General features: G+C 43.4%; 1 long non-coding RNA gene across 2 annotated transcripts; it reads right to left on the reverse strand.

Moving 5' to 3' along the window:
- Nucleotides 1-12,322: 12,322 nt before the first annotated feature.
- Nucleotides 12,323-38,839, reverse strand: LOC122216572. 2 transcript variants are annotated; one of them, XR_006200974.1, is made up of 6 exons: nt 38,754-38,839; nt 34,759-34,890; nt 33,022-33,199; nt 23,837-24,101; nt 23,365-23,472; nt 12,323-12,450 (listed from the first exon to the last, which is right to left on the reverse strand). It is a non-coding gene; the product is annotated as an uncharacterized LOC122216572 (long non-coding RNA). The 2 variants fall into 2 exon arrangements; XR_006200973.1 differs by lacking the exons at nt 12,323-12,450; nt 23,365-23,472; nt 23,837-24,101 and having other exon boundaries at nt 32,846-33,199.
- Nucleotides 38,840-72,089: the final 33,250 nt, after the last annotated feature.

A 72,089-nucleotide genomic window follows, 5' to 3' on the forward strand; every position in this document is an offset into this window, starting at 1 on the left:
ACGATAGATATGAAGACTGAGAGTCACAGCTGTCTGAGCCCAGAAACAGAGATATTGTTTGTGTAAAGTACAAGACATAGGTTCAGAGACTGAGTCACAGACCCCAGAAGGTACCTCAGAGGCAGAGCCTCCCAGTAAGGCTAGGTGCAGTCCAGGGCACAGAAAAGCTGTCACAGAAACATGGTCACAGATACCCCCATGGTTGCAGGCACAGAGTCCCTCGTCAGAGAGACAGACATAGTCATAAACACGTGACATGGAGAAAGAGACAGAATCCCAGATGCCTGGTCACAGACAGCCTGGAACAGCAACAGGCAACAGACACAACGATTAGAACTGATACAGGCTGAGGAGTAGATGAAGACTGTAGTAGGGAACTGGGTGGGGAACAAGGTTTTCTCTGTTGCCCTGTACTGTCACCTCAGCCCAAAGCTAAGGAAGAGGGGCTGAGGACCCCACATTCTAAAGAACAATGGGGGCCAGGTATCTCTCCAGCAAACTGTGATCCTGGCAGCCAACAGCCTCACCTAACCCTGTCTCCAGCTTCCTTTTCCATAAACAGAGCCAGTTAGGGAGAAGGGGGGCTTGTTCAAGTTGACCGTAGTGCAGGTTTCATGGCAAGCAGGCTTCATTTCTGCCCACTGCTTCCCCCAGAGCCCTGAGAGAGGTCTCCATAGGGTGGCTTGGGGGTGCTGGTGTCTTGGTCCCCCATGGTCAGGGCTGCAGAGGGAGTGAGAGAGATCAAGGGAGAGTTTGACCATGACCCTTGGGGTTTCAGGGTCTACCTGGCTGTAGGGGTTGGTGCTTGCTTGTCTTGTGGAGATTTCTAAAGTCAGGGCCTAAAAGGAGGGGCTGAGAACAGGAGGCTGTTGCCTTGGGTCTTCTGATGACAGGAAAAGAGGCCACAGTGACTCCTGTGACTCTCTGGGCAGGAGCACGGGGGATTAGAATACAGAGGCCCCGGGGGCTGCCCATGTGGCTGCTGTGTGGCTCAGTGACGGCCCCGAAGAGGAGCTGGGCTGTGGGCTGCTGACGGCACCAAAGGGAGCTCCAAGGAAGCCATGGGCACCATCTACCCAACGTACAATAAAGCCACAACCAGTAGCCAATGAAGCCAGATGGAGCCGGGGCAAGATCAGGGACACCTCTTCACTGCCACAGGTGACCAGTCATGGTGGAGGACATCTGACATCTCTCCCACCTCCCTCCCTGAATTCTATTTCCAGAAGAGAGCTGAGAGAGACAGGTCAGTGCCCCTCTCCCCACCAGGCAGCCTGCCTGCTCTGGGTTGAAATCAGGTATACCCTATCGGCTGGACTAGACTTCCAATAACTGAGAGTGACCAGAGACCAGTGAGATCTGCTTGAGATGTCATTAAATGACAGGGAAGGATTTTGACAGAGCATGGTTGAAGGCAGCAATGGGAAAAAAAAATTCAGCAGTTTCAGGATTTTATGTCACTGAATTGAGACTGCTCAATAAACTATGTACAGACCAGCTGGAATGCCTCGGTATAGCCATGCTGTTCACGGTGGGCATCTGTTCTCATTGGCTGGTTCTGGACCAGTAATTAAATATTCTGAATATCACCCCCATAGATAGGTATAATCACAATGGTGGGAGACATTGACCAAGACAGTTACAATCAGAAATTACCACATGTATAATCAATTATAATTTTAGGAGCAGACAATAATTAGGTACAGACACAGCTCTGGACCTGGAAAGTCATGGGAAGGATCACAGATTTGGTCAGTCTTGGATAGTTCTGGCTCAGACCCAGAGATGTGAAGCAGAAAGGCAGAAAGGCACAGACCAGGGCACAGGTTGGGGCATGGAAATGGTGCACAGACAGGTCCCACAGTCAGGGCAGAACAGTATGAACAAAAACTCAGATGGGAACTCACACAGGCACAGACTGGCTCAGACATGGAAACCAAATGCCCTAGACCTTCTCTGCCTGGTGCTTTGGGGAGATGGTATTTCAGAGGGATGAGGTGTTTTTTGTTTTGTTTTGTGTGTGTGTGTGTGTGTGTGTGTGTGTGTGTGTGTGTTTGTGTGTATACACACACACACACATATATATACACATGTGTATATATATACACACATATATATATACACATGTGTATATATATATATATACACATATATATATACACATGTGTATATATATATATATATATATATATATATATATATATATATATATTCTGGGGAATAACAAAGGAAACTCAGCACTTCAAAGATCTGCCTTTTGTTCCTCGCTTCCTGGCTTGTCCCTTCCCTGGGAGGTCTTCGTTTACTCCAGTAGGTATGGCCTGGAGATTTCAGAGACACGTGGTCATGGGGAGTAGGCACTCTATGGAGGGGCAGGGAGCCAAGAGAAGATGTGGGAGAGGATTTCAGTCTGCAGGGATCCTCTTTCATAGATGTGTCAGCAGGCTCCTGTGAGTGGGTGGTGGAGGGCTCTCAGACAGAGAGCCCTCACTTAACTAGCTTTCTCTAAGGAGGTCCATCCCTGGCTTTGCTTGTCTGGGAAAAGTATGCTGAAGTGATGTCAGGGCTCACCTAAGTCACATGTTTGTCAACAGCAGTATGTGGAGGAGTTCTTTCAACGAAGATATTAATAGAGATGAGTCAAGAAGAGTGTAATGAAAGGATCTAGAAATGGTTACCAGACAGGAAATACAAGCATGATTAATACAACAAATGATAATACATTGGGTCTGGTTACTAATTCTAATTCCAATTCCTTCTCTCTTAGGTAAGAACCTCTTCTCTGGTCTAGTTAACATTCTTCATTCCTCCTGAGTGTTTTGTGCTGTTCTCATCCGATCATCTCTGGATTTCAGGGTTTTGACCTGGAGAAAATTCTCTGTCCCTGCTTCTGCACTTTCTCAGAGGTCCTTTATGAACTAAATCTTTGTTGTTATATTGCTGAGGAGCTGTGCATCCCTTGAGTCTCCTCTGCACATGGCCGTGACCTGCCCTCTTTGGTACCAGACAGTGGCTTGTCTGCCTGTTGGCTCGATATTGCAATGCCTCACACCTACCTAAATGCTCTGTGTTCACTGGATGAATGACCCCACATTCTGATTGAGGTCCAAGCTTACAATATATTCTTCCTTGGGCAGACATAGTTGTGATATCAGTTCTCGTGTACACCAGTGAAGATCTTCATAAGCATGAAACACACAAAGGGTTCCAGTTCAACCATTTTACTTCCAATAATATCTGGACTGTGTGTCCACTGGGGATATTTGTGGATCTGTGACCCCAGCTTCTCAGAACCTTTACTATGTGCCCTTAGGTCATGGCCATGGCTTGCAGTGAAGTCCAGGGAAATGTGTGGAAATCTCAGATTTTCTGGTATGTTGGTTAGCTCCTACTGATTTGCTAGGGATTCCCAGAGGACACCTTTCTTCCTCCAACCTGGTTTTGTAAGTCAAAATGATGCCCTTTGAATCCAAAGTTATTCTAGGAAACTAGAGAAACATTTATCCAGCACAGATGTGTCTGCATGTTTCTGAATGTTGGTGAGCCTGTGAATGCCCTTGAGGTTGAGGGCTGCCACTGAAGGTGTGGCTGGGCACTGTGAAATATCCTCAGGCATTTAAGGTTCTCCTTTCAGAGAAGGAAGCCTTTGGTTGTGGCTGAGATCACCAAAGCCTTGCCATCATTACCTGTGAACTGTGTCTGTGCATTGGTGGCATGACTGGAAGGTGTACATTGGGTAATGAAAACGTGGAACTACAAAACTTGAAGCACCTGGGTTACCTGTTGGCCTTTGGCATTTCCTTCCCCGACCCTCCTCCCACTGTGTCTGGAACAGAGCAAGGCAAGGTAGGTAAGGGGAAAACTCAGTAGTGCTCAGAGGTCTTGCTTTCTTTCTGAATCTCTTGCTATGATCTCAATCTTTTTCTCTTCTTGGTTTCCAAGATGCTCCCTTGAGAGGTGCCCCAGACTATGCAACATTATTTATTATATTGATCACTTGTAACATCCCCAAGGCTCGATGTAGAGGGAAGTGACTGGTCCTAATGGCCCAATTAGGTTTATTGTCTTCTGGCTCCTGATGTAATGTTTCTGTTGCAGACTCTGCAGCAAGGGAAAGGAGGCTGGCGTGGGGAAGGAGTCAGGAGGGAGAATCTGGGGACCAGAGGTGTGGTTCTAGCTTTGCCACCAGCTCACTGTGTGACCTTGGATGAGATTTTCCTCCTCCTTGGTCTTAGTCTCCTAATTCTAAAAATGATAAAGAACTTTATTGAGTCATGGGGCAGTGGTCTAAATGCATTGTGTGAATCACCTCACTGAAATCTCACCACAAACCTAAGAAGTACATACTATGATTTTATCGGGGTGAGGACACTGAAGGTCAGAGAGATTAAGTGATTTCCCTAAGTTCTTACTGCTAGAAAGCCATAGGCGGGTTTGAACCTAAGATGTTTAGAGACCCCCTTGGAAGCCCTGTACAATCTTGCCTCTTCAGCTACTCTTTGGGAGCCCTGCTGACCCTGGTAAGAGGTAGCACTTGCTGCAAATCCTAACGCTATTCCAACAGCTCCTGCTTCTGCATCAGCTTCCACAAACATCGCGAAGGTCCGTCCCATCCTGGGTACTGTAACTGAGGCTCCCGCTAGCCCTTGCAATGTGCTGCTGGAATTCAGCATCCATTTACATTTTTATTACACTTGCATTGACAGACCTTTAATAAATATAATATTTACATGTAGAAACACATTTATTATTTGGTGAGACCACTTCCTCCCCATCATGCTTCTTTCCTCCCTACCTTCTGTATCCTAGCCTGCCCAGCAGTGGCTGCTGCTTTGGACCAGCCCCCAGGAAGCCTGGCTGGAGCTGAAAGTTGGTCCCATTTGCAGTGGTGACCACTTGACCTAAAGAGATCGGTAGTTGTGGAAGATCACTCTGGAGGCAACGGAGAAGAAGGCAACAAGATACATTTGCCATTAGTTTTTGGAGGTAGGACCTCAAAGATTTTCGCCAGAGACTCACTGGCTGTCATGTGTGCTCAGCCCTATGCCAGACTTTGCTCATTGGGGGTTTCACTTTGGATTCTAGGAGCCTACAGTTTTCCATGAGGGCCCTCTCTTTCCCTCTCTCTTACCCCACTTGTTGGCTTGCACACCAGGAGCCCAATCCAGGTGCATCCTGCCTGGGACAGTGTGCCCGCATTCCTGGCATGCCTTATACCTTTGCCCTTTCGCTGTGTCTTGCTTAGTGCCCCCCGAATTCAGTGTGCACACTTATCCAAAAACGGGTGGCCTTTCAAACAAAGAGAATCCCGAGAGCCCCTGGTGACTGGTGGCCGCTGTGACAGTCCCAGATCTGCAGCCCAGGGCTCTGTGGGGAGAGGGTGGGTACTCTTGTCCTGTGTCCCTTGGAGCCTGGAGGTGGGGGTGGGACCAAGGGCTGCCAGGTGCGCTCTAATGATTGTTTTCGCTGAAGAATTTTGGACTCTGCGCTATACAATTTTCATCCTTTTTGCAAAATGGATGATAATTTGGGTCTGTCTTGACTGCCGGTTTTGCATTGCTAATATTGATGGGAGGAGGATTTTGCCCAAGTTCTCTTAAAATATGAGAATTTCAGTCCAAAATATGTGAATTTTTAATTGCAAGCCTGGCAGCCCTGGGTGGGTTTTGTGCACGGCATCTGTTCCTTCCTCCGTGCTCCTCCGGCAGCCTCTGCCTCGCCTCTCTTTTCCTTTCAAGCCTTTTCCCCGGCTGGGGCTCCTGGGGCCTTCCAGACCTCTTCCGGGCAGCGGGGCCCAGCTCTGCCTCCTGCCTGGTGCGGGACCCATGGGCCGTGCATCACCGTCGCCTTTCCTACAAATGCTATTTTGCAGGGGCTCTTAACCAACGTGCACACATTTGTCTGGGCTGGGGCACCTGGCATCCTGCGCAAGGTCTCGGCCCTCACACAGCCTTGTGGTTCTGTGTGAAATCTCATTACTGTCAGTCCGGCCATTTTCCTGCTTGAGAAACTAGGCGGCCGACACGTTCCGATGCCGTTTATTTGTCATGTTTGCATTGCAGGGGCAGCGACTGTTAGAGAAACACCCTCTTCTCCTCTGATCCTGCCCACCCCGCTAGTGATCAAACACGGCCTGTGCTGCTGCTGTCAGGAAGCCCGAGAATGTACGTTTTTCCCGAGCGCCTTAGCTTTACACAGCCACGCTGGCTGACATTTAAAATTAATCTACGCGGTAAAGTTATTAACGTTTGAATGTTAGCGCTGGAATATCCACAGTGACCTCTCCTCCCAGGCTGGTGTTTGTTTGATAAGGATTCCCAGCCTGTGTCAGAGCCGAGAGCAACACAGTCATACTTGCATTTTATTAATTCTGAGACTGGGCCTCACTTCGGGAGATCGCCAAGAGCTCTATGGGAGTGCTCTGATTTCTCCAGGAGGTAGCCGGAGCCCCCCTGTATGTGCCAGTAGCCTTCTTCTACCGGAAAGACAGTGAAGAACCAGACAGAAACCAACAGGATTTTCGAGCTGCTGGGGGACCACCGTTCCGGGGCTTTAGTTGAACATGCAGATTCTCCAAGCTGTAGGATGTGAGCTCCCACATACACATTTCTAGATGTCCAGGAGGGTGTGCTATTGCATATCATGGCTATAGACAATCAGCTGGCCAATATCTATTCTCGGTGATTGGAGGAAAGACTGGTTTCAGGTACACATCGTAGCAAGCAGCCGGGTGATTTATAGTTGACGTTATGAAACAGACTTAGGGAGCACGTTCAATCACTTCTCTAGCAGGCAAGATAGTCAAGGCAGGAAAAGTCTTCTAGAAGGTGGAACAGCATGCATAAAAAATGGTGAGAAGATGGGGCGCCTGGGTGGCTCACTCGGTTAAGTGTTCGACTTCGGCTCAGGTCATGATCTCGCAGTTTGTGGGTTGGAGCCCCGCGTCAGGCTCTGTGCTGACAGCTCAGAGCCTGGAGCCTACTACAGATTCTGTGTCTCCCTCTCTCTCTGCCCCTCCCCCACTCACATTCTGTCTCTCTCTCAAAAATAAATGAACATTAAAAAAATTTTTTAAAAATGATGAGACGAAAGGGGCAATGGTGAGGATATGATTTAGTTGGAGCAGAGTTTCTCTGTGGGTGTGCGAAAATTAATAAAGGGAATCTTCACTGAAGTGCAGTCTGGATATTTGGCAGGGGGAGCTCTCACACCCTATCACTTGACCTCAATTGCAAATCCAACAGGAAGAGAGGGACCTTGAAAGTCCACACTACTTTAGATATGACTTTACTATCCCAGCAGGTAGTATAAAGGCTTCCCCCTCCCTCAGCAAAGGCTAGCCAATGGGAGACTGTCACAACCCAGCCAATAAGAAGCCACTATGCTTTGAACTCCCAGTTACTCCAAGAGGATTTTTGTTTGTAACAGTTCTGCCAAGCCCCTGCCCCTATAAAAGAATGCTCCTGTCCTTTGTTGGGCAGACTCGTCTGTGGTTTTTGCCATAGTTTGCTTGTCTTGGGTTGCAATTCTTCGCTATTTCCAAATAAACCCATTTTTGCTGGTAAACTAACTGGTAGTTTATTTTTTAAGGTTAAGAGGAGGGATTACAGGGTGAGGGTGGAGACTTTTGCAAGAACCAGTTCACAGAGAACGTTAAAGCCCATCTAAGTGGAGAGTCTTTTGAGGCAAGCTCAGCAAGCAGATGTCGTGGTCCCAACTGCATTTTCGAGGATTAATGTGATAGCAGATTGGAGGATGGGTTAGAGGGGGACACCAGAACCAGCTATGTCCAGGTGACATTCTCCCTGAGCTTTCTCCCTCCCTAGTCTCTGAGCTCCTCCACTGCTGTGTTTCCTCCTACCTCTGCAGCTCAGACTCCTTATTCACCTGCTCACCGTCCCCCCACCCCGGCCCATCCCTTAGTGTTCCAGGGTCCTGTCCCCTGGTTCCTGTCCTGCATCTGCACTCTCTCTCTGATGACCTTACCCACTGTCACAGCTACAACAGCAGGGGTGTGGCATCTGCATCTGTGAACCACCCTGGAGGGCTCGGTACTTAGTTATATGACAGACTTCCTCTGGCTTCAGAAGCTGCCCCACCCCTGCTCCTCCTGCCTTCTGTCCAGATGCTTGTACTTCCCCCTTCTGCTTGGATCCTGAAACTTGTTAACATCATCTGCATTTCTACCTCCATCCCTCTGTTCACAGTCTTTATATGTCCCTTACATGCCATCCCTCCTTTTGATCTCCACCTGTAGAAATCCTTCTTGGGCCCCAAACTGGTTCAAATGTCAGCTGCTGCCCGCCCCTGCCCCCCAGCCCTGTGATCTCCATGACCTTCCTTTTGCTGTGTTTCAGATGGGGGCACACGTAGTCCTCATTTCTCCAGGGTGGGTGTGGGCTAAGGCTCTGTGACATTGTGGCCCTTCAGGGAACTAGCCTATATACCCTGAATATAGGGGATGGGTCTCACCCTGAATGGGGGTTATTCTATGAGGCAAGACCCTCAAAGGGAATGACCCCTAGGTGGCTCTCAGAGTGACCGTTTTTCCCTGGGAGGCAGTTGGCCGGCATGGGTTGGATTCCTGGGTGTGTGAACTTTGTGCCCTGACACTTCCCCTTCTCTCCCTCCACGTTCACTGGCTTCATTCTCTCAGTGTGCAGTAGAGACTTTGTGAATGAGTCATTTCAGTTGAACTTAGGGAGGCCAAGGGGATGTGTGCTGCTCCAGGGATGCCAGAAGGTCCTGGGCTGGTTGGTGTGCATGCAGGGTGAAGCCTCCCTGAGGCAAGGCAGAGCTGGCAGTGGGTCTCTCTCCCCAGCCGCCTCCCAAGATCCTTCCTCAGCTCAGAACTTGCAAAGTGCTAGCTGTTGTTTTACTAAGCAGGTGATTCCCTTACAGCAGAATCGATGTGGCTTCTGGAAGATCAGGGGCTGGGTCTTGGTCATCTTATTTGAGCCCAGAGCCCAAGCACTGAGACTCTCTCTGAGCTGGCTCAATAAATACTTTTTATTTTCTTCTCATCTTGCCTTCCTCCCCTGCTCCTCCCATCCACAGGAACACACATTTACTGCGGGATGAATATAATTTACCAGTTTGAAAGTGAGGGGACAGGGAGAAATGGAAGTCTGTGCACATTTGTAGTTGATGGCTGAGTGTGTGTGCGTCGATGTGAGAGTGTGAGCATACTGGTGTGTGAGCATGTATCCGCGTGCATTGTGTGAGTGTGCGTGTGTGTGTTGGTGTGTCTGAGCATGCATGTGTGTGTGTGTGGGGGGGGGGTGTGGGTATGTAGGAAGCAGTGAAACTAGAAAAGAGGTGCCTGGGGGCAAGTTGAATGGCCAGGGAGGGAGGGGCAGCGTTTGTCCTGGGTCACAGCGGTCTATTTTCACTATCCAGTTTGTCTCTGTCGTTTAGACACAGCCCAGCCCTTGGCCCAAGTCTGCTTCTCTGGCCTGTGGTCCTATTTCAGCCGAGGGGCTTCAGCTGGGCGGGGGGGGGGGGGGGGGGGGGGTCCATTTGGGAGGGAGCAGGTGTTTCCTCTCCCCAGGTCCGCCACATCTTTCTTCATTTACCAGCACGTTTTGCTTCTGTTCAACAACAGGCACCAGGCAGGCGGCTGTCTCACGCGTGGCCCTGCCCTCCCCTTTGTCCCTCATAAAGACACCAGCCACATGACCTCAAATGTTTCCTGGAGAGAGCGACTGCCTTTTCTAGGTAAGGATGGTGACTTCCATGACCCCTCCTCCCCCTGCAGCACCGAGCTGTGTAAATGGCAAGGCCCATCCATTAAAAAAAAAAAAAAAAAAGGCTCTAATATGAGGAAACATTCCTATCCATTTTCATGCTGCTCTGGAAAACGTTCAATAAAAATAGCTTTAAGGCTTTAATACTTAATGCTTTAAGATTTCTCTTATAGTGTTGTGACTGAATAAAAAAATCCCATTTTGCATGAAGATAAAATTATTCAAGTTATTATATAAAATATATAACACTCCAGATATATATATTTATTTCTATACAGACCAGAAACACACAAAAAGTCAGTGAGGTCCAGAATCTACGTTGTGTCAGCTGTCAGTGGGCTCAACAGGTCCTAAAGCATGTGACCAGAAGAAAGCCTCGATTCCATTTTAGGCCCTGACCACAGTCCAGTGACGGGTTCAATTCTGAAGTTTCCTTTCAAAATGGGAGCTCGTTTTTGTACAGTGCTTAGTTGTTTATTTACTTTGTTATGGCACACTGGAGAAGAAGGGGGGCCTTGTGAATCCATGCATGCGTAGCCTGACATGGAGATATGTTAATTAGTTATTTAATATGGCTATAGTTATTTCCCAAGGAAAAAAAAATCCACAAACACAAGTAATTGCTATTAATCTTAATTATTATAATAACCTTCCTATAAACAATAACTGTCTGGCTACCCTATCACGTGCTTATTTCATTACTGACAAGAGAGATCTTTAAAATCTCATGATAAATTAATGCTTTACCATTAGCTTCAGTATGTTGGCCACGGGGAAGAAAAATGATTGCACAGTTTATAAAGCTGTTGAAAAACTGCTTCTGGTCTAGCTCTAATACTCTAGATTTCTCATCCTAATATAATTCTTTTTTTTTATTTCCTTTTCTCCAAACCTCTTCCCAATTTTGACTCTTTCTCTGTTTAAATGACTTTTGTTTCCTAATTGCCCTGAGTGGATGCATGTGTCTGTCTTGTAATGATGTTTACAAGAATCCTCAAAGGGTTTAGTGATTGGTCTCTGATACAAATGCCTGTGTTGTTGATGGGTTATTTGCTTATTTAATTTTTGCCTCAGGCCACAGCAGATCATGCTTAGCCTTGTCTGGAATAACTAAGGGGGATGTATTTATTTAGCACTTCTAGATTTATTATGAATGAGCAGAATGATTAAGACACCTGCCCATAGATATCCAGTGAGTTAGTTATAGAAACATGACCACGATGGACCTATGTTTGTGTTGCCAAATGCTGGATCCCAAAATATCACCAGCACAGCCTGTAGATAAGCAGAGCTGAGTTTATTGCTTCCCATGACAAGACAATGCCAGCTGAATCAGTCTTAGTTGCATCTTGCTGGGGGAAGAGCATAGCTGGAATATTTAATGAAAATTTCAAGTCTAGCTTAAGGTGGATCTTTCAGTGCGGAAGCTTGGTTAGGGCGAGGTAAGAATCATGATTTAATAGGTTAGGATTGGTGAATACACCAGAGTAAGGAGTTTGAGGAGAGGGGTTTAAAGAGTCTTGGGCCATAAACTGCCATTTGATGTTTTCCATTCAAGAGTTGAGTCTTTCAGAAAGTTCCTGATTTGAATAACTTTTACTTCTGAGCAAGTCTCCAGGAAAACTGAAGTCATCTTAAGCTGGGTAGTGAATTGTGTGGATGGTTTGATTCTACTTTACTATGCATATTAGTTATTTCTACATTCAGTTATTCTTTACTCATCTTTAATGCTTGCTAATTTTGCACTCATACTACCAGGCTACTGTCTATTTCATATCGGCTGTGAGCATAGCAGTGAATTCTCCCTCCCCCACCCCAAAGACACTGAACACTTTGAAATAGAAACAAAAAATTTTAGTCCCTCTTGACCTTGAGCCATAATGTCAAAGTTGACCTTGACAGAAATACCTCCCTATACAAGTGAAAGCTAGAGGTACTCTGGATGAAATTCCTCTTTGAGACCCTGTCTCCCTGGACTTGGAGAAACTCATGGGAGATACTTGGGCTCAAATATGTTGTGCTTGGGTATTTCTAACCTTTGAGCCAGTGGTTCTCAATCAGTGTGCCTTGGTACACTAGAGAGGGAATTGTGAACCCTTACAGACAAGCAGCCAGTACAATGAACACGGTATAAAATTAACTTGTAGTAACCCACTCTGGTGGGGCCAAGAATGGAATATTGTGTTGTGACACAGTTTACAGATGGTAAAATATGTTGCCAGAGTGATCGCATCATGACACATCTGTGCCATAGAGTGATCACGTGTTCATTGCAAAACACAAGTGCTTTGTCTCCTTTATATGTAGAAGAGCAAGTAAATTGATCTAGTCATGCAGTGACACTGTGCTGAAATGAATAGTGTGACAATTTGCGTGGAATGTAGTCCCTTCAAGTGTACTGGCAAAAATTCTAATATTTGAAAGTATGCCGTAAACACGAAAATTAGAGTGCTGCTTCAAACAGTCTGTTAACATTTTAGTTAGGGTAACTCTAGCTCTTCACATATACTGTCCCAACTGCAATGGCTCAATATAATAAAGCCTTAGTAACACAGTAAAGGTTTATTTCTCTCTCATGTAACAGTCCACTTTGGGTGCTCCCAGTGGGCAGGCGATGTTTCTCCAAACGGTAGTGCAGGAATCCAGACATTTTCCATCTTTACGCTCCACCATTGCTGGGGGCCTCAGAGTCTTCTGTTTCCAGCTGCCAGAAGGGGAAAGGGAGGGAGGAGATGAAAATACCCACTTCTGAAAACCCCCAGCCTAAGAGTGGTATACATCTCTTCCATGCACATTCCTTTGGAAAGAGTGGGGACATATTTAAATGCAAGGGATGAGCTGGAAAACGCAGTCCCTGACTTGACAGCATAGAAGGGGCTGCATAACTTGATGGACAACTAGTTTTCCCTGCCACAGTCTGCTCCTTGGATGCCTGAAGTCTGTGCACACCCTTCTCACCCTAGGACCACCTTCACCTCTCCCTATGCATCCAGTTCAATTCCTGGAATTTGAACAATTAGGCCTGCCTGAGGCTTATTGTGATCTAGTAACCAGTGAACCAAGACAGGCAATCTGCCCCTCCTCCTCCCCACCCAGTGTAAACAGTGGAGCAGAGGCAGCATTTGCACAGCAAACTTTACGGTTCACAAGAGTGGGGAGTGGAGACCAGTGGACATCCGTCCGTTGTGGAAAGTCCTGGCCAGCTGTGGGGAGGTCCCTTGATGAGCCCTGACTCTGCTCTTGGGGAGGAACTCTCTTGTCCACTCTTCCCATGGCCCCGCTCTATTCTCTGGAAGGTTTCTTTCTGCCCATCACCCTGTATCTGAACACAGCTGATGGGCACTGGGGAGGGTTCCCTCCTTGCTTGCTTCTTCCTGGTACAAGTTGAAGGGGCTTGAGGATTCCTTAATATGAGGATTCCTTAATAATCACAGCCCCCCCACCTCACTTTTTAAGGCCAGTATTATAGTGTTCTTGGTAATATAATTTTGTCAAAAATTTAACAGGCTTCTGATCTTCTTGCTTATTTATGGTTTCATATGCCCATAACTTCACACAAAGTTCCTTGCTAGATATAATTGTTAAGCCAGCCTTATTTATTTGCTTATTTTTTTTCATTCTTTTGTCTCTCAGCATGATGGCAGCTACCTTGAGACCATCCAAAACAATAGGCGTGGGTGGGACAGTGGCATCCTTAATTTATTCTATGCTGCAGGATTGAGTTTTCTTGCTTAACTGAGAAATCTTAATGGAACTTGGTGACCTAAAGTTTGTTTCAATCTTTTTTTTTTTTAAGTTTATTTATTTATTTTGAGAGAGAGAGAGAGAAAGAGAGAGGGCTGGGGAGGAGCAGAGAGAGAGAGAGAGAGAGCACCCCCAATTGGCTCCGTGCTGTCAGCATGGAGCCCAAAGTAGGGTTCCATCTCACAACTCTGGGGGATCACGACCTGAGCCAAAATCAAGAGTCAGACACTTAACCGACTGAGCCACACAGGCACCCCCAAGTACGTCTCAGTCTTATCTTTTACTATTTGGGGTATAGCAGGTGTGTTCTGATTTCTGGCTTCTATTTCTTTTAATTTTTTGTTTGCAAAGCAGCCAATATTTTTCCTCAGCTCATATCTTTTTGTTATCCCTTGTTAAATGTGGGGAGGAGCAACCAGCACATAGTAATGTTCTGGCTCTTTCCAACTATTTCCCTTAAAGCCATAAGCTTAGTGATAGTTGTGTTTTGCCATTGCATAATGTGGGTTTACAACTTTCCAGTGTCTGAGATCTATAGCTTTACCACGTGCTGCCCCATCACAAGGGGGACAGCACGTACTTTATATTTTTGTTACTGTGGCACACCACTTGTTTTGCAAAGTCCACCTTCTCTGTGTCACCATCTTCTCTGGCCACTCTAGACCACACTCACCTCTCCCTCTTGTGGCTCCTCCGTCTGAACCCAAGTTTCTGAGCTTGTCATGGTCTTTCAAATGTTCTTGGCATTTTTTGTGATGAATTTCATTTGATTATTTGTCACAAATTATGAGTAATTTTTCAATTGATCTTTTCTGCTTACAAAGTGTGTCATTAATTTAACACTATAGCTAAGCTGTTGCATTCTGGAAATGAATGGAGACAGACTCTGAATGTGAGCAGTTCATGGAGGCCTGGTTCTAACTGTTTGCATTTCCATGGGGATGGATTGATTTTAATTTTTTAAAATGTTTATTTATTCTTGAGACAGAGACAGAGGGCAAACAGGGGAGGGGCAGAGAGAGAGGGAGACACAGAATCTGAAGCAGGCTCCAGGCTCTGAGCTGTCAGCACAGAGCCCGGCACGGGGCTCGAACCCATGAAATGGGTGAGATCATGACCTGAGCCAAAGTCGGACGCTTAACCAACTGAGCCACCCAGGCGCCCCTAGGTTGATTTTAATGTCAGTTGGGGAAGCACATTCATAAGGGGACAGGTTGTGGCCACCATTGGTATAGTGAAGTCAGGTGGTGCACATTTTCTATGTAGTACACAGCAGTATCAGAATTGTTTTCTAGGTAAATATGTGAGTGTGTCCAGTTCAATCAATAAAATGCCACTGTGGGGCGCCTGGGTGGCTCAGTCGGTTAAGCGGCCGGCTTCGGCTCAGGTCACGATCTCGCGGTCCGTGAGTTCGAGCCCCGCGTCGGGCTCTGTGCTGACAGCTTAGAGCCTGGAGCCTGTTTCGGATTCTGTGTCTCCCTCTCTCTCTGACCCTCCCCCATTCATGCTCTGTCTCTCTCTGTCTCAAAAATAAATAAACATTAAAAAAAAAAATAAAATGCCACTGAACATAAAACACTTATATTCTGTGGTTATTGTGGTCTACTTTTTGGTAAATTGTATATATTGGAGGTGTACAACATGATATATATATATATATACATTGTGAAATGATTACCATAATTAAATTAATTAACACACCCATCACCTCACATAGTTACTGTGTGTATGTGTGTGTATATGTGGTGAGAAAAGATATACTCTCTCAACAAATGTCAAATATATAATACAGTATTTTTATGTGTAGTCACCAGACTGTACATTAGATCCCCAGAACTTAGTCATCTTATAACTGAAAGTTTGTACCCTTTTAAAAAAATTTTTTTTAAGTTTATTTCTTTTGAAAGAGAGAGAGAGAGAGGTGGGGAGGGGCAGAGAGAGAGAGGGAGGGAGAGAATCCCAAGCAGGCTCCATACTGTCAGCACACAGCCTGACACTGGATCTCACGAACTGTGAGATCATGACCAGAGCCGAAATCAAGAGTTGGATACTTAACCGATTGAGCCACCCAGGCTCCTCTGAAAGTTTTACCCCCTTTGACTGACATCTCCCCTTATTTCCTGCCCCCCCAACGCCTAGCAACCACTGTTCTATTTTCTATTTCTATGAGTTGAACTTTCCATGTTCACATTTTATAGTTAGGTCAGGAAGATATTTCGTGAAATCTAGCTTTGTGGTAGAACATCATATGTTCTTGGAGTCCTACTTAGTTGAACCAGCCAATGTTGAAAGTCTGCTGGGTGGGAATTTTGGTCAGGGACTCGCTTTATCCAGGTAAGATGGAAAGATCTGTATCTGTCAGGATAGACTGTGTTATGCTGTGGAAATGAGCACCACCCTCAACTCTCAGTGGGCTGACCTAAAAAAGGTAATTTCTCACTCACATCACTGTCTGATGTGCATTGAGGGGCTTTTCTGGCAGCTTTGCCTCAGGCAGTGATGAAGGTAAAAGGGACTTCTTCCACTTTGTTGTGTTGCTTTTTCAATACACTGCCTCCACTGTTGAAGCTGAGGGGAAGAAGAGTGTGGGCAATTGTTTGGGAGTTTCATGGCCGAGATTGAAAATCCTATATATAATTTCTACCCACAACCCATATCACCTGGCCCCAGTGTAACTGCAAGGAAGCCTGGAAAATGTGGTCTTCCCATGGGTCTAGGCAGGGGAAATGAGATTAGTGAGCACTGAGCCAGTTCCTGCTTTGGAATTCTAATGGTATCCCTCCAAATGTGCTGTGGGGAGAGGGGACAAGCCTGAGGGGACAGGAAGGAGGCATGATACATGTCACAAATGGAATCTACTGGCTGTGGAAGTGATTATTGCGTGTTGGATATGATGGAGTGGGAGAATCCCCATTTTGTGCTGAGCTTCTGGGAGAAAGGTAGTGGGCTGCTTTTGACTGGAGTGGGAAGGAGACACAACAGCTGTTGCATATAAGCCTTTGTTCATGCCTCTCTTCTGACCTCAGTTTTGTTTTTTTTCATCATGAGAAATTGATCTTTCACAGACTAACACCATTTTGAGCCAGCTGAGGTGGCCTCACAACCATGAGGATGTAGAGATAGGTTCTAATGATTTGCTGGGCTTGGTTTGCCTGTAGCACATGTGGGGTTAAGATTTCCTCCACCTCCCTTAAATACCTCCCTGTTTCTTTCCAAGATGAGTGCATCATGGCTGTCTGCACAGAGTGTGCTGAAGTGGAAATGGGGCCATTTGGTCATTATTTGGTGAACTTGTGTCCTTCTGGTAATGAAAAGGATACTTAGCCAATAAGCACATGAAAAGATGCTCCCTATCACTAGGGAAATCATTAGGGAAATTAAAATAAAAACCACAGTGATATATATATATATATATATATATATATATATATTATACATATACATATATATATATTATACATATACATATATATATATATTATACATATACATATATATATATATATATATATATATATACACACACACACACAATATACACAAGTGTTGGTGAGGATGTGGAGAATTGGAATCCTTATGTACTGGTGGGAATGTAAAATGGTGTAGCCTTTATGGAAAATAGTATGAAAGTTCCTCAAAAAATTAAAAATAGAATTACCACATGATACAGCAATTCTACTTCTGGGTATATGCCAAAGAAATGAAAACAGTGACTCAAACAGATATTTGTACACCCATGTTCATAGCAGTATTATTCATGATGGCTAAAAGGAGGAAGTGACCTACATATCCATTACAGATGAATAGATAAACAAGATGAGGTATATACATGCGGTGCAATGTTATTCAGCCTTAAAAAGGAGGGATATTCTGACACATGACATAGCATGGATGAGCCTTGAAGATGTTTTGCTAACTGAAATAAGCCAGTCATAAAAATATTGTATGATACCACTTATAGGAGGTATTTACAGTAGTCATATTCACAGAGACAGAAAGTAGCCTGGTGGTTGCCAGGGGTGGGGGAAGGGAGAAATGGAGAGTTAGTGTTAATTGGGTGTAGGGTTTCAGCTGGGGAAGATGAAAAAGTTCTGGAGATGGACAGTGGTGATGATTCTACAATTAGGTGAATGGCCTCAATCCCTTTGAACTGTACAATTGAAAGTAGTTAAAATGGTAAATGTTATATGTATCTTACCACATTTAAAAAAGATATTTTCCCGAATTTCCTACCATCTAAACGTGTGGAGCCTGAGAGAGGGGGTTAGGTGGGTTCTGGGTGAGGATGACCCCGAGCGAAGGTAGAGCACAGTAGCCGTCCATTTTGGGTGGGCGACCACACATGAAGCTGACCCATCTGTAAACAGAGCTCAGTCTTTTCCTGCTTCCATCCAAAGGTTATAAGCGTCTCCTCCTGTAGCCATGGGTGTGGGCTGAAGGAGAGGTGCCGGTGCAACAGTAGTGGGTGACAGGCGTTCGGGCCATTTGCTCCTGCAGCTTCCTCGTGCCTGTGGCTCTGTTTGTGCCCTTCCCAGATCCAGATGTACCACTTAGATCTTACTGTGGATTGCTGCTGGGCTCACACGACCTTAGGACTTGGAGGATCTGACAGGATCCAGTTTATGGTGGGTGGTTCTGGCCACATGGTCTTCTGGCAGCAGCAGGAGCAGATTTCTGGTCTCTGCTGGGTCCATTGTCACTCCAGAAACTAGTTTTTGAGTGGCGTATACTCTCCTGCTGCAGATGGCATAGTCTTGCTCCAGAACACCAGGGGATGATGCTGGGATTTCTCCTATGAGAGTTTGCTATAAATGTCACATGGCGTCTTTTCCCTTCCCTTTTTACAGACTGGCAAATCAAGATAGGTGAAGGTACATATCAGGAAAAATCAGGTAAAAAAGATGGCGGTGTAGTCTCTTGAATCAGGACTGGTGGATGTAGGGAGATGCAGAAGGAAATTGCTGTCTCCCTTTCAAGTGTTAGTTCTATGTGAGTTTTATTCAGATCATGTATGTGCATTATTTTGATACAGATAAGTATTAGTTACAAATATTATAATCACCATTTCATTTACTCACGCATTAATGCCAGCTTTTATTCATTTGTTCAGTCATTCAATAAGTATTTCTTGAGCTCCTTTTTCCTCCGGGGTAGACATTGGGCTGGATATAGGGGAAGGAGAGATGAAGAATCATGGGTCTTAACTGGAGAACAGACAGCCTGGGATGATCAATGCTGTATCAGATATGAGCACCAACAGTGGAGTGCCCAATTCTGGGGAATTTTCTCTTGGTGGCTTCTGGAAGAGTACTCCCACTGACATTCTTCATTCAGGCCAACCTGAATATGACAGTCTGATGGTTGTAGGGTCTGGGTGTCTTCCTGGGTTGGTATCTTGTGAACTTGCACTGGCAGAGATGAGGTGGGGGCGACTCTGGGGCACTGTCCTCAGATCCAGATGGTTGCTGTCTCTTGCTTGCTATCTGTGGGGGGAAAAGGGCCAGGTGGAGGAGGAAGAATGGCCTGAGCTGAGAAGGAGGGAGACTGGGAGGAAGAGAGACGGGCCACTACTGAGAGATTGCCAGGGATAAAAAGTGGGACTTTTGTTTAGACGTTGTTTTCAAGTACCATTGAAGTGATTTCTCGTTTTTATTTTCCATCTTGATGGAAATTTTGTTATTTTTACACTGTCACAGAACAAATGGAGCTGTGACTTAGAGATCACAATGTATATAGCTGTTTTGATGTACTTTTGACAGTTCTATCACGTTTCTGACAGGCACTACTTTTTTCTTCTCTGGGATATTGGGAGTGGGGAGACAGGCTTCTCAGATGCTCTGCTTAGGCTCCGGGCTATGTCCATGTATGAAGACTTGTTGAGGCGCCTGGGTGGCTTGGTCGGTTAAGCGTCCGACTTTGGCTCAGGTCATGATCTCACGGTCCGTGAGTTCGAGCCCCGCGTTGGGCTCTGTGCTGACCGCTCAGAGCCTGGAGCCTGTTTCAGATTCTGTGTCTCCCTCTCTCTCTGCCCCTCCCCTGTTCATGCTCTGTCTCTCTCTATCTCAAAAATAAATAAACGTTAAAAAAAAAAAAAGACTTGTGGGGTCATGGGGAAGCTTCTGAGAAGCCAGCCCCAGGCCTCGGAGACCGTGCGAGTGAGGACTGAGGTCCTGTGAAGGGGTGAATGGGGGGCGTGTGGAGGCAGAGGTGGGCTCTCAGGGCGTGGGGTGGTCAGTATCAGCCTCTCAGCAGAAATCAAAGTCACAGTCCTCACAGAAGAAGAGGAGATCCCTGAGCTGAGTGGGAGGTGGCCATGGAGGTCCTGCGTGGAGACATGAGTAGGGCAAGTTGACAGTGGGCAGTGAGGTCAGGGGACACCAGCACCCACTGAAAAACTGCGTATTAAGGCTGGAACCTTGACTGTGTGCCTGGGGTGTCCTGAATATCCTTGGACCTGTTTTCCCTGGTTTCTCGTAGGATGAGCACATGTGAGGCCTGGAGCAGGTAGGGAAGAGGAGGGGGAAAGTCAGGCAGAATGGTCCCCTTGAAATGCCCACTAAGAAGTGGACTGCTGGAGTGCCACATCTGTGAAACTTTCCCTGATCACCTTTCACTGATTCAACTGGCCACTTTCTCCTTTGAATCCTCACTGAAACCCACAAATACTTCTGCAACATGCTATTGTAAATAACAATAATGGTTGATAAAGTGCTTGCTATGTGCCAATATTTTCTGCCTTATCTTATTTAACTCCCACAGCCATGCTATGAGGTCAGAACTGAGGCTTACAGAGGTTAGGTTCACTGTTTTATACGTCTGATTCCTCTACACCACTGGGAGCCTATGGCAGGTGTGGGCTGTGTCTTTTTCACCTTTATATACTGGGGCATGACGCTGCTTGCTTGTTCAGTGATTGAGTGTGTGAGTGCGTGGACTGAAGTCAGGCACCAGCCTTTCTCTAGAGAAAAGACTGTCCAATTTTATTTCTACTGGTTTTACATCTCATATTCTATGTTCTGAATCTTTCAAGCAGCCTCCTGACCTGTGAGTTGGCCCCTGAGGTCTAGAGATGTCTTTCTAAATGCCAGGATGAAATAGGTTTTCCAGAACCCCTGGAAGGAGGGTCCATCATCAACTATTGACAAAAGTATTCAACCCAGAGGCAACCCAGGCTTCAGCTTGTTCATTCCATCAGGTCTTTAGGGATGGAATGGGGTGAGGAATGGCTTCCAGGTCTAAAGAACCATTTTTAATGTTCATGATCATTATACAGTTATCTTTAGTAATCTGTCCTTATGGTCTGGCTCCTACAGAGTAGTCATGCTGTGGCTTGTGGAAACCCCTTTAGACCCCTTTAAACATTAGACTGGATACTCTGTAAGTACCAAGCACTGTGCTTAAGATTCTACAGGGCTTGAACAAGACAGTCAAGGCAGGACATGTGCTAAGACACCCTCTTCTCTTAAGAGGAGGCACAGAATTGTCTTTATGTCTAGACTCAAGAGCCAGACTGCTTGGGTTCAAGTCTGACCTGTGCTGGCTATCTGGCCTTGGGAAAATTGGATCCTCTGTGCCTTGTTTTCACCATTACAGAGAGTCATTTTCATACCATCTGGGGTTTTAGTTTTTAAAAAATTTTATTGAAATATGATATACATATAGAAATGTGCACAAATACAAGGGTATGGCTGATTGGATTTTCACAGAGTGAACACGCCTGTAAAACCAGTACCCAGCATGTCTTCAGCACCTCAAAATCCTCCCTCATGCCTCCTCAGAGCAGGAGAAGGTATATTATTCCCCGCCCCAAGGATAACCACAAACCTCACTTCTAACCCCGTAGGTTAACTAGTTGTGCCTGTCTGTGAACTTTACAGAGATAGAATTATACAATAGGTGGTCTTTTGTGTTTAGTTTTCTTCTCAGCATCATGTTTGTGAGATTCTTCCTTATTGTTGTATGTGATTGTAATTATTCATTTCCATTTAATTATTTAATAATTCCCATTTACGGGAAGGTGTCAGTACCATAGTGTTGCTATGGTACATGTCTTCTGGTGCACACATGCACACATTTCTTGTCGGGCACATAACTAGGAATGGAATGGCTGGGTCATAAGGTATGTGTATGTTCTGCTTTAGTAGATATGCTGGTCAGTTTTCCACAGTGGTTGTACAACCATCAGTGAGGGAGATCCTCAGCTGCCCCATGTCCAAATCAACCATGAGATTTTCTTTTTCACTGTAGCCCTTTTGGTAGGTCCCCAGCTACACTGGGGGATATAGTTGGCACACCATGAGGTCATTTGGATAATTAGTTATGTTGATGTCTGAAAAGCACTTAGTGCCTGCACAGTGTGAGCATGTGCCATCGTTAGTCCAAGCTCAGGTGTCTTGGGAGATGAGGGATGTCCCAGGTGCCACCTTCCCTCAAGAAGTCACAGTGTACATTTCTTGACTCCTCTGTTCCAGCATGAGCTATAGTGTCTGGGATTTGAAGTTGTCAGTGACTGTGGCTGGGATTCTTGGAACTGAGTGATTGAGGAATCCAGGATCCCTAGTGATTGGAGGACGAGACCGACACTTTGCTTCCCAGAGTCTCTTAATGACTGGTTTCCCAGGAGGGATTTCTCCTCGGACTACCTACCTGGCTCCTACTAAGAGCTGGGCAGAGAAGTGCTGGAGCAGGTGCTAAGTTATGATTTAGGGTTTTTTCTCCTAAGATGTTCCAAGCTCAAGAGCGCTGGGCACATTCTGTAGCCTAAAGGGGTCTCCTGCTGCACAGGCACTGAGGATTGGGAAGGGGCAGGGAGAGGGCACCAGGTTTCTGTGGAGGTCGCCCTGGGAATTGAGATGGCAGTCTGTTTCCCTGGAATCCTTCTTCCTCACGTTTCCAAGACATCCTAAACTCCAGTCCCTCCTTTTTCCCTGCATGCAGCCAGTGGCCAAGACCGGTCTATATTACGTTCTAATTCTCTGACATCCGTTCTCACAATTTCTGCCTTGTGCCTGGACTCTTGGAATAGTCTCCAGCTGCTTCCAGAGAGTTCTTTCCAAGAGAACCTGACTATATTAGTTTTCTAGGGCTGCCATAACAAAGTACTCCAGCCTGGAGTCTCACACAACAGAAATGTATTTTCTCACCCTTCTGGAGGCTGGAATAAGGTCAAGGGGTTGACAAAGTTGGTTCCTTCTGAGGCCCCTCTCCTTAGCTTGTAGACAGCTGCTTTCTCTGTGTGTCCTCACATGGTTGTCTGTCTGTGCCTTGCTATGTCCTCATCTCCTCTTCTTATGAAGACATCAGTCATATTGGATTACAGTCCACTCATATGACTTCATTCAACCTTAATCACCTTTTTTATAGGCCTTATCTCCAAATACAGCCAACATTCTGAGGTGCTAGAATTTCAGCATATGAATTTAAGTGGGGGGACACAATTCAGTCCACAATGCTGACAATGCCTTTTTCTACATGTGACACATCTCCTTAAACATGATTTTATTTTGCTTTCTTGCCTTTGCTCATGCTGTTCTCCTGGTTCTAGGTTGTTTCCCTTTATCTCTGTCTCCAGAGCTCTGTTCCCACATCTACCAGGGAGCCTTCAGTCCTCACAGACTGTTCTCCATGCATGCCTGTCATGCTCTCCTTCTGTTCCACTGGACTGAAGACTTAATCCCAATTTTCTTCTGTTTCCCTGTTGTTTCACAGAGTGTGTTATGCCGATCCAACCTGACTCTGTGCTCCTTGAGGACATAACTCATATTTGTTATTCACTTTTGCATCTGTTTTATGTCAGGCATGTAGCTGGTGATAAATACTATTGTGGATTGGTTAAAAACTGCCTTCCACATGCCCCGTGAGAAGTTCCACTTACCAAGCAAAATACCTCTGGTGTGAGGTGGGAGGCTGCTGTCGTCCTCGACTGGCTTCAGGAGCCTGTGGCAAAGTCATTTTCAGTTTAAGAGGCAATGAATTCAGAGACCTGGGAAAGGTTTAAACATGAGCCTTAAATTATTTGCTTAGCTTTGATTTTTATTTTACAAGATTCTGGGCAGCGCTGGGAGCTATTTGCAGAAGGGGTGTGTAAGAGAGATGAAGAGACTGGGTTTACCTAGATGTTGCCTTATAGAAAAATATATGTGCACTGGGCAGGGTCTTCTCTGGTTCAGAGGCATGAAAAACTCTGGGTTCTGACCCTGGGCTCACGAGAAGGAGATTTGATTTCTGTTCTTGCCTTTTTGTCCCTCTGCTGGGGATGCATTGAGCTAAGCCACTGTTGAGAATGGCCCCTCTGAGGAAGCAAAGGAAGATCAGCTATTTATAGGCTGAAGTCAGACGTGACCCACCTTTTCAGCCTGTAATTTACAGTATATGATGAGAAAATGAACTTCTATTGCCGCAGGAATGTGGAAGGACAGGAGACCGATTTTTCAGCAGCTTGGGGTTTGGCTTATGTGCTTATGAAATGTCTGTGAAAATGGCCACTTTGCTTTGCCAGAAGACTGCATTCCCTGGTCCACAGTCATTGATGCAAAGGGTGCCCATGTCCTGTCTCTCTCAGGGACTGTGGGCATCTTCGCAGCTGTGTAGATGGTGTAGGGAGGGAAGTTTCTGTAATGGGGAGAGAGAAAAAGAGGGTCAGGGAGGAATAGCAGGGAGACAATAGATTTAAGGCAGTGCTCTGGTTTTTCCAAAGCAGGAAGAGTAGTTCTAAGGAGCGGCTTCCCTGGAGGTGGCTTCGACTGACCTCTGACCAGAATCTTGGCTATTGTTTGGGCTATAGCTCCTGGCCTGAGTCTGAGCCCTTGAGGAAGCTCAGAGATTGATGATAACTTTCCAGCCCTCAACAGACTATTTCTGGAGCTCTCCATAGAACATGCGAAACACAGTGTGTGCTCAATCAAGTAACAAACTTATCAAATATTGGCCACAGGCTAGGCACTGAGCTAGGTGTAAAGGTGAATAAAACATACGTTGACCCTGCTCTGAATTTAGAGGGGAGACTGTCACCATGTCAGGCCTCCTAACCCATATACCCCCAAGCCCTGGCATTCACCAGGGTGCTCTCTGAGGGAGCCTGTGGGCTGCACTTGCATCTTTGCTGGCTTCTGAACTAAATCCTTGACTCCCAAACTTACATTTCTGACATAAATCCATAGCATGAAATAGTTTGTTAGGGAGGTCTTACGGAATGGGATGAAAAGAGACGAGGACAGAACCTTGGAGAAGACCAGGAGGTGAAGCTGAACACACAAAAGCAGTGATGAACGAACAGAAAGAGAGTTAGAAGTAACAGGAATCTAGGGTCTTGGAAGTGTGGTTATCAGAGAGTTTCAAGAAGAGAGGAACCAATAGTTTTTTTAAGTTTGTTTATTTATTGAGAGAGAGAGAGAAAAAGAGAGAGAGAGAGAGAGAGAGAGAGAGAGAGAGAGAGAGAGAGAGAGAGAATCTCAAGCAGGCTCAATGCTGTCAGTGCAGAGCCTGACACGGGCTTGATCTCACAAATTGTGAGAGCATGACCTGAACTGAAATCAAGAGTTGGATGTTTAACCAGCTGAGCCACCCAGGCGCCTCAGGAATCAATAGTTTTAAAAGCAGAATAATAAGAATTTGGTAACTGGGAGGTCATATGGCTGTTGACTGAGAAGAATGTTAGGAGTGGAAGAAGTTGGTTGAAGAGTGAGTGGGAGAGGCAGAGGATGTGCCCAGAGAACTCTCTCTATAGATGTCCATTAGATCATGCTTTTAATTATGTTGTTCAGATTTTCTGTATCTTTGGTAATTTTTGTTCTCTTTAATGTATTAATTATCTAGAGAAGTGCTAAAATTTCCCATGGTCATTGCTGATTTGTCAACTTCACGTGGTAGTTTTGTCAATCTTCATATATTTTGCAACTGTATTCTCAGGTGTCAACAATGTTGGAATTATGATATCTTCCTGGGATATCATTCTTTGTGTTACTGGGTTGTGAACATCTTTGTCTCCAATAATGCTTTCCCCTGAAATTCCATTTTGTCAGACTTCTTTTGGTTGGTATTTATCTGGTATATCATTTTTCCATCTTCTTACATACAATAGCTATCTTTTGTTTTTGAGCATGTTTCTTGTAAATAGCATATAACTAGGTTTCGTTTTTTCTATCCAGTCTGGCAATCTGGGCTTCAATGGCTTGAATCTCATCCATCTCATTTCTTGTCATTACTGATATATTTGGATGTATTCTATTTTTTTCTTTGCATTTATTTCTCCTCTTCTTTCTTGCCTTCTTTGGATAGGTAGCACTTTCTTTATTATTCCTTATCCTTTCTACTTATTTGGAAGTTATATATTCTTTTCCTGTTTTCCAATGGTCACTTCAAACAATTTCATGTACACTTTACCTAACATCAAAGTTAATCAATAGCTCAGTCATCCTACTGAAAAATACAAAAACATCATAAAATTTTAACTGGGATTATAACTTTCCTTATTATAAATTTCCTTTATCCAGTATTTTTGGTTCCATCTTTGTTTTTATAGTCCTCAAATTAATCTTAATTTTTATTATTTATATTGTTATTATTACACTTATGGACATGTTTATTCATTTCCCCATTTCATCTTACTTCCCACTTCTCTGACTTCTGTTTCCATTTCCCTAATTTTCATCCTTTATATTTGGAGGAAGAAAATTATTCTTTCAGCAAAAGTCTGTTATTGGTAAGGTTTTTTGTTTGTTTTTGTTTCTTTTACTCTTATTCTTCAGTGATAACTTAGCAAGGTATAGAAATCCAAGTGGACAGTTACTTTTTACTCAGTTTTTTAAAAATAATATTCTATTGTCTTCTGCTTCTTTTGGGTCTGTTAAGACATTTGCTGATATTCTTTTCAGCCATTGTTAACCTTCCAAGAACATTACCCTGAATTTTATGTGATTGATTTTTTTGACTCTTCCTATTGAATTACAGCACAGTTCTACTGGGTTAGTAAAACATGATTTTACTTGCATATTTTTAGATAAATAAAGATTGAGATTCTAGTACTGTATTTTATTTCCACTCTTTAATGGATCATCTTGTAAATACCTTGTGGTTTTAAAAGTGGAGTGTGCACAGATTCATCTATTTTAGGAGGTTTACTATCATCTTATGATGCTTGCCTGTGAGAAAAAGGGTGTGTGGGGCAGTTTGTACACATTTAATTTTCTAAATGTAAGAGATAGACTTGGCACTTTGTGCTCTGTGAAGAACAAACCAAAAGAGAGGGGGAATCTGAATATATGAAGAGAGAAGGGAAAGTTGGTGAATAGGGATTGTGGAAAGCTTGAAAGGGAGCAGAAGTTTTCTTCCTCTGATATGGTGATTCTGCATTTTCTGCCTTTGATTCTTAAACTTTCAGATCTTTCTTCTGAAGGCAAAGTTCACTCAAGCTACTCCGAATCCCCCATGCTGTCCTTGACCCTAATCATGTTCTTCAATAACTTCTTTTTGCCTAATGAAAAAAGTCTAAGCATCCAAAATGGCATTAAGGTCCTCTGAGTTTTAGACTTTTCTTAAATTAGACCACTTCTTAAATGGTCTTATCTCCCATTTCTCCTTTTCACTTACTCTGGCTAGTGAGATTAATCGACTTACTGCTTTCTGAACGTGCCCTATATATTCTCATCTCCCCCGTTTTGATCCTGAGCCCTCTCACCTTGGCAGGCTAGTTCCTTCCCATTTTCCTATTTTCCTCATCTATCCAGAGATCTCTCTTTCAAGGCCCAACACACATCTCTCCTACTCTATGTTTCTCTTTTTCTGAGTCTTTCAACTATGTCTCCATAGAGTCCTGGGCCCTTCCTGGGGATAGTTCTCACCACCTACCTTGTATTGTTATTAAACATAAGTTTCTTCTACCAGACTAAGAAATTCCAAGGGCAGAAAACTTGCCTAAATTTACCCCTGTGATCTTCAGTGTATCTCATAATTAGAGATGCACCCCCTAAAGGTAATAAATGAATGTACGGCAGATGGGATAACTTCTGTAGAATATCTGTGAGCTTGAGGGCAGAAGTGGCCTCGTGCTGGGCTCCCCACTCAGCTCTCACCTGTGGAGGGCCCACATAACTCATTCTGCAAACTTGGGTAGCAGAGAAGGAGTGAGGGACTTAATTGGGAGAACAACACTATGGCTTCATTGCAAGAGAGAAGACCCCTGACTTTGGTAACTAGGAAGACATGACCCACTCCAAGGTCCACTCCCACTTTGGGGTATCTGGGAGGATGAGTTTGGCTAGTACCCTTCTTTGGGGGCATCTATAAACATGAAGGAGCAAGGAATGGACTAGAATGTCTCTAAGAGATGTTCTACTCTGCCAGTCTCTGGAGCCACTCCAGACAGGACCTCCTTGTCTGTTATCTCCCTTTATTTCTATTGCTTGATAATTTGACTGCATTTGGTTCTTCTTGTGGTATTCAGAGGACCTGCCAATTAATCTGTCCACCTGGTCCTAATTAAGAATGACCAAGAGGCTAGACATTCATAAGCCTATAATCAGTTTCTAGAGTTTCTCAACTTTTTCCAAAGGAGTGACACAAAAGCAGTGAGTGGAATCCTGAGAGTGTTCCAGAATCTGACAAAGATGAGGATGTATTTTTGTGATAAAGGCAAGAGCCTGTAGGGTCCAGGGCCTCACTGAACCTGAGGATGCCTTGTCATCTGCTTGTAAGTCAAAGCTGACAGCTGGGCAGGAACTTTCCAGGAACTTTTGTGAGATCTGATACAGAGCAAAGACTGCAGGAAGGTGTCACAGACTTACACTTTGCCACATTAAAAGAGAGCAAAGTAGCTTCTGCATTTTTCTCTCCAGGGCTCAGCATGGCCCAGCTAATCAAGGGGTTTGGCAGTATCAGCCACCAAAGACACTTCATTTTCTTGACAACCCCTATTGCATAGGGTGGGTTCTCGAGAAAAATCTACATCTTGCTTGGCTGACAATGCTGAATACTGTCCTTCTCATCATGAACTCCCAAGGAAGGGGGAAATGAACTTACCTGAATGTGCCCACCCTGTGCTAGGACCTGCACTGGGGACTTGACATGCCAGGCACTCAATTCAAGAGGGTTCATGCTCACCCTCCTCCCCTGGGAGTTCATGATGAGGACGACAGTGTGAAATACACTAAGCTTCTTGACATACAAATTAAAGGCTTTGTTCTAAGAACAGCAAATGCCATTGCCTGCAAGAGCAACTTCAAGCAGCTTCTCTGTGCCCGGAGTCTGCATGCAGAGCAAACTGCCCACAGGGGGCAGAGGCATTGGCTGGGGAAATTTTATATGATTAGTGGGGTGGAGTCAGACCCTCAGCAGCTCAGCGCCCTGCCAGGCCTGCCGAACAGCCACCCTTGTTCAGAGCAAGACCTTCCACAGCAGATGTTTTCTTTTCTTTTTTTTCTGAATTGCTAAATGTGTCTGAATGATGGACGGGACTGGGAAGCACGGTCGTGGGCCTGAATTCTTTGATGCTTCGGCATGTTGTGGGTTCCAGGAGGCAGGGATGGCCAGCCAGTCAGTTTCTGGGACCCATTCAACACTCGCTCACTAAACCTTTCCTGTACACCCGGCAGTCCCTGTGCTGTTTGCTGTCACTGTACCAAGATGGTGCCTTCCGTCAAGGATGCCCTGAGTCTAGTGGGGGAGCCAGAGGTACACAAGGATCTGAGGCAGAATGTGAACAGTGTGGTGCAGTGTGCTCAGTCTTTTCAACATATGTCTCCTGTGGAGAAACATAAATCTTGAAAATTCCTTTAAACTTTGTGTTTCAAAAGCAAGAGTAGGTTTTTTTTTTTTGGTTTCCAAATATGAAATTATAATATTGAATATATTTTAAAAACTACACATGTCCTCCCTGAGATGTTTTTTAAAATTTTTTATTGAGGTGTAACATGCATATATAGTATATAGTATATGAATTTTTACATACATATGCACTGGTATGAATAGCACCCAGATATATAGGGAGTCTTTCCAGCCTCCAAAAGTCTCCCTCATGCCCCTTCCAAGTGAATGACCGCCCCCCAGTCACCCAGAAGTAACTACTATTCTAATTTCTATCAATGTAGATGAGTTTTGCTTTTTCCTGAACTTCACGTAAATACAATCATACATTTAGGATTTGTGTCTGGTTCCTTTGCTCATGCCTCATGATGCATGAGTGGTAGTATATTCTTTTTTTCACTGCTGGGTACTATTCCATTATATGACCCCACACAATTTATGGCTTCATTCAACTCCTTTGAGAATCATTGGTGTGGTATAAAAAGATCTGTGTTTGCAGCCAGATGTAGAAAGTCACAACTTCTTTTCCTTCCTTTCTACATGACTGAGAGAAGTCACTTCACCTGGCATCTTGGTTTTCTCACTTGTGGAATATAGGGGGTCAATGAATTTATAGTATGTGGAACCAATGTGGGTGAAGCCCCTGATGCAGTGCCTGGCACATAGTAGGCATTCAGTGGATGGCAGCAAAGATTACAAAGGGATGTAAAATTCATGTGTTTGTTGCCATGGGTGCACAGAGGCCGAAGAGCTCCCTTTACATGCAGGACATCGAGGAAGGCCTTAGCCAGGCTTGTGGAGTGGGTTGCATTGTAGCAAAAGGTGCCCTAGGGGCAGGCATCATGTGAGCAAAGACACAGAGGACTGCAAATGTAGGGTGTGTTGGAGAGACAACCCTGAGGACACTATTAAGAGGTGAGCTGTGGAGTCCTCATACCTGAGTGGCTTCCATGGTAGCTAGGAAGAACACACAGGTCAGCAGCACAAGATGGGGCTTAAGGCCAAAGGAAACACTGTTGGCTTGAGCTGTTGAAGTCCAGAGGCAAAGAGCTTGTGCATGCTAAAGAGTTCTAGAAAACCATCTGGGAGACAGTGGGGCCAGAGCTGGCCTTTGAGGGATGGCAGAGAAGAGGAAAGAGGCATCTGTTGGTAAGGGAAGGAAGTTGAGAGCACAGCCAAGGCTGGGGAAGCGGGGACACTAGAGCAGATCTGGGGGATGATAAAATATGCCCCCTGATTCCCACCACTGCCACCATTGTCACTCTGGCTAGTGTGTTTTGAGCACTTACTGTGTGCCAGACACTGTGTTAAGTAAAAGGTAGATATTCTCATTTAATCTTCATATGGTTAAATGAAGTAGATCCAATTCTCTCTTCAACTTACAGATGAAGAGACCAAGGTTCAGGGAAGTTAACTAACTGACTACAGCCATTTCCGCCAGGGTTTACTTGTCCTTTGGTGGGGGGAGATGAAGATCTAACACATTGCATCACACCCCCCAGAAAGCTGAGCTAGCATCTCTGGTGGCACCTATCAATCCCTTCTCAGTACCTCAGAACTGGACAGCCTAATAACAGGGTGGACAGTTGGTTCCAGTCAGGTTGCCCTGAAGGGTCTGTCAGTTGGGGGTGCTCCCAAGTTGGGGGTGCTCGCTAACAATTTCCCTGTTCTTAGTAGAGGTTGGGAATTGGGTCTTTACTTTGTTCTCCTGACTACTATGGTCTGGCTTGAGGAGAGAATTTGGGACAGAATGTGTTATGGGTTGAATTTTGTCCCCCCCCCCCACCATTCATATGTTGATGTCCTAGCCCCCGGTACCTCAGAATGTCACTGTACTTGGAGACAGGGTCTTTTCGGAGACAGTTAAAATGAAGTCATTAGGGCAGCCCTACTCCTCTATGACTGATGTCCTTATAAGAGGAGATTGGGACTCAGACACACACAGAGGAAAGACCATGTGAAGACCCAGGGTTGTCTGAATAGACAACCCAGATGGCAGACAACCATCTACCAGCCAAGGAGACAGGCCTTAGAAGAAACCAAGCCTGCTGATACCTTGATGTCAGACATTCAGACTCTATGGCTGTGAGAAACTAAATTTGTGTTGTGGAAGCCACACGGTCTGTGGAACTTTTTATGACAGCTCAGCAGACTAATAGGGAGTGTCATTCAAGTTACCCAAGGCTCAGAGAGGAAAACTTAAGGTTTTAATAACAACAACAACAACAACACAGTGTTAATCATCATCATCAATGTGCATTGAATGTGTAAATATTGAAAGGTCATTTTGTGGGTGACATAACTTGGGTATAAACAGGACATGTTTCTTATGAATAGAGCAGAATTTCTTTGTAAAATCTCCACTGTTTGGGGGTCCCAGGGAGTATTCAGTTATGAGTGCTGCCTGGTGATACTAGTTCATCTATAGATCAGATAAATACAAAATGATTAACCTTAATTTTCCTGCTTATTTTCTGAGAAATGTTTGTGCCTCTTTGGCCGTTGGGTGAAAGGGGGTGGTGTGCAGGAAGGAAGACCTATTAGAGGCCTCAGGTTCCTTTTCTCAAACATCCTTTGAAATGAGATGTGTCTAGACTCCAGGGGCAGCCGGAGCACGCTCACAGAGGAGATATATCACAGAGATATATACCCAGGGACGGTCATAAAAGTCTCCGCTTGTGATGCGTTTGGGTGAGTTACAGAACCAATAGCTTTGATCAAGTGCCCAGCTGTACTCGATTAGCAGAAGGATAATGAGAACTGAGCAGCAAGGGGTGGAAGGCAGGGGGAGGGCAGTGGGGGTGGGGCTGGGGGGTGCAGTGGGAGGAGCCTGTGGTATTTGCCTATCAGAGGCCATTCTCTGAGCTTCTGGGGAGGGGGCCTGCTTAGGCAGTGTTGGGGGTCCTGTGGCCGCCTTAGAGCAGTAATAAGGCCTCCCCTTGGTGCTGCCTCCTCCTTGCCAGGTGCGTTCATCTGTATCCATTCCATTTCCTCCTCCCAGCAGCTCATGGAGAGAAAGGCTGGGAAGTGTGTGCTCCTTTTATGGCTGGAAGTTGGGAGTGGGTGGGACCAGAAGCCCTGAGAGGCTGGGAAGAGGGGAGGGCAGAGAGAGGCAGGCACCTGCTGTGATTCCAGTGGTTCTCTGGCTGTGCTTGCAGGGCACCGGTTCTGGAACTATCTTTTTATCCCCCATTTGGCTTATCCTTGTCTCTCTTTCCATGTTCCCCCCTTGATTCCTACTCTTTGCTTCCCTTCCTCCCTCCTCCCTTCCTTCTTTCCATCCTTCCTTTTTCATCATGTCCTTGTTTCCTCCTGCCTTCTCTTCCTTGCCAGTCTCTTTCTTGTAGAACTCCTTCCCTTTCCCCTTCCTTCTGTCCCTGTTTTCTTTCCCTCTTTCTTCTAATTTTTCTCAATAGTGTCAATAATAACTTTTTTAAATTAACCACTAGAGTTTAGCATTCAACACACACTGGTTATGGCTGGGTACCCTGGACATGTTGAACAGGAGAGAAGAGCCAGTCCTCACGTAGCTGAGGGTCCACAGCGAACACTGATGATAAATAAGAAATTATTGTAAGACAAAGTTGGTGTTTTAAAAGGTCCAATGGATAACTCTCCTCTTCCTCACTCAAGATCTGAGCCAACCAAGATACAAGATGAAGGGGTAAGGCAGATGGCAAATCAAGTCAGCACTGAGATTCACAGGAAGCTGTTATTGGAGAATATAGCTTACACCTTTAGGCAAATGGGCTGCCTGACACTGAATCTTGGTTTCTTCAGCTGGTCCATTAGTCCCGGAAGTCTGGGTCAGGCCAAGGCTCCCATTTGCAGCAGGAGAGTCTGCATCCCAGTGAAAGCCCCAGGGGATGAGCAGGCAGGCATGGGATGTGCTTCCTGCAGGGAACTTGCGCCTAAGAGAGGGGAGGAGGGCTAGGTTAACTAGGTCATGGTTCCTTCTTCCCCTTTGTAAGAATCAGTATAAACTCAGCATGGGTGAATGAGGGGTGGAGAGAGAGGCCAGGAGTATGATGCTGGTGGAAGCTCACCTCCAATGGAGTAAAAAACCAGGAGTGGAAATGTACCTCCCTACCTCCTCTGTCCTGTACCAGCACTCAGAGCAAGTGTGTGTGTATGTGTGTGTGCATGCACATGTGTGTGAGTGTGTGTGATGGTACATAGGAGGAACCTAACTTCACCTAATGTAGGAAGTGACATCTAATCTGAGACTTATAGGATTGCTACCTACCTTGATGTGATAAGGTGTCAGACAAAATTCAGAACAAAGTATGCAAATTTACTTCTCCCTCTAAACTTCTTTATAAAACAAAACTCTGGGGAAGTGTCTCATTCAGTTATTCTGTCAACAAATATATATTTAATTGTCTATTAAATGCAAGCTACTTTACCCAGCAGGAGGAATAGATTGATTGGATGTGGCTTCTGCCCTCCAGGAGCATTTGGACTGTATGCTGAGTAAGACATCCTCATAGAGGGCCAACATGCAAGGTGGGGCATGGAGCATTGGTTGCTTGTTGTTGAAACAAAGTAAGAGCTCTCAGTGAGCTACATGAGGCTTTTATGGGGCTCGTGTGGAGAAGAAGAAAGTTCTTAATGGGGTGGAGGTGGTAAGGAACCAAGCCTTGAATGGCTAGTAGGATTTAAACAGGTAGTCTTGACCTTCTAAGTAGAAAAAAAAAAACATCAGCAAAGGCATGGAGGCCATCAAAGGATGGCAGAGATCAGTAAGTAGTCCAGTGTGTCTCAAATACTGTACAGAAAGGAAGCGGTTGGAAACACTAACTTAAAAGAAGAGATGGGACCCAGACTCTTGAAAGTCAGTGTGAGGGTCTGCCCACACTTTGATCCCCAGTGTTGATGAAGTTTGCTGAGCAGGAAGCATGATGTAGTTGGATGGCTGTTTAGAACATTCACACCCATTGCAATGCTCTTTGGGTTGGAGGAAACAGAATTTGAAGACAGTAGGGATCTTGGAAAGCTTTGAAATAGTCCAGGTTGGAAGTTCTGATTGCCAGCAATGAGGGTGGAATAAGTGGATAGATCTGGGTTGCCCCATTTTGTGGCTTCCTCAGCCACAGTGAGGAAGTGCTCCCAGTGCTCCCCAGCCTATGAACACATAAGGGGAAGAAGAAAAGGTGGCAGCTCACTTATGATTGGAACTAGTCAAGACAGACTCAGAGGAAGCTTATGTGTGTGTGGAGTACAAGCCCCAGTGAGAGAACACTGTGAGGTCCAGTGGGACAGCCTCTCATGCCAGGTCCTATGTGATCAGGGAGTGGCAGGGTCAGAGAGATTGGACCCAGCAGGAGGGCTGGTACTCCATGAGGACTGTGGGGTTCTGCAGGAGAACAAGGTTTGCATCTTCTTGCTGTTGGGCTTTGTCTCATTGTGTAAATTTTAGGGTCCACCAAAGGCAGAAACAATAAAGAAAGCAAGATCCAGAGAGATAGACTTATCATGAAGGAGCTGGATCAGAGTAGCATTCCAAGCCCTGTTTGCAGGTCTCTGCTGTAGGATGTTGTCCTTTCCCTCTGGGGGTGCCAGCGTTCCTCCATTATTGCTTGGACTTCATGACTTCCTTGTTCTCAGAAAGAAAAAGGAGCTTATTAAGTGAAGTGGCTGCCAAGTGTATTTTAAGATGAACAAAGCCTAGATCATTTTTTTTCCTCACCACATACCATACATAATTGTATGAAGGGCAGGATTTATTTGGTTTGCATTATGATTTTTTTCCCTCAAGCTTAATTACAGTGTTAAAAAGGCAACTACAACTTGAAAGAAACAAACCCTACCGTCATGGAGACCAGCATGACCATTCTGGATTTGAAACACAGCTTCTTTGTGAAGGGAATTAATTGTATATGAAACTTTGGGGCTTATGTAAAACACATTTTTATGAAAATAAACTTGAACAGTCATTAAAATGAATAGTTGTTTTAAATAAGACTCAAACTGCATGGTGGTGCCAATGAATTTTAGATGCCTTCTTTATTGGCTTTGTTTTGGGTTCAACTCTGCATTTCTAAGACAATATCAGGGCCCTGGATGTAAGTCTTAGTTTATAATTGGGAATCAAATGTATAGTTCCAATGATAGATTATTAGGGGAGGTAAGAAAATGAATAAGCTTGAATAGTATTCAGGTCTAAGGAACTTCATGAATAAATAATTCTATGTTGGAAAATCCAACATGTTAGAAGGAAGTGGTGCCTGATAGTTTGGCCTCAGACCAAGGAACCAGTTAATGGAACTCAGCTCTCCAGCTTTGGGACAGTCCTCAGGTAATCTGTAAAATCAGAAATGTGAGTGACGACCCCCACGTTCTCCTCTGCTAGCATTGACATGGGATGTCTCTGGCTCAGAGATCTGTATGGTTCAGGGATGAGTCTAGAGCAGAGCTCTCAGTGGGGTGGACTACTTGAAACTCTAGCTTAAACAAGCTCCTCCTTGGGGAAGGAGTGGGGCTTAGACCTCTTTGTGCCTGGTGTTCTGCCCCTCTGCTTGCACTTCTCTACTCTTGTTGGGAAGGTGGTTTTTGAGCAGCACTGCTCAGCAGTGTGAGCTCAACAGCTGTTCTGGGGCAGATGGGAAAGTGACATCTTTTTTAATTGGTGGGAACTCAGGCTCATGTCCCCAGTCCTTGGAAGAATGCCTCACTGTTTCCACACCCCAACCACCCACACACATGTGGTCTCTACCCCACTAAATCACTAGCATCTCTCCTCTCCTTCAGGGTGTGTTTTCCTCCCTACACTGAGGTCCTTGTGGTTATTTAGATAAAAACTTGCATAAAGAAAAAGAAGGAAATATCTTAGAACAGTATGTAAGGATGTATAGGAAGAGTGCCCTCACCTGGCTTTGTATTAACATACATAATTTAATTGATGGTCCATTGACCTCAATTCTAGAATAGATAATGACACCATTTTGTATTTTCCTTTGGGTTGTTGTGCATTCTCAGTGATGTAACACCTCATGCTATTGATATCCTTCTCTACCCACTTCTCTGATTCCCTGCTTATAGTTCTTCCCTAGTTTGAACAGAGAGCCCCAGAGGCAATCAGAGAGGCCTCCAGACTAGTGGCAATTTGTGTAGTGAAGTGAGGGAGCACCCAGGCCATACCAGCCAGAAGCAGAATGTTTCCAGTTAGGTGTCTCCTACAACCTCCAGGTGCTGGTCTGAACTGCTGTAAGGAGGTCTTATTGCTTTCTGCAGGATGTGCTGGATGCACTATTACCCCTACTGGCCTCTGGGTACATTCCTTTGGCAATTTTCTCCATCTACCCACTACCCAGTAAAGGTGTTCGTAGCCTGTGGTGTGATGGTATCAGACACATTGTTTCCATGGCAACCACAGCCCAGGCCCCTCGGAATAGTAAATCTGCTTAGGTGGCTTTCCCTTATCTTTAGGTGTGGGGATGACCTCCACATCCCTACAGTCATCTCCCTGAAAGTGGGGACCAGGTAGGCTCCACCTTCTGCTGCATGGAGAGGGACCCAGGGCAAGAAGGAACGTTACAGGTGCTTGGAAAGGCTTGTGCAATGATTTATTTTTCATGGTGGAAATGCATTCAAACCTAGAAGTTCTGAAGTGCGTTTTGCTCTGGCCCCCCAATGCATGACTAGAAACACGGAGCCTTGACATTTCTCTTCCCTTTCAGTGCCATGGCTCAGTGAATCAATTCAAACCCATTAAGATTTCAGAATGACAGGAGGAGAAAATCCTTCCAGTGAACACTCTTAGGATACTGTGACCGAACACCATTTCCTTAGACCTGGACCATTTTCTCGTTTTGAAAATCCCATCAATTGCAATCCCCTCCTCGAGGCTGAGGATCTCGTTTTTACTTTCCTATTTCTTGACACAAAAGCCTATAGCAAAGGCTTGTAGATACATGAATTACATACTTGTTAGTGACACCATGTTGCCCCATGTTTAAGAGGTAATGTGGAAAGAGTTTTCAATTTCTCTGGGTTTATAAATCTAAAGAGATAATTATCCTTCAAAAGAGTGGGGGTGGCCACCAGAGTCAGGAAACTCAGCATGCAGACCTGGGCTCTGCTCCCAACTAGTCTTATGATCCTTGTTTGTAGGATTCTCAAGTGAAATTGTGTATGTGTGCCTGTGTGTGTGTGTGTGTGTGTGTGTGTGTGTGTGTGTGTGTGTGCGCCTGTGTGTGTGTGTGTGTGTGTGTGTGTGTGATGTCTTAAGCAAACTGGTTTTCTGTGGGAGCACAATTGAATTTTTAAAAATCTAAATTAAGCACATATTCTCTGGGAGCACATCTGTTGCACAGAGTGAGGCCCATTCCATCAATACAGTTGCCTGCAGAGCAATGAAGTCATTCCCATCTAATTCCTGAAACCAGAAATGAGGATAACAGGCCAGTATTAAATATTAAAGTTTTTCACATTTTGGTGTTCTCTTCCAGAGAACACAAAGAGCACTGACATATTTCTGGAGCTCAGGTGGATAGCTAATGGACTGGAGGAGCTTTCAACTCAACTGGAGCGATACATAAAGAGAAAACTTAATTACAGTTAGGATTCTGTGGGTTAACTGGGTAAGCAAGTAGCCTCCATATTTCATAGCATCTAAGACACTATTGATTTTAAGATGCACCATTATTTTATGTACCTCTGAGGAAAAAAGTACTGCCAATTAAACTGTGACCACAATGCTTTATATCTTAGAATTATAATTTTACCCTTATTGAAAGAGCTCTTTAAGATTTGTTTAGATACTTGTGCATACATTAAAATGAAAATACAAGCAAAATATGTTGGTTGTAATATTCTTACATTGTCTTCACAAGGTGGGCTCTGCCGATTGGCTCTCTGATTTAGAGTTGCTGGTGTCTATGGTTCTCTAGGCAATGCCTCTCTCTGTGAAATTAAGACTAGTGAACACAAGCATTTCTTCCCACAGCACTGCACCATTGATCTGGGGGTTTCTTCCCAGACCCTGACACACATTTACAAGTTCTAGAACTGGTGCTTTCTTCATCATACAGGAAGGTATGAATCCAGGACTCATTTATTTTTTTCTTTAAATGATCCTTAAATGGTTCATTGATTAAAAGACCAAGGTTTGTAATTATGTAACCTTGCCACCAGGACAACAACCAAGTGTGCTCATGTGTGGACAGTGACAATGCTGTAACTTCCATCTTGTTTGACAACAATTGTAAGATGCCAACACCAACACCATGAGGGCTGCCCTGGTAAGCTGCTTTCTACTTCCTTCCAATTTCCTTCTTCTCTAATCTCAGATAGCTCTTATATGTGGAACAGTCTTAGGTATAACTCATCCAGTTCGATGCATGGATGAGGATGCCTGATGTTCTCGGTGGCCAAGTCCTGTATGTTTATTACATAGAAATGGGAAGTAGAAGAGAAAGGGCAGAGCCTAGATTCTTGCCTTTGAGGATAGGTAGCTGTACTCACTAGTAATATGGAACTCAAGTAATGATCCAGCTTAAACAGCTCCTTCTCAGGAAATCCTGCTCCAGTATCCTTGCTGTGCTGACATAGTAGCCCATACTGACCTCTGTCACAGCATGCCCCATGTGTATGTGGCCATTGTGATGTACTTGAGAGCAGCAACCCTATCTATTCATCCTTGTAACCCAGTGCCTGGTGCAATGCCCAGGCTTTAGTAGACTTTGGGTGAACAGTTGCCAAAAGACCGAGGATGGAAAGAATGGGGCAGGAAATGCTCAGGGACAGGGAAATGCCAGCCACATTTAGAGAAGGTGGAGTCTTGTTGTTTGTCTGAGATGGAGGGTGTATGACAGGAAGCAGTGGAAAGTCGGAACAGGAGGGAAGGCTGGCTTGGAGTACTACAAGGAGGAAGATTATTTGTCTGCATAGAACCTGATAAAGACTATTTCAGAGCACCTGTATGTAATCCAACATGTATATTGAGTCACAGATGACAGTTACAACAGAAATGAATTGATCAGTATTAACCATATATCAGATGAGGTGGTTTAAATAAAGAAACTGATATTCCTGAAACTTCAGTAAAGTAAGTTATTTTTAAGTAGTAACATTCATTCATTCATTCATTCATTCATTCATTCATTCATTCATAGGTTCTATGATTAATAGTAATAGCCATGGACCAAACTTTGAGGACACGTGGATGAGTAATGTATAATTTGTACCTTGAAGGAGATTACATACATGGATATTTAACTTTGGGTATATAAATATATAAGGTATATGTAAAATAGGAAAATATTTGGGATTCTTTGTGTTCTATTGAGACTACTGTGGGGGAACAGAGGAGAGATTGTCTTTATGTGGATGGGTCAAAGGAAATTCCACAGGGCCAAGATGATTCTTAAGATATTTATGACCAAGTCAGAGATAATTGTCCTCTGTAGAAGTATTCCCGCAGAAGACTGGTATCCCCTGACAAAAGGGTAATGTGGTTAATTAAGTTTAGAAAATGGATCATACTCTGTTCCTATCTTGAATTCACAGTGTGTGTGGATGCATTAAAGCTCCTTCCTGATCAGCAATAAAAACAAACAACAAACAGAATGCCAACTTATTTGGTTTAATCTACCATTTTTCCAAACTTAGTTGGCCACTCCACCTTTCTGTGGCAGAACACCTGTTAATATTTTAATATCTTAACACCTATTAATATCTCACACTTATTAACATCTTCACATTATAGTTTAGGAAATATGACTGATGCCTGGTTTGGATGGGGACTTATCTGAAGGCAAAGTATTGGATATTATTTCCAATACTGTGAATTTCTGCCGCTCTTAGAGTTCTCACAAAGAATTGACATTGGTTACATGTGTGTGAATGCATGTGTTCATAGGCATGGTTTGTGCCTTTTAGTATCCAAAATTCTTTTGGCAAAGGTCAAAACCTATATAGCTTCTGCCTCAAAAGCCATATAACTGTGTGAGAAGCGCTATTGATATCAACTGTTATTATTCTAAAAAATGCAAATGATGTTTATGAGCTTATTTGGAGACTGGAAACATGTGTATGCTTTGGACATTGTCCTTCGTACTTCTGTAGAATAAGAGCTTCTGAGACATTCTGATTAGTTGCAATGCTTTTCTTAGACTTTGGTTTTATATGTGATTTTGGTACCAATGCAGAAATTACTTGTCAAATTACCTGAAGATTTTTTTTCATCTCAGTGGCTGAATATTGTAAAGCTCAGAGCAAAAGGACCCCTATTGTTATAATGAAAAAGTTCAGTTTTAACTGAGCAATAAAAATAAATGTTTCCCAATAAACTTATTCTGAAGATTCTATTGTGTCCAGAAGGTATGAAATGACTTTGGCTTTTTGATCATCAGTATCCTGGAATAGGACATCCCTGTTACACATGTCTGCAAAGTGAAATCTCATATGCCGTATTTCCAGTTTAACCAGAAATATATTCTGATTTATAGACCCACAGGCAATGTTCAACTTCTATTTATTGATTGATTGGCTGAGAGAACTAAAATAAGGCCATGGTCTTCCCAAGTCTTCCCAATACCCAGTCTCCTCCTTTTACTCCAGGAATAGACCATAGCAGAACTTAGCAAAGCACTGTAACCCATGACCAGAAAACCATGACAAGTGGTTGCTTTGTGATCATTTGAGGCATGGCTTCAGGGCTGACACTATTTCCTTTGCATGGATTTGGGTAAAGAGAAGGCTTTCGAGAAGTATGTGTTAAATAAATGAATGAGTGAATGAATGAATGCGTGCCGGGCCACCTTCAGCAATATTCAGGCTTGAGCTTTTTACACTTCAGAGGGCAGACTTGTGGATTTTTGATCAGGACAGCATTCTCCCCTTGACTTACACACTCATAAACCTGACCAGATGACACTCAGCAAGTCCACTGCATAGCTAGACTTGAAAACATTTTTTCTTCCCCTTTCCCGAGTGTGTTCCCTTCCCAACCCTCCAGCCAAGCCCACTCTGTCTGGGGTAGGTGCCAGGAGGGAGGAGTCAGGGAGCATGCCTTGAAAGGCATCTATGGGTAAAGAGAAAAAACACATCTCGTTGCTCACACAGCTCCTTCTGCCTTAGCTGCCTGTGTGAGCTTATGGGAGAGGCTGAAAAGCACATTCTTTAAAATCCTGGCCCTTAAATGGAATGCATCTTGGGCTGCAATGTCAGCTTGGCTCTGCCCTGCCTCCAGGACAGTCCTTTATTGCTGACTTTTTGACACGATAAAACCCAGCCCCTTCTCCTCCACTCTGGGGATGGTTCCTAGAACTGATGAAATTTCAACTGTATTGGATTTTTATCACAATTCAAGGATTTTACAAATTGCATTTCTATCCTTCCTTTTTGGCTTCCTCTCCACCACCCCTGTCTCAAAACCACATCTTATCCAGAACCAGCGGCATTAAATGTCCAAGTAAGCCTTTGCTCCAGACCCTGGGGTCAGCCGAGTCACATCCATTTCTCTCCACCTTTTAAGAAGCCAATATGGGCCTCCACCTCTCTTACCCGCAGCAGGTTGGGTCAGATTGTGGGAGGCCTGAGGATGAGCTCATCAGCTTGTCTCACTGCCCAGCTCACAGCTCCTCTTGCTGAACTGTCACTTGCTGAGTTAAATCTGAATTCCTCAAACATCATTCTTCAGCTATTTCCGTCTTTTGAGATTTTAAAGCACTGCTTCTTCAGATGTATTCCAACTTTGTTTGGAAATGTGGCTTTGCTAACTTCTGACCTTACAACAGGCCCCCTGAGTTTGATTGCCTAACGTTAGTTTAGAACTGACCAGACATTACTTCTTCCCTTTCCTTACAGTTGGAAAGACAAACGGTGACTCCTACAGACAAGGGGCCCTCTAACTGGCTTTGCTCTTCCCTGTCCTGGATTTTCCTAGGCAGACTATGTGGCTAGGAGCAGGGGGATCACAGTGATCAGTTTGGTGGCTTTCTGAAAGAAAGGACTGGGCAAATGTTTCAACAGACAAACACTCATTGGATACCCACTTATGAAAGACACTCAAGGGTGGCCTGGTAAGACCACTGCATAGAAAGCAGAGCCCCAATTTAGACAAAAGCTTCTTTTGTTCATTCATTTGTCTGGGGCTTCTATGTCCCAGTAGAGCAATCTGCGAGTGGTAAGGATGGCTAACTTATCTTTTAGGGGTTTGGACTTAAGATAAGATGTACATACAGCAAAGTGATATCCCAGCAGGACAAAGGTATCACAAGCAAAGCCTCTGGGTTCACAGGAAGGAGGAGGAAGTATGGCTGGGAATGAAGCAAGCATGGCAAACTGTGTGTCTTGAGCACTGGGTAAAGCTTCTGCGGGGCCTGAGTGGGGCCCAGAGAGGAATCCTTCCCTGCCTGTGGGCTTAAGAAACTTACAGTCAACTGGGGGAGAGGGGTCACACTCCGCACACTGAATACTTGTTCAGGGAGAGGCACAATTCTGAGACTGAGCAGTGGCTGGCTGTCACTGTCCAATTAGCCCTTGTCATTTGTGCCTCTCACTGCATGGTGAGCTGATGGTCTGCAAGCTATGGTTCTTATGGAAAGACTTGTGTCCTTATTTCCAGCTACACCTGGCAGGGATGACCAGGGCAAACTGGCAGTGACCTGAGCTTTGGTAACCACTTCCCATCCTTGTACCTTACTCCAAACCAGGTTCTAGCCATTTCCACTTTAGGTTCCTAAGTGACTTTGATTTTCATTATAGTTACAAGTGTCTTGGGGCTTTAAATTTAATGAAATGGCTTTTAAATAAGTGCATAGACACTGGAGAAAAGAGCATGACAGATTTTCACCTTAGCTTGCTAGCTGTTAAACACTGGTCCATGCCTGACTGGCCACTGGGGTAGTGCTAGGGGGTGGGGTGGTGGTGGGACAAAAGACACAACCTGCAGGAGGAAAGAAAGGACTTTTGGAACCTGCCTTTTGAGTTGCGGTTTTATTTTTTGTTTGTTTGTTTATTTGGTTTTTCAGTAGGAATGGCTTTGTTGTCCCTATGCCCAGAAGTGGGCTATAATATTTCCAGTTCTTCCCATGAATGATCTTTCTGAGTAGGTGGGAAATTGCCAGGCTGGAGAGATGGTTGTACTATGTCCCTATAAATGTCCTTTGAAAATCCTCATTACTTTTTTTTTAATGTTTATTTACTTTTGAGAGAGAGAGAGAGACAGACAGACAGACTGTGAATGAGGGAGGGGTAGAGAGAGAGGGAGACACAGAATCTGAAGCAGGCTCCAGGCTCCGTGTGGTCAGTACAGAGCCCAACGTGGGGCTCGAACCCACGAACTGCGAGATTATGACCTGAGCAGAAGTGGGACGCTTAACCAACTGAGCCAGCCAGGCACCCCTCATTACTTCCATCATGCCTTTCTCCTGCATGTGCATGCACACACATAGATACATGGGTAGACACTCATGGGACCCTCGAGAGGTAGATGACATGAGGATTGTGGTGGCTATTTTGCAAGACCAGGTTTGTAAAACCAGCACTCTGTTGGAACAAAGCCCTGGCCTGGAGATTGGAAGGCTTCAGTTCTGGTTCTGGTTTTTATCCTGGAGTGGCCCTGGGCAAGTTATTTTCCCTTTGGCCTCCTACATTTCTCAGTTGTCCTGTTAGGTGTACAATCTCTATGGGCTCTCAGTGATTCTAAGGACCTTCCTCCCTATCTTCCTGCCCTCTCCTGAGATGAGGCAGAGATAAGGTGTTGACACAGACCAGACCTTAGGTTCCACTGGATTGGACACAGAGTAGAAGTATCAGTATGACACGTCACATCTTGTAGAGGGTGTTGGGGCCAGAGCTGACAATTGAGTCCAAAAGTGTCATCTGTCAGCTCCAAGGAAACCATGGGAGATCTGCAAATTGGAATGGCATTCCGTGTTTTCCAAATACAGTTAAATTTCGTATTCTCATTCTAGGCTCTCTGGGATTTGGTTCCAACCACTTTCTCCACACACACCAACCAGCTTTATTGAAATATAATTGGTATATGACTTTGTATAAGTTTATGGTATAAAATATGATGATTTGATATATGTATATTTTTTGAAGAGATTACCACAATATAAGGTTAATTGACACACCTGTACCCCCACTCCCACCATTTTTGTGGTAAGTTGCTACTGACAAATTTCAAGTATATAGTATTGTTAACTATATTTATCATGCTATATATTAGATTCCCAGAACTTATTTATCTTACCATTGGAAGTAAGATTACCATTGGCCAACATCTCCCCATTTTCCCCATCTCCTAACTTTTGGCCACCACCAATCAACTTTCTGTTTCCATAAGTTAGCTTTTTAAAGATTTCCTCTAGAAGTGAGATCATCTAGTATTTATCTTTCTTTGTCTAACTTATTTCACTTAGTGTAATGCTCTTAAGATCCATCTCTACTGTTGTAAATGGTAGACTTTCCTACTTTTTTATGGTTGAATAATATTCCATTACACTGAATTCAGTTTGCTAGTATTTTGTTGAGAATTTTCACATCTATATTCTTCAAGAATAGTGACCTAAAGTTTTCTTTTCTTATAATATCCTCATCAAGCTTTGTTGTCAGAGTAATGGTGGCCTTGTAAAGTGAGTTTGGGAGTATTTCTCCCTTTTCAGTTTTTTGAAAGATTTTGAGAAGGATTGGCATTAATTTTTCTTTACTTTTTAAATGTTTATTTATTTTTGAGAGAGAGAGAGAGAGAGAGAGAGAGAGAGAGAGAGAAAGAGAGAGAGAGAGAGAAAGAGAAAGGAAAAGAGAGAGGGAGACACAGCATCCAAAGCAGGTTCCGGGCTCTGAACTCTCCACACAGAGCCTGACACAGGGCTCAAACTCATGAACTATGAGATCATGACCTGAGCCAAAGTTGAATGCTTAACCAACTGAGCCACCCAGGTGCCCCAAGTTTTCCTTAAATATTTAGTAGAATTGACCAGTGAAATCATCTGGTCCTGAACTTTTGCTTGTTGGGAGATTTTTGATTATGGGTTCAATCTCATTACTTATTATTAGTTTGTTGAGATTTTACATTTCTTCATGACTTAGTCTTGCTAAATTGTATGTTTCAGGGAATTTATCCATTTCTTCTTGGTTGTCTAATTTGTTGGCATATAATTGTTCATAATAGTCTCTTATGATCCTTTGTATTTCCGTGGTATTAGTTATAATGACTTGTCATTCATTTACAATTTTATTTACTTGAGCCCCTACTTTCTTTTTCTTGGTTAGCCTAGATAAAGGTTTGTCAATTTTGTTTACCCTTTCAAAAAATCAAGTCTTAGTTTTGTTGATCTTTTCTATTGGTTTTCTGTTCTTTATTTGATTTATTTCTGCTCTAATCTTTATTATTTCGTTCTGCTAACTTTGAGCTTAGTTTGTTTTTCTTTTTAAAGTTCCTTGAGGTATAACATTACGTTGTTTATTTGAGATATTTCTTTTTTCTTAATGTGGGCATTTATAGCTATGGACTTTCCTCTTAGAATTGCCATTGCTACATCCCATAAGTTTTGGTATGTTGTATTTCCATTTTAATTTATCTCATGATATTTCCTGATTTCCCTTTTGATTTCTTTTTTTATCCGCTAGTTTTTCATGAGTGTGTTGTTTCATGTCCATTGCTTGTGAATTTCCCAATTTTCCTTCTGTTATTGATTTCTAGTTTCATGCTGTTATGTTCAGAAAAGATCCTGGAGATAATTTCTATCTTCTTGAATTTGTTGAGACTTGTTTTATAACTTAAAGTACATGATACCTTCTGGATAATGTTCTGTGTGCACTTGTGAAGAATGTGTTTTCTGCTGCTATTGGATGGAATGTTCTGTATGTGTCTGTTAAGTCTATTTGGTCTATATTGTTGTTCAAATCCTCTATTACCTTATTAATTTTCTGTCTGGACGATCTATCCATTATTGCATGGGGGACATTAAAATCCCCTATTGTTATTGTATTGTTGTTTATTTCTCCTTTTAGTTCTGTTAGCATTTGCTTTAAATATTTAGGTATTCTGATATTAGGAACATAAATATTTACAACTGCTGTAATTTCTTGATGAATTTTCCCCTTTATCATTATGCAATGAACTTCTTTCTCTCTTATGACCATTTTTAGCTTAAAGTCTATTTTGTCTGCTGTAAGTATAGCTACCTGGTTTTTGTTGTTGTTGTTACCATTTACTTATAACATAATATCTTTTTCTGTCCCTTATTTTTAGCCTATGTGTCCTTAAAGCTAAAAATGAGTCTGTTATAGGCACTACATCATTGGGTCTTTTTTTAATTAATTAATTAATTAATTAATTTAATATATGAAATCTATTGTCAAATTGGTTTCCATACAACACCCAGTGCTCATCCCAAAAGGTGCCCTCCTCAATACCCATCACCCACCCTGCCCTCCCTCCCACCCCCCATCAACCCTCAGTTTGTTCTCAGTTTTTAACAGTCTCTTATGCTTTGGCTCTCTCCCACTCTAACCTCTTTTTTTTTTTTTTTTCCTTCCCCTCCCCCATGGGTTTCTGTTAAGTTTCTCAGGATCCACATAAAAGTGAAACCATATGGTATCTGTCTTTCTCTGTATGGCTTATTTCACTTAGCATCACACTCTCCAGTTCCATCCACGTTGCTACAAAAAGACATATTTCATTCTTTCTCATTGCCACGTAGTATTCCATTGTGTATATAAACCACAATTTCTTTATCCATTCATCAGTTGATGGACATTTAGGCTCTTTCCATAATTTGGCTATTGTTGAGAGTGCCGCTATAAACTTTGGGGTACAAGTGCCCCTATGCATCAGTACTCCTGTATCCCTTGGGTAAATTCCTAGCAGTGCTATTGCTGGGTCATAGGGTAGGTCTATTTTTAATTTTCTGAGGAACCTCCACACTGCTTTCCAGAGCGGCTGCACTAATTTGCATTCCCACCAACAGTGCAAGAGGGTTCCTGTTTCTCCACATCCTCTCCAGCATCCATAGTCTCCTGATTTGTTCATTTTGGCCACTCTGACTGGCGTGAGGTGGTATCTGAGTGTGGTTTTGATTTGTATTTCCCTGATAAGGAGCGACGTTGAACATCTTTTCATGTGCCTGTTGGCCATCCGGATGTCTTCTTTAGAGAAGTGTCTATTCATGTTTTCTGCCCATTTCTTCACTGGGTTATTTGTTTTTCGGGTGTGGAGTTTGGTGAGCTCTTTATAGATTTTGGATACTAGCCCTTTGTCTGATATGTCATTTGTAAATATCTTTTCCCATTCTGTTGGTTGCCTTTTAGTTTTGTTGGTTGTTTCCTTTGCTGTGCAGAAGCTTTTTATCTTCATAAGGTCCCAGTAATTCACTTTTGCTTTTAATTCCCTTGCCTTTGGGGATGTGTCGAGTAAGAGATTGCTACAGCTGAGGTCAGAGAGGTCTTTTCCTGCTTTCTCCTCTAGGGTTTTGATGGTTTCCTGTCTCACATTCAGGTCCTTTATCCATTTTGAGTTTATTTTTGTGAATGGTGTGAGAAAGTGGTCTAGTTTCAACCTTCTGCATGTTGCTGTCCAGTTCTCCCAGCACCATTTGTTAAAGAGACTGTCTTTTTTTCCGTTGGATGTTCTTTCCTGCTTTGTCAAACATTAGTTGGCCATACGTTTGTGGGTCTAGTTCTGGGGTTTCTATTCTATTCCATTGGTCTATGTGTCTGTTTTTGTGCCAATACCATGCTGTCTTGATGATTACAGTTTTGTAGTAGAGGCTAAAGTCTGGGATTGTGATGCCTCCTGCTTTGGTCTTCTTCTTCAAAATTACGTTGGCTATTCAGGGCCTTTTGTGGTTCCATATGAATTTTAGGATTGCTTGTTCTAGTTTCGAGAAGAATGCTGGTGCGATTTTGATTGGGATTGCATTGAATGTGTAGATAGCTTTGGGCAGTATTGACATTTTGACAATATTTATTCTTCCAATCCATGAGCAGGGAATGTCTTTCCATTTCTTTAAATCTTCTTCAATTACCTTCATAAGCTTTCTATAGTTTTCAGCATACAGATCTTTTACATCTTTGGTTAGATTTATTCCTAGATATTTTATGCTTCTTGGTGCAATTGTGAATGGGATGAGTTTCTTTATTTGTCTTTCTGTTGCTTCATTGTTAGTGTATAAGAATGCAACTGATTTCTGTACATTGATTTTGTATCCTGCAACTTTGCTGAATTCATGTATCAGTTCTAGCAGACTTTTGGTGGAGTCTATTGGATATTCCATGTATAATATCATGTCATCTGCAAAAAGCAAAAGCTTGACTTCATCTTTGCCAGTTTTGATGCCTTTGATTTCCTTTTGTTGTCTGATTGCTGATGCTAGAACTTCCAGCACTATGTTAAACAACAGCGGTGAGAGTAGGCATCCCTGTCGTGTTCCTGATCTCAGGGAAAAAGCTCTCAGTTTTTCCCCATTGAAGATGATGTTAGCTGTGGGCTTTTCATAAATGGCTTTTATGATCTTTAAGTATGTTCCTTCTATCCCGACTTTCTCAAGGGTTTTTATTAAGAAAGGGTGCTGGATTTTGTCAAAGGCCTTTTCTGCATCGATTGACAGGATCATATGGTTCTTCTCTTTTTTTTTTGTTAATGTGATGTATCATGTTGATTGATTTGCAAATGTTGAACCAGCCCTGCATCCCAGGAATGAATCCCACTTGATCATGGTGAATAATTCTTTTTATATGCCGTTGAATTCGATTTGCTAGTATCTTATTGAGAATTTTTGCATCCATATTCATCAGGGATATTGGCCTGTAGTTCTCTTTTTTTCCTGGGTCTCTGTCTGGTTTAGGAATCAAAGTAATACTGGCTTCATAGAATGAGTCTGGAAGTTTTCCTTCCCTTTCTATTTCTTGGAATAGCTTGAGAAGGATAGGTATTATCTCTGCTTTAAACGTCTGGTAGAACTCCCCTGGGAAGCCATCTGGTCCTGGACTCTTATTTGTTGGGAGATTTTTGATAACCGATTCAATTCTTCGCTGGTTATGGGTCTGTTCAAGCTTTCTATTTCCTCCTGATTGAGTTTTGGAAGAGTGTGGGTGTTTAGGAATTTGTCCATTTCTTCCAGGTTGTCCAATTTGTTGGCATATAATTTTTCATAGTATTCCCTGATAATTGTTTGTATCTCTGAGGGATTAGTTGTAATAATTCCATTTTCCTTCATGATTTTATCTATTTGGGTCATCTCCCTTTTCTTTTTGAGAAGCCTGGCTAGAGGTTTGTCAATTTTGTTTATTTTTTCAAAAAACCAACTCTTGGTTTCATTGATCTGCTCTACAGTTTTTTTAGATTCTATATTGTTTATTTCTGCTCTGATCTTTATTATTTCTCTTCTTCTGCTGGGTTTAGGCTGCCTTTGCTGTTCTGCTTCTATTTCCTTTAGGTGTGCTGTTAGATTTTGTATTTGGGATTTTTCTTGTTTCTTGAGATAGGCCTGGATTGCAATGTATTTTCCTCTCAGGACTGCCTTCGCTGCATCCCAAAGTGTTTGGATTGTTGTATTTTCATTTTCGTTTGTTTCCATATATTTTTTAATTTCTTCTCTAATTGCCTGGTTGACCCACTCATTCGTTAGTAGGGTGTTCTTTAACCTCCACACTTTTGGAGGTTTTCCAGACTTTTTCCTGTGGTTGATTTCAAGCTTCATAGCATTGTGGTCTGAAAGTATGCATGGTATAATTTCAATTCTTGTAAACTTATGAAGGGCTGTTTTGTGACCCAGTATATGATCTATCTTGGAGAATGTTCCATGTGCACTCGAGAAGAAAGTATATTCTGTTGCTTTGGGATGCAGAGTTCTAAATATATCTGTCAAGTCCATCTGATCCAATGTATCATTCAGGGCCCTTGTTTCTTTATTGACCGTGTGTCTAGATGATCTATCCATTTCTGTAAGTGGGGTGTTAAAGTCCCCTGCAATTACCACATTCTTATCAATAAGGTTGCTTATGTTTATGAGTAATTGTTTTATATATTTGGGGGCTCCGGTATTCGGCGTGTAGACATTTATAATTGTTAGCTCTTCCTGATGGATAGACCCTGTAATTATTATATAATGCCCTTCTTCATCTCTTGTTACAGCCTTTAATTTAAAGTCTAGTTTGTCTGATATAAGTATGGCTACTCCAGCTTTCTTTTGGCTTCCAGTAGCATGATAAGTAGTTCTCCATCCCCTCACTCTCAATCTAAAGGTGTCCTCAGATCTAAAATGAGTCTCTTGTAGACAGCAAATAGATGGGTCTTGTTTTTTTTATCCATTCTGATAGCCTATGTCTTTTGGTTGGCGCATTTAATCCATTTACATTCAGTGTTATTATAGAAAGATACGGGTTTAGAGTCATTGTGATGTCTGTATGTTTTATGCTTGTAGTGATGTCTCTGGTACTTTGTCTCACAGGATCCCCCTTAGGATCTCTTGTAGGGCTGATTTAGTGGTGACAAATTCCTTCAGTTTTTGTTTGTTTGGGAAGACCTTTATCTCTCCTATTCTAAATGACAGACTTGCTGGATAAAGGATTCTCGGCTGCATATTTTTTCTGTTTTGCACACTGAAGATATCGTGCCAATCCTTTCTGGCCTGCCAAGTTTCAAAAGAGAGATCAGTCACGAGTCTTATAGGTCTCCCTTTATATGTGAGGGCACGTTTATCCCTTGCTGCTTTCAGAATTTTCTCTTTATCCTTGTATTTTGCCAGTTTTGCTATGATATGTCGTGCAGAAGATCGATTCAAGTTACGTCTGAAGGGAGTTCTCTGTGCCTCTTGGATTTCAATGCCTTTTTCCTTCCCCAGTTCAGGGAAGTTCTCAGCTATAATTTCTTCAAGTACCCCTTCAGCCCCTTTCCCTCTCTCTTCCTCCTCTGGGATACCAATTATGCGTATATTATTTCTTTTTAGTGTATCACTTAGTTCTCTAATTTTCCCCTCATAATCCTGGATTTTTTTATCTCTCTTTCTCTCAGCTTCCTCTTTTTCCATAACTTTATCTTCTAGTTCACCTATTCTCTCCTCTGCCTCTTCAATCCGAGCTGTTGTGGTTTTCATTTTGTTTTGCATTTCGTTTAAAGCGCTTTTCAACTCCTCATGACTGTTCCTTAGTCCCTTGATCTCTGTAGCAAGAGATTCTCTGCTGTCCTCTATACTGTTTTCAAGCCCAGCGATTAATTTTATGACTATTATTCCAAATTCACTTTCTGTTATATTATTTAAATCCTTTTTGATCAGCTCATTGGCTGTTGTTATTTCCTGGAGATTCTTCTGAGGGGAATTCTTCCGTTTGGTCATTTTGGATAGTCCCTGGAGTGGTGAGGACCTGCAGGGCACTTCCCCTGTGCTGTGGTGTATAACTGGAGTTGGTGGGCGGGGCCGCAGTCCGACCTGATGTCTGCCCCCAGCCCACCGCTGGGGCCACAGTCAGACTGGTGTGTGCCTTCTCTTCCCCTCTCCTAGGGGCGGGATTCACTGTGGGGTGGCGTGGCCCGTCTGGGCTACTTGCACACTGCCAGGCTTGTGGTGCTGGGGATCTGGCGTATTAGCTGGGGTGGGTAGGCAAGGTGCACGGGGGCAGGAGGGGCAGGCTTAGCTCGCTTCTCCTTAGGTGATCCACTTCAGGAGGGGCCCTGTGGCAGCGGGAGGGAGTCAGATCCGCTGCCAGAGGTTTGGCTCCGCAGAAGCACAGAGTTGGGTGTTTGCTCGGAGCGAGCAAGTTCCCTGGCAGGAACTGGTTCCCTTGGGGTTTTGGCTGGGGGATGGGCGAGGGAGATGGCACTGGCGAGCGCCTTTGTTCCCCACCAAACTGAGCTCTATCGTCCGGGGCTCAGCAGCTCTCCCTCCCTTTGTCCCCCAGCCTTCCCGCTTTCTGAGCAGAGCTGTTAACTGATGACCTCCCAGACGCTAAGTCGCGCTTGCTGTCGGAACACACTCCGTCTGTCCCCTCCGCTTTTGCCAGCCAGACTTGGGGGCTCTGCTTGGCTGGTGAGCCGCCCCTCCGCCCCGGCTCCCTTCCGCCAGTCCGTGGAGCGCGCACCGCCTCGCCGCCCTTCCTACCCTCTTCCGTGGGCCTCTCGTCTGCGCTTGGCTCCGGAGACTCCGTTCTGCTAATCCTCTGGCGGTTTTCTGGGTTATTTAGGCAGGTGTAGGTGGAATCTAAGTGATCAGCAGGACGCGCGTTGAGCCCAGCGTCCTCCTACGCCGCCATATTCCCTCTCCTCCTCATTGGGTCTTTTTAAAAAACCCATTTTGATATTATGTCTTTTGATTGGAGAATTTAATCTATTTATATTTAAAGTAACTACTGATAAGTAACAGCTTACTGTTGCTACTTTGTTAATTGCTTTCTCACTGGTTTGTTGTTCCTTTGTTTCTTTCTTTCTTGAGGTCTTCGTCTGTGATTTTAAGACTTTTATAGTGGTACTCTTTGATTCCTTTATATCATTTTTTTTTGCATATCTTCTGTAGGTTTTTCCTTTGTGTTTACATGAGCTGTAAAAAATATCTTACAGTTAAAACATCCTATTTTAAGCTGATAACAACTTTGATAGTGTATAGAAACTATATCTTTTCTTCTTGCATTTTAGTTTATTAATGTTATAATTGACATCTTTTTTTATGTTGTATACCCAATAACAAATTATTGTAGCTATTTTTAATACATTTGTTTTTTAACTTTAAACTTGCATTGAAAGTGATTTACACACCACCATTGTAACATTAGGAGTCTGACTCTGATTACATATTTACCTTTACTGGTGAGTTTTACGTACTCATAGGTTTTCACATTAATTAGCATCCTTTCCTTTCAGCTTGAAGAAATCTCTTTAGCATTTGTTTTAAGTCAGGTGTAGTGATGATGAATTTATTAGCTTTTGTTTGTTTGGGAAAGTTTATCATCCTTTATTTCTGAAGGACAGCCCTGCTGGGTGTAATGTTCTTAGTTGATAGTTTTCTTCTTTTAATATTTTTGTTATATCATCCCTACCCTCTCCTGCCTGGTCCACAAGTTTTCTGCTGAGAAATCTCCCATAATCTTGTTGGGAATCCCTTGTATGTGAAGAATCTCTTTTCTCTTGATGTGATTTTGGCAGGTCCCCCAGATAGGGTGAACGACATATTCATCAGCACAGGCTCTGACTTGTCAGGATGAGTGCCAGTCATGATGACTAAGATGGGGGCATTGGTGTATACTAGCTGAGCTAGGCCTGCTGCAGGCTACCTTTGGTAGCAGGGATGCTCTGGGCCACTGGCCTAAAGGAGAAGAAAATTTATTATCTCAGATAAGAAGCCTGGAGGTAGGATGGATTCAAGTTGGTTCATTTCAGTAACTCCTCTGCATTGTGGAAGATTCAACCTTTTTTCATGTTTTTGCTTTGCTATCTTTAGGCTGCTTTGTCGTCAGGCTGCTTCCCTTTACAATAACTGATAGCCTCCTAATAATTACTGAGACAGAACAAGAGAGGGAATAGTCCTTTTTATCAGAGAGAAAAACTTTCCCCAGACACCCCAGCAGATCCCATATTACATATCATGGCCCAGAATTTGGTCATGGGCCAATCACTGGCAAGGAGAGCACCATCTACATTATTGGCTTTTGCCAATCAGCATTTACCCCAGTCAGAAGAGGGAGGAGTAGACACAGCAACAAAATCAGGGCTCTCCCAGCATGAAAGAAGGGGGGATTGGCCTCTGGGTAGGTAAACAAAGATAGCTGCCATATCATCCTTCATAAAAGGGAGAGATAGTGTGCCAGATTATCTTAAAAGATCTTGGATTTATTCAAATCTTATGTTAAAAACAAAACACCACAAAGCAAATCATAGTCAGATGTAAATAAAACTGAATGTGATCCAAGTCCAGGCTAGCCTTTGGGTAGAAATCTCTGCATTTATCATAGGGGTTGTCCAGCTCAGCACTTCTAAATCCTGAGAATTATTCAATCATTTGAGCCTTTAGGGAAACTGCTTATGATTTGAGACAAACAAGATAAACATACATTTCCTCAAATAAAGCCTATTTCTACTATCTATAAAAGGCGTATGAACAAAATTCTCAGTGCTTGTACATCTTATTTGTAATTACTTATAGATCAGGTTTTTGTGGCTCTCATTGACTATTAGGAAAAACAACAACAACAACCTAAAAACCCTAGCAAGATACCCCAGAGCCTCTGTGATCAGGCTTGCTATTAACTTCCCCTCCAGCACCCAGTGTGCCCTTCTAAGTCCTTAATTTTGTAGCCACATGGATATACTTGCAGTGTCTTAGAGAAGCTCTGTTCCTTTTATTTATTTTTATTTTTTGACCTTTCACTCTTTGTCAATCTGGCAACCTCCACTCATCTTTCAAGATGTAACTCAGTTGTCATTCTTATAATCACTACCTTCTCCAGGCTTTGCCAGGCATCTGCCAGCGTGCAGCCCTCTGTCAGAGCCTTTATCACACTGCTATAGTTACCTACCCAGCTGGGACATGGGCTCCCTGAGCCAGAGAGGTCACTTTGCTGCTCTCTGCCACCTGCTTCTGGCATGGACCCAACATATAATGTGAGTAGCAGTGGTAAATAAGTGGTTTCGATGTAAGCTTATTGTTTTCTTAATAAATTAGAGATACCTTGGTATTACTTATTGCCCTCCTTCATGTCCAAATTGGAGTCATAATCTGATAATTTATGAAAAGATTAGCTACTTGGAAATGGGCATGTTTCTGCATATTTACCCTGACATATATGTACTAATGGCAGCAAGAACCATTAGTGAATTCATTATTTTTGCATCCAAGTTGCACTTCTACTGCTAAGGTTAATTATTGATTTGTTTTATTCTATGATTAAAGCCATTAGCCACTATTAGCAAATGACAATGTTTATGCATGTTTGAATATCAGCTGGGTTGCATTTCATAGCAGGGGCCCAAGCCAAATTAGTATTCTCTGGGACTGGCATCTAGAATGGTGATACAAAGCCTTGCTGAAGGTAACCAATGATTTTTCCTTGCGATGGGAAGATAAACAGAACCTGATTGCCTTCACCTGTTATTCCTTCTGAGTGCAAATACTGGCCAGAATTTAGTTTTAGTTGAATTTGCCTCTGTCCCCTCTGATTTTTTAAAAAATAATTTTGTAAATGTATTTTATTTATCTTTGAGAGAAAAGAGAGAGAGAGAGAGAGAGAGAGAGAGAGAGAGAGAGAGAGAGAGACAGGGACAGGCAGAGTGTGAGCTGGGGAGGGGCAGAGAGAGAGGGAGACACAGAATCCAAAGCAGGCTCCAGGTTCCGGACTGTCAGCACAGAGCCCGACGCGGGGCTCGAACTCACGAACGTGAGATTATGACCGGAGCCAAAGTTGGACGCTTAACCGACTGAGTCACTCAGGTGCCCGTGTCCCTTCTGATTTTGAATCATCAGAGACTCTGAACAAGACTAAAATGTACCCTGGCTCTACTGTCTGCAGACTCTGCTTTGTAAATTTTCTTTTATCTGGGAGGTAGAATAGGCTCATTTGCTCCTTGAAACAGTGGGAATGGACTTTGCAGAGCTTGGTTTCACCCAGACATGGATTTTGCCAGTGAGAGAAAGATGTTGCTCTTTGAAGTACTCTCTGGGCAGGTCACACCTTTTCCAGCTGTGCCTTATGTGGGGGAGCATTGGCCTGAATGTACCTGGCGCTGGTGAAATTGAGTGGCTAGAACTCTCATGCACCCAATTGCAAGGCAGGCTGGGAAATGTAGCTCTGTCTGGCAAAGCATGAGAAACTGGAAAATGACTAGATGGGGTCTACTGCAACCTCTTTTGCTTCTTTTTAGTAGGGGAAGCTAACCTGCATTGAGAGGCTTTTCATACCAGGGTGACTTTTTCAGCCCATCACTGTTTCTTTGGTGTCACAAGGAAGTCACCTCCAAGCTCATCGTTCCCTAAAGTCTTCAAACTTTCAAGTCTTCAAGATAGGCAAAGACAGAAAAATAGCCTGAGGGCAGAGATAGCCAGAAACCTGAATTCCTAGAGATCCCAACAGGGTGTGGGGCAAAAGTAAACATTTGCTGAGTGATGATTGGCGGGCTGAATGATTTTAGGTGAACTTAAGGTTCTTGTCATCTGACTTTGACATATATTCGTTTTAGGAGACCCATCTCTTTACCCTTTGCACAAGCCTCCCCGATTGTTATCTGCAGTTCATCTTTCCAGGGAGATGGTTCAATTAAGACAACTCAAAATGAGTCCATGATTCGAGGGTACAGTTGACTGCACTCTGATTAACTCCCTGTTCATCAGTCACAGAGATATATGATGGGAATTACCAGGATAGGCAGAAAGGAGGGCAGGCAGGCTAGTGGGGATGGGAGGTAGCAGCTGGAAGATCAGAGCTTTGGGGTACAAAGAAGAGGAAAGTGCCAGGAGAAGGTAGGGCTCCCCCAGAGGAGGAGGAGGATCTTGGAAGATAGCATGAGACAGCAACAGTCCTTAAGGAAGTGTAGTTTTGATGTCATCGCGTTAGAGGATCTGACTCTGAAGTTGAATTGAAATTTCTGATGATGTGTAAAGGAAAATAAATGTTAGAAGGTGGGAAAGGCTGATGAATTAGAGATTCAACTGAAGAGATTTTGAGCCCTTGCAGTCCAACCTCCCCTCAGCTCTGTGATACCAGTACCTGCTTGAAACCAGGGGTCATGGTGCTTCTCACCCAGAGAGGCTGCTGTTCCTCTGATGGGGGTTAGAATGGCTGGAAAGGACTCACACTCTCCTATGGACACCATGGATATGCAGAAAACACTCAACCTCATAGCCACGCCCAGAATCCTCACCTGATGCCTGATCTGTATATCTCATGTCTATCAATCATCCCACCTAGATGTCTAACGAGCAGAACACAGAAAAGACTAGCTTTTCCTTTCCTCACCTCCCATGTGCTTCTCTCCTGTGGTTCCTAGCTCAGGGAATGTCACCATTATCCACATAGTCTCCAAAAATGTGGACATCCTCTGTGACCTCCTTCTCTTGATTCTCACCTATTCAGTTTTCCACCAGATTCTACAATGCCACCCTCTTAATACCTTCCCAGCCCCACTGCCACATTCCTCATTCAGGCTACCAGGATGTTTGACCTGCACTATTGTACCCATTTCCCGGCTGGGCTCCTTGTATCCAGTCTGGCCCAAGGGCAATCCCACTTCTGTGCATATGACAAAGTGGCCCTTCTGGGATGAGATTTGCTTCAGTCTTTGGCTTCCTATTATCTTTAGCACAGAGACCAATCTCCTAAATCATTGCTTCTGACAGTTGCACATTTGCCCATCCTCATCTTTGGCCAGTGGTGCTTTCCACTCCTCACTCCAGCCACGTGGAATGGCTGCTCCCTGGAAGACAGCATACACTTATCCCCACACCTCTACCCTTTCCTCTACCTGAAACCACTTTATCCCCACCCTCCTCCCATTTACCTGCAAACATTTGCTCATTTCTCACGAGGCAGGTTAGGTATGCCTTCCTGACCTTCCAACTTGTGGTGCTTCGCTTTTGCTTTCATGGCACTGCTTACTCCTGTGCGAACTTCTCAGGTCATACTACATTGATATATCTCCTCCTCAGTTTCACTAGCAGACTAGCATGACTTCCTTCTGGACTGTGTCCATGCCTGGCATCGTGGGCCCAGCCCAAAGCTACACTTCTCGCTCCTACAGTTAGGCTGCTCCAATGTACTCTCCAGAACCTGACTTCTGAAGCACAAGTAGAACTCTATCACTTCTCAACTTGAAACTTTTTAGGGCTCCCCCCTGACCTTTAGGATAATTTTTTGAAAATCCTGAGTGCCTTTTTCATGGCTCTTTATAACTCCCTTTCCAGTCTCATTTTTCCCTACTCCCCCTTAATTTTGGTTACTCTTCATTTGGTTACAGCTGTAGATCCCCAGAAGTACCTGCTTTCTCTTCTTCTTTCTCTTTGCTTCATTTCTAGACCTTTGCTCTTGCTGCTCCTTCTGCTGGGAGCTTCCTCCCTTCCATTTCCCCTTTCCTCCAGCAGGCAATTACAGTGTATACTTCAGTTAGACCTCACCTCCTCTGTCAAATCTCCCTTAAGTTCCCAAAGTGTCTTGCAGTTCTCTGCTCTGTCACAGCGGTGGGCTGGGGATTGCATCTGACTCATTCTTGTATCACAGGGCCTAACACAGTGGCTGGCTCTGGGCCTGGCTTCGTGGGTGTGTGGACAGTGCAATTGTAGAAGGCCCTGTGCTCAGAAGAGCCCTGCACTCGAGGTTTAATGTTCTGTGTCAGCCAACTTGAAAGTCTTAGTAATATTATCTTTAAACTTGTGTTTTGTAAGTGAAGTCCAGTGGAATAAATGGAACATGCACGGGGGGCGGGGGGGGGCACCCTTCTGCTACATCCTGCAGACAGTGTCTCAGCTGTTGGCTTCCCTGCCTTGACCCAGCAACATCCGCCACCCTCTGTCCCCAGTGGGGACCTGGGAAAGGGTGTGGTGCTGAGTCACAGGGTGGGCCCCTGTGATGGACAGCATTTGTCCCGTGAGTACCCCTAAGGCAAGCCTGTTCTAGGAGATGCAGGTCTCCTCCTATATACAGTGTTGGCTTCAGGCCCTCCCTTAGCCTTGCTGAGCATTTCCAGAATAGTCTAGAGAGGTGGAGAGAGTGAGGAAGAGGGAATAGCCTTTCCTGCTTGGGCACAAGTGGCCTGCATTTTCATGTTGCATATAGCCCTGCAGAATGTAGTTTGCTGAAGACAAGCCCTATGCTTGGCACACAGTAGGTGCTCATGGATGACTGGATCTCGGTCTTCTTAAATATCTCTTGAATCCACCCATATCCCTTCCCTTCATCTTCCATGACTCTAACCCAAGTCCAAGCGGATCCTTGAACTATTGAAATAGCTCTTTGTTCATCCTTGCATCCCAGAGGACTGGTAGAGGCTTTGCACAGAGCAGGACCTCAGTAGGCATATGATGCATAAATAAAATAATTAAATAAACAGGAAAATAGTCTTTAAAATAGCATGCTGTCAGTTCTGCAGGTTCCAGTGATTTGTTAAAGTGCCTCCCAGGTATACCATTGGTAAAAGTCCCTGGGAAATGTTTATTCCGTTTTATACTCTTGCCTCTGCCGGGAGCTGGTCAGAGCCCTGGGCTGATCTGTGCAAAGAGGTATTGCCTCACCCTTCACTTTCAGAGAGTCCAGCTTCAGGCAACAGTTGGGAAACTACAGAGCCTTCAAAGATCGAAAGCTGATTTTGAGGTATTTGAATGATCAAGGGGCAGAGTTTATTACCAGACACAAAGACCTATTAGGTCCTCAGTGATCATGGGAGGTTGCATCTAGATATTAACAGTTCTGCTGAAAGGGGCAGCGATGTGGCCCCATAGCTTACTCATGAAGGGGAGGAGGTATTGATAGAGTGGTGCTTGGTTATGGTTTTACTCCTTTGCCTCAGTTTACCCAATGAGGCATTTTATCTGTGGGTCTCTAGGAGGTTTGCTGTAGTGTATGAGAAACTGCTTCTGAAGAAGTTGTGTAAGGTTGCCTGTGTTCTGGCTGGTTTAGTCTCTGCTACTCTGGATTCACTGATCCCCAGTGAAGACTGAAAGGTCCAGTGAGCTGAATCTGCTTTATTTTCACCCAATCTGAGTTCCCATGTAAGCAGGCCCAGAATTTATGCTCACCCATCACCTCATTGGTCACATCCTCTAATGCTTCCATGGCTCTTACACTGGGCAGCAGTCAAGAAATTCAGCACACACTATTGTAGGCACATTCTGCTGACAAAGTGCCAAGAAGTACATGTAGTGGACTTTATAATAACATTGGACTGTTTTATGGGAGCAGGCGTATTTTTCTGTGGTTCATGCGGTTCATAAACAGGCAAGTTATGTCTGTCAGGTATTGTTTTGACAGGTGTCATTGCTACAGAAGGCAAGCATGGTTGGGGTGTGGAACGTCTTTCAATGGTGTGTGCTTCCATTGGCACTGGTGACTCATGGTGAGAGGAATGAACTCTGCTTCTTGGTGATTGCAGCAGCTATAAACCAACAAGTAATAAAGGAATCTGCTTTTTTCCATCTGCTTCCTTTACTAACAGGAGATAGAATTCATATGCTGTGGACAGTTTGGAAGTTCTTTCTAAGGTCTTTATGGGCTCCTCCACTGCATTAACATTAAAGTCATACTCCCTGAAGGCTTCTCCCAGTCAACAACTAACCATGGCAGATGAATTTGGCTGGAGTACTTCCAATAACCTGGCTGAATCTTTCTTAAAACTGTGCTGCAGTCCAAGGTTCTTCCTCCCTGAATCGTCTCTCCTTTCCTCTTTCCTTCTGGAGTTGTCAGAGCTGCATCACAATCTGGGATGCTCCCTTCATTCTCCTGCTCCCTCTTTCAACCAATCTCTTGTATGTTTAATCTCCTTTTGATGTTCCCTTCTCAGGGACCTAAATGAATACGGTCCCTTCCCCCATCTACCATCTTCAGAGATAAGTAAACTTGCAATATTTTTTGCTAATGGGGGATTGTTGGTCCTAGGGATCAAGTTATTTTATTGAAGGTGTGGAGGAGACATAATTGGAGAAGGGAGACTGGAAAGGTGCCTGGGGTTTTGGTGGATTTGAAAAATGTGGAAAATGACACTACCTCCTAGGAAGGGTCCAGAGAAGGGAGGGTAGAGAAGCTTTGATATCAGTGGTAGAAGTTACCATGCCTGGCCTGCATTCAGTTAGTAACAACACAGTAGGGATTAACTTTGGGCCCACAGAGGTGGTGGTGATTGCCAATAGTAAAGATCAGATTCATTGTCAATGACCAAAATTTTCTCCATTTTCCAATGAAAATGAAAATATGACAGCTCAAAATTTGTGGGATGCATGTAAAACAGTACTTAGAGGGAAATTTATAGCACTAACTGCCTATATTAGAAAAGATAAAAAGTCTCAAATTGATGTATGTGAACTGAGAATTGTCAAACTATGGCAGATGTGTAAAATTGAACCACTGTCTATTTTTGTAAATAAGGTTTTACTGAAACACAGCCAGGTTCATTCACGTATGCATTGTCTATGGCTGCTTTTGTGCTCTAACAATAGAGTTGATGAGTTGCAACAGGGATCATATGAGTCTCAAAGCCTAAAATACTCTCTGCCCCTTTATGAAAAAATTTTGCTGATACCTGACCTAACCTTCCACCTTAGAAATTAGAAAAGGAAAAAATGAAACACAAAGTAAGTATAAGGAAGGAAATTATGAAGAGCAGAAACCAGTAAAATAGAAAAAACAAAAATTAGCATAATCAGTGAAACTAAAATATGGTCCCTTTGAGAAGGTCAATGAAATTGACAAACCTCAAAACATATATAACAGAAAAAAAAGAAAAAAAATACAAATTGCCAATATCAGAAACGAGAGAGGAAATCATAAAGATTACAGAGGCCAATGGTAGGCTGCCCCAAGATGGGCCACTTTGGGATGAACATTATTTTGAGTTAAAAGCAATCAAAACCCAGGAGATTTAGGAAAATCTCTTCACCTCCCCCTTAACTGCTTCCTTGTACCAGGAAGAGAACTATTCACATAGATTCCTCTCTTCCTAAGAAACTTATCTGTATAACAGAGCAAACTTTGTTTTCCAAACATAATCCTTTCATCTTCCTGGTAGTAAGGGTCTTCCTTTTGAATCCTCAGACCCTACCCCTCTCCTTAGCCCGTGTAAGCTGCCTGTTGCCTGACTGCCTTTGGAATTTCCATGTCTGTGTGGGTTCCCTGCACTATACTATTAAATTAGATTTTCTCCTTTTGATCTGTCTCATGTCAATGTTATTCTAAGTCCAGCTAGAAGGACGTTGCGTGACAGATGAAATTTGCCCTCCCAATAAGCTTTTACAAACTTCACAATAAATAAAGTAATATTATGAACCATTTTGTGCCCGTAAGTTTGACAGTTTGGATAAAATGGACAGACTCCTCAAAAGACACAAACTACCAAAGTTTATTCCAAAAGAAACAGATAATCTGAAAAATATATTTAAAAAATGTGAATTTGTAGATAAAAGAAATTCCCACAAATAAACTGTAGGTCCAAATGGCTTCATGGTGAAACCTAGAAATATTTAAGGAAAAAATAAGATAGCAATTCTGCAACTCTGCCAGAAATTGTGCAAATTAGTCAAACTGTGTACTTAAAATTTATGCATTTTGTTACATGAAAATTACACCTCAATTAGGAGTATGGGAGAAAAAAAATAAAACTGTCTCTCCCTTTCTCCTTTGACTGCCTCTGCCTTCAGAGATAGCCATCATTAACCATATACCTCATATTATCTATTCCCCTTATAGCACTTCTCCAATTTGTGAAGCTGTATATACATATGCAGACATATATAAAAACTATTTACCTTCCCTTTATATGTGGGGGTTCAGTGCTCATTACAGGTCCTTTGACCATAATTCTATTTGTTCTCAAACGGCTAGATTTTGTCATCAAGATTTTTTACTTAAGGGACAAATGAGTGCTGTATTTCCTGAGTTCCTGCAAATCTGTGAATGCATGTCTGACACCTTTATACTCAAACAACACCTTGTTGAGCCTACAATTTGTGGATCACACTTTTTCCCTTTAGAAACTCACATATATTTTTCCATGTTTTCCCCCCGTATTTTAATGTTGCTATAAAGAGTTATGAGGCTAGCCTTATTCACTAGTCTTTTAAGTAATTTTTTTTTGTTTCTTCTTCTCAAATGCCTAAGGAATTCTCTCAATTTTTTTTTTTATGTTCAGTAATTTACCAGGATTGATCTTGGTAGTGCTCATTCTGTCTCAAATTTCCTACAATGGAGTCTACTTGGAATCGTCTTTCAATTATGTTGATTCACTTCTTCCTTCATTTATGGAAAGTTTTTTTTTTTTCCTATTATATCTTGAATTTGTTTTGTATCACTTGTTGTGTCTCTACTTTGGGGATACCAGTTATCCTTTGTTCTATTACTGTGATTGGAAGGTATCTATTATCTTGCAATTATTTTAATGTAGTTATCCTAAGTACACAGGCGCCAGCTCTCCGCCTGTGTCTTGCATTGTGAACTCTAGGGCCTCCAATAGGGAGGCCTTGCAGACAGTTCAGAGTAACAAGATTTGGCCCAGGCATTGCCAGATCTGCATGGGCACGCGCAACACCCGACTCAAGGAATCAGCTCAAGCACTAAAGCCAGCTTTCCAGCAGCAACAGCCTCCCTGTGAGGTTGCCAAACTTTCTTCTGTCCCTCATATCGTGTTCTGTCCTCCTTCATACTAAACTTGGAGCCCAGAAAAGGATCTGAAATTGACCACCAAGCTTTCTCTCCCAAGCTGGGTTTCTAATTCTGTAATCTCGAACTCTTCCCTGGGTTTGCAGACCTTAGGCCACTATGTAGGAACCAGAGGGGTCTTTCTGGCCACACTCACTCCACCCATGTGTTGGGTGGTTGAATCTACCGGCCTGCCTGAGTTCCCCACAGCCTGTTAGTGTCACATCTTCAGTCTTAACCTCTGGGGCCCTGATTTCTGTGTTGTGCCTGTGCTTGTCATCCAGGGTGGGGAACCTCTCTAGAGTGCTGCTCTGTTTCTAGAGTGCCACTCTGTATCCCACCTGCCCACTCACCTTGGCTCCTGCTCTGAAGGGCGTCCAGCTGCTCGGCGCTTTTCCTCTCAGTAGTTCATGTTGCGCAGAAGATTCCTTTCACTCTCAAATGAGCTGTATGTTCCTAGTTTATTGGAAACATCTAATATTTGTATGGGGCTTGATAAAGTGTTAAGTTGGAAGAAGAAACATCCATAGACAGAGAGCTTTTCTGTTAAGGTGTAATTGCTTTTATCACTTTTATGGAAAAAGTGCTTGTTAGCCTAGCTGCTTGAAATGCACTTTCCCCCCTTCAGTTTAGTTTAAAGATCATTGAGATTTTAAAATCTCCTTCACAAAAGGTATTTCCAGCATTGGTTTTATGCACCCAAAGGTAGTAAGATGGGTAGGCTTGGATTGTCATGTTTCTTTCTCTCCTCAGGTGGAAATGCCATCTCTTGCAAAGAGCCTTGTCCCATATCCAGCCAGACTCGGTCACTGGTTTCTTTTGCAAACTTGTTTCTTTCTGGTTGCATCCAACCCCATTGGCCTTGTCAGGAAGTGAGGTGTTTACAGATCTGTCTCTTCATCCACTTAGGTGATGATGGAGACACGTGTGCTTAATTTCACATTCTTGACAGTGCCCAGAATTATGTAGGGCTCCGGGGAGGCGCCAGTGTTTGCTGAACGCTCAGTGCCTTTCTGATCATTAGGGGGGAAGAAAAGCCTTTTGAAATGCCCAGACTGCCATGAACTGGTGACTCCAACCCACTTGCTCGTTTTCTCCTTTCAAAAATGATGCTTTGTTTCTGACTAGTGGTTTCAAAACAAAAATCTCAGCCAGCGTGGTCAGTCAGTCAGTCTGACCTTCAGACTGAATACTTCCTCATTTATATGGTTGACTTGTTTGAAGCACAGTCCAAAAGGGAATGGAATGATGACTTTCAAGTAAGATTCCACTGATCCCAATTTGACAAAGTCTTTCAGCCCATTGGATGTTGGAACCTGGATGTTAAGTGTCACTCAGAGGTAACTTGCAAGCAGCTAGATTACTGTTACTGGATAAACCATAACTTTTCATTCCTAAACTGTGTCACTTTTAAATTCTCAACCCCAATGTCATAGCAATGTGCATTGCATTGAATAATAATTGTATTTCTCACAGGACATCACCAATTTTTTTCCTGACCTTTAAGAGGAAAAGCTTTTTAATTTTAATCAAAGTATTTCCTTTTGAACTTTAAGGAAGGGCTGCTGATTTACTCCTCTTAAGACCTTGACAAAGAGACATCTCTAGTTGAGCCAAAGGTCGTTGTTCACTGTTTACTAGAGTGGACCTCATTTTGGGTACTAATGAAGTGGAGGCTAATGGGGACAAATTGATCTCTTCATAATTGGTCAAGTGACGAGTGGCGGGCTGAAAATTTCATTATCAGCACCATTCTAGGAAAACTGTAAAAAAAGTTAGCAAAGGTCAGTTTCATACAAATTCCTTTCAGGGTGAGGAGGACTCTCGGTTGTCATTCATTGAAGAATCTGTGGTAGTTTCTGTGATGCTGTAGCAAAAAAAAAAAAAAAAAAAGTAATTTGTTAAGTTAGTCTCAACTCCCTTTGAAATGAGGGAGAGCCTTATTCCATTTTCTGAAACTGAAATATGATTTAAGGAGTCGCATTAGGAATTGCTGTTCTAGCCATTACAACTACAATGTAGCTTCACATTTATCGACATGGATAGATAATCATATTATGTTGGTATAAAACATAGATTACAAAATAGGATGTAAAGGATGATTCTACTTTTGTTTTTAAAATGTATATGTACTGGGCACCTGGGTGGCTCAGTCGGGCGTCCGACTTTGGCTCAGGTCATGATCTCACGGCTCATGAGTTCAAACCCCGCGTCAAGCTCTGTGCTGGCAGCTCAGAGCCTGGAGCCTGCTTCAGATTCTGTGTCCCTCTCTCGCTCTGCCCCTCCCTCACTCATTCTCTGTCTCTCTCTCAAGAATAAATAAAACATAAGAAAATTAAATAAAATATATATGTATTTGTGTGAGAAAACTCTAGAGACATACTTGGCATAATCACAATGAGAAATAAGGAAAAAAGATAAACACACCAAAAATATGAGCAAAGCATATAAACTATAATTCATAAAAAAGAACTGCAAACACACAAAAATAAGTGAATATTTTATAATTTATTTGTAATTACAGACATAATTTAAAGTGATAGATACTTTTAATTGTGTTTATCAGTTTGGTAAAACTGTTTAAAATAAAGGAATACTCAGTGTTAGTGAGGGAGGAGACAAAAGAAAGGCATGCCATTCCTGGTGGTGATTTATTTAAAAATTTTTTTAATGTTTATTTTTGAGAGAGAGAGAGAGTGAGCAGGGGAGAGGAAGAGAGAGAGGGAGACACAGAATCTGAAACAGGCTCCAGGCTCTGAACTGTCAGCACAGGGCCTGACGTGGGGCTCAAACTCATAGACCGTGAGATAATGACCTGAACCAAAGTCAGATACTTAACTGACTGAGCCACTCAGGTGCCCTGTGGTGGTGATTTATTTTAGCACAAATTAAAAAATATATATATTGCTTACAACTTTATTGAGTTATAATTAACACAGGAAACTGTACCCATTACACTGTGCATGATGTCACTAAAGTGTACAATTTGATAACATCTGACGTATGTATACTAATGAAACCATCACTACAGTCATGATACTGAACACACTCAACACCCCCCAAAAGTTTCCTCCTGCCCCTTCATGTCCAGGCATCCACCGATCTTCTCTCAGTCATTACAAATTATATCTCCTAGAATTTTGTACAAGTGGAGCCATACTATATGTACCCTCCGTTTTGCCTGACTTCTTTCATTCAGTGTAATTGTTTTGAGATTTATCCATGTTATTACATGGATCTGTAGCTCATTTAAAAAAATAGCTGAGTAGTATTGTTTATTTTATTGTTTATTCTTTAGAGAGAGAGAGAGAGAGTGAGCGAGGGAGGGTAGAGAGATGGAGAGACACAGAATCCGAAGCAGGCTCCAGGCTCTGAGCTGTCAGCACAGAGCCTGACAGAGGGCTCAACCACGTGAACCTTGAGATTATGACCTGAGCCAAAGTCGGACGCTTAACCAACTAAACCACCCAGGTGCCCCTGTATTATGTGACTTTTGCCACAATTTTTTCAACTCAATGTTCTGGTTACTATTTTGGTCCCAGTTTTTAAGAATAGGAAATGAGTTTAATCACTTGGGTGAATTTACCCCAGGTAACCCAGATCATGAACAATGGAGACAGAGTTTGAATCCAGACATTCTTACTCTAGAATCCACATTCCCAATCACAAACTTTGAAATATTGTATATGTGATTTGGAAATATCTTAAAGGGGTGCCTGGGTGGCTCAGTTGGTTAAGGGTCCGAGTCTTGATGTTGGCTGGGGTCGTGGTCTCACAGCCGTGGGCTCAAGCCCTGCATTGTATTCTTAGTATTCTGTCTCTCCCCCTCTCTCAAAATAAATAAACAACAACAACAAAAAAAGAAATCTTAAAATCCCAACAAGAGTGGAATGAGTTAACTGTTTTACATTTCTGGAATAGAATTTATGCAGTCACTTAAAGATGATCTTGTAGGAAAATACCTGAAAAAGACTTTAAAGATATGTAATAAAATAATACCAGTTATCCCAAGTGATGAAATCATATGTAACTTTAATTTTTTTTCCTTCATTAGAATTTTCAGATTTTTAGGGGCGCCTGGTTTGCTCAGTTGGTGGAGCATGCAACTCTTGATCTCAGGGTCATGAGTTCGAGTTCCATGTTGGGCATAGAGCTCACCTTAAAAATATTTTTTTTTTTTTCAGAATCTTGGACTTTGCTCATAGAGAAAATTAAATAAATAAAAAAGATGGCAGCTTGATGCTTCCATGCCCATTAGCCAGGAATGAGTTCTAAAAGCTGGGCTTTTGGCCTACATTTCTAATGTTTGTAGGCTCCCTTTCCTTTTCCACTCTCATCTTCTCCATCTTTCCAAAATTTACTCCATCCTTTGTAGCCCAGCTCCTGTTTAAGCTCTTTGGGAGTATCTTCTCTCGTTAACACCTACCACCATTTTTCTGCAACACATAGTTCCTGGAAGGGACCATTTAATGAGTCGAATGATTGTCTCTGGATGATGTACCTCTCTTCCAAGTCTGGTTACAAACTCCTTGAGGGCGTCACACTCTGCCAGATCAGCTGTCCCGTTCTCTAGCCTGGGTCCATGGTAAGCAATCAAAATGAGAACACACCCTTGTGTGAGCATAGGACCACACAGTGAAAAACTGCTTTCTTGGCTGTTGGCTCATTCTATTCTTTAGCAATCCTCCGCAGTGGTGGTGATTGGGTGGGGGCAGGGTGGTCTTGCAATCTCTGTTTTACAATGAAGTGTACTGAAGCCTGTATTGGGTAGACGACCAATGAATACCACAACTAGCAAGGAGCGGAGCAGGGATTAAAATACAGGTATCCCAAGTGCCAGCCATGGTTCTATCTGTGTTGTCAAAGGCTGAGGGGAAAAATCATGAAACCCTAATTTCAAGTCTGAGCTTCCCCATGCCACCCTCCTTTTGTCTTATTTCAGCCTCTTGCTCTGGCTGCCTTTGGCTGCTTTCTCTTTGGCTTGGAGGTGCATGCATGACCCTGGAGGCCATCAGTACTTCCTCTTGGATTATCTGCCCAGTGGGTTGGAAAACACCTGCTTTTGAAAAATAAGCATGGCCTCTATTACTGGCTCACTCCCTCCAGGCCCCAGGAAGTGAATTCTTAATTTCCCTCTGCTACTGTTGGGAACTAATTTGAATGCCCTGGGCCTGTTTAGTTGGTTTCCAAGCCTGAAGGGATGTGCGGCTCAGGTCTTTGCTTCCTTGGGCTGTGTGAGGCACCCTTTCCTCCTGTTAATGAATAAAGGGTTTTCCTATTGGCAATTTCTTCCTGAACTCTTCACTGTTAACCCCAAATATGTCCATGTTGTACACATTGACCTTGGAGGTTATAGACTTTAGAGCCCTGAGTGGACGCTTTTATGGATCCTGGGAGAAGTTGGCCTATGGTTGGGAAAAGTATTGCATGCCCTTGACACTCACCCTGGTAGACTGGGCAGGCTGGCAGCAGACAAAACAAGATACTGGGTCCTCAACCAAGGAGGTGGCTTTAGCCAGAGGCAATAGTTTTGATTCCAATCCTAGTTTAACTGGCTACTCACTTACTTTGCCTTTTCCGAACTCAACAAGGAGAAGATGCCCCCACTCATTCACCTTTCTTCGGGAACTTCAGCCTCTGCTTTATCCTCCTGATCTTTGCAACTGCCAAGACCCATGCTCAGAAGCATCTACCTCCTTATTTTGATTCATCCTGTTTTCTCCCATTTCTTGGCACCTCCAACATGGAGTCAACTCTCCTCTGTCCCTGTGTAGCCCATGGTTCTGGCTCTCAAGAATTTGCCTCACTCTTCCTACCAATTCACAGGTTCAAGTTCTGCTCTTTCTTGGTGGCTCAGCTCAAATTCCTGCTTCTTCTAGAAGACCCTTCCTGATAACTCTGCCCCATCAGTCTTTGCCCCTCGGGGGAAGTCATTTGGTGGTTGATTATAGTTGGTTGTCGCTTTATCATGACACTGTTTCCTTCTCTGTTTTTATCATGGTTAGACAACACATGTTTAAGCAGGCTGTGAACTACTTGAGTCAGGAATTTTCCTGTAGTGCCCAGCATAGTACACATGATAATTGCTCAATGGTTCAAAATTTTAAGGTGTTGTGGAATCTCTTTCCTGTAATTATAGCATCTCCTGATACTGCAATAGAACTCTTGCCATGGGGTAGAGAATAAGGTTTACAGGGGTTAGCACAGACAGTGCTTACAGTTCATGGCTATTGGGGAACAGAAGGGGGAGGAGTCTAGAATTCTCCACATTTGGCTCAAGCACCTAGGAGCATAGTGAGACCATTCATGGGGATATTGAATATAGGAAGAGGAGTGTGTGGGTATGTGTTGCATAAATGTGTTTGTGCTGTGCACGTGTTATGTGTGCGTGTGCAGAAGGGATGGTGCAGATGATGCATTCCCTTTTGGATGTGTTACATTGGAGGCACATGCAGTCCAAATCGCGCCTTAGGCCAGAGCATACATGGTTCAGGCTGCAGCCAAGGGAGTTGTGGACAGACTTGGTCCTCAGGGATTCTCTGTGAGTTAGCCAGGAGGAAAAAGAGCCAGAGCAATGAGCCTAAGCCAAAGTCCTTAGTAATGCTGAGAGTCAAGTCAGGAAAATCGATGCAGTGTGAGTTCCCTGGCATGTCTCCGAATCCCCATACAGGTCACCTTTGACAGGTTGGTCATGGGCTGCTGGCCTCCGATATATAAAAGAATGACTTTTTTTCTTGAGACAATCAGCCATATTAGTTTTAATCTTATTAAAAGGTGAAATATACTTCAGAAAATTTGAATTTTACAGTGTTTTAAGAATATGTACCATAAAAATGTGCCCAAGAACATTTTATTCTGGTATAGTCTGTCTTGAATGAAATATAGTACTTTTGATGAAGAGTTAGTTGAGTTACCATTTCTTCTTGGAGTCTAATGATCAAAATTCAAACAACTCAGCAATCATTCCTCTCACCTCAATCTAATTTCATATTGCGGATGACAATGTTATTTGGAGGGAAGGAGAAATATATAATTCAAGTCTAAATTTAATTGCGGACGGAGGTTTGAAGATGAGAGGGACAATGCCATCATCTGGGTCTGGAGCAGCTCAAGCTTCCTTGTGTGTTAGGTACAGCCCTGTCTGAAGGCTGGGGGTAGTACATAGGAGCTCAGCTGGATAACATTCCAGGTGTGGATGGTGGTGCCAGACCATGGCACCATAGACACTGCCCATGGAACTCAATGGCTTCCATGTGTCAGAGTTTGAGTCCCTGAGACAAAAACGAAAACTCTGTTTTCCCTTCTGGATTCTTCTGACACTGTGAATCACCACTCTGAAATTTTTTAGCTTTGCGGGGAAAACCCCCTTGAGATATGGGAATATAATCTTCATTTATCCTCATACTCCCTTAAATACAAAAGGTACAAGGGTATTTATGTCCGTCATATTTAGAAGAGCATAAAGCTGTGTGTGAACAGGCAAGCTGACCAGTCCAAGAGAACAGTAGCCATATCCTGATTTCATGACTCCTCGAAGTGTCATATATTATATACAGAGAAAAGGCCAAGCCCTCGGGGGATGCCATCTCGCCCTTGCTCAGGGCCTTATTGATGTCACTCAGCTTGATGTGGTCACTACTGTTCAGTTCCATGTGCCTTTACAGAGGTGGCCAGATCCATCCCTTCAGAGATGAACATGCTAACCATGCCGGTGTGAGCCTGGTGTGTAAGTGGGGACCAGATCATGCATTTACCATGGCGGACTCCTAGGTGAGGACTAGCATTCTTCAGCTCATCACCCAGGGCAGTCCCACCTCTGGACAGAATTTCTGAAGGATGGGTTGTCACCTCAAACTGCTTGGTGACCAAAGAGTTAGAGCCAAGGGTCCTGGTGGAGTCTGATGAACCACTCCCAGATCAAGGAGGGGCGACCAAATGTCTCTGTCCCCAGTGCTGGGCCTCTTTCTCAGGTATTGCTAGACACACATTCTGGATCTTTGAGCTGTTGTTTGATAGCCCTGGCTCCCTGAGGCTACGTTGGTCATACTGGTCATCTCTAGCTTCTCAGATCCTGGCTTCCCTCTGTGGCTGGCTTAGCTCTTCCCTGGTGAACCCAACTTATTAGCTTTACACCTAATGTTCCTTTTATTTATAAATCCAGGGATCATCTCAGTTCTTCCCCCCTTAAATTATGAAGATGATAAAAACCAAGACCATTATGACATGGAAACTGTAGAAATTTGGAAAAAACACAAATCAGTTAATAATACCATGAGAAAGAAGGATATATAATTTTACTTAGACTCTTCTATAAAACACGTGTGTGTATGTGGATAAGGAAGACCAGAGATTATGGAGAAATGTAAATTTGATGTGATTAGATAGTAGGAGTTTGTGTGTCACAATTTTCCCTGACATTATAAACATTTTCCTCATAAATGACAAAAAGATACCTTGACCTTTGGATACATGAACTCTAATGTGCTCTGAGCGAGGGACCCATCCATTTGTGTCAGAAGAGGCTATATC

The sequence above is a fragment of the Panthera leo genome, chromosome A3, assembly GCF_018350215.1.
Source record: "Panthera leo isolate Ple1 chromosome A3, P.leo_Ple1_pat1.1, whole genome shotgun sequence".
NCBI lineage: Eukaryota > Metazoa > Chordata > Mammalia > Carnivora > Felidae > Panthera > Panthera leo.